The following is a 72,089-nucleotide window of genomic DNA, read 5'->3' as shown; positions in this document are numbered from 1 at the left end:
TTGCCTCTGTCCATTTTGGACTAACAATCAGCCATCTAAAACCTGACATTTGGTTTATGTTATTCCATAGAAAAAGAGAAGAAAGAAATTCAGGACGGATATATCAACACAGAAAAATAAAATCCTCATTTTCAAAGTGGACTGACAAACAACAGCTTTGGTAAAGGAAGATTAGTAACACAACTAATCAATTAGCTTTTCACTGGGCTCTTTGCATAACAGGAACTTAGAAACATTTGTGACTGGACCTCAAACTACACAGTCAACAGAACTCAAACCCATTGACTGGAACTGAAATGTGGATTTGATTCTCTTTTCAAAGGAATGGAGCAATGCTAACTTCCTATATTTTTAATCATTTTTGTGCTTGAAACTCTTCACTGGAAAGTTCAAAATAAGCTCAAGGAGGAGGAATACAAACTTAATGTTTCAAAAAAAATGAATGTAGTGTTCATCAAAATTATAGAAAGCCTTGTCTATCAGATGACTATGAGGAGCTGGACCACGAATAACTGTGTAGCTCTGTGAATATAACCACTGGCAAAATCTTAAATAATACCATGTCCATTGGTCAAAATAGCTGCATATTGAACTCACCAAAATTACCCCAAATGCATTCACGTAATCATTATTCAAGAAAATATATTAATTACAGATTTAACCTGACAGCTATGACCAGCTTCATAAAAGCATTCTGATATTAAGCTTAACCCCTCATTTTTTTCATAGTAAAGGATTCTTTCCTGGATTTAGATCACTTGTTATAACAGTCTTTATGGGTTTTTTTTCAATATTATTACCATATTCTCTCCTTCTTTAGCAGAGAATTGGAAAATATCGAGCGACGTTCACTTTTGTGGTGTATGTTGTTTCTGGCACAATAAGCACAATGTGGTTGTAGCCTTCTATCTTTTTTATTCAAAAGATGTGAGTGAATGTACAAGATGTTAGTCTGTGGCAATCGCATCCACTGCATAACTGAATTTAGATTTCAGACCTGCCAAATATTTCACACTGCTTGCAGGGCTCACACAGTTGGCTCATGCCTGGCATTCTCTTGCAGCTGGGGATCCAACACACACATGCATTCAGCATTTACATAGATCCTTTGATTTGGTACATGAGATCATGAAGCAGGAACGAAGCTGTTGCAAGCCCATCCCATCTTAATGGAGCCTTCAGCTCACAGAGGTCCTGCTAGGGGATGTGCTGTCTGGATGCAGCCCAGTTTCCCAACTGCATATTAGCCCATCACTCAGTGCTCCCTCTGTCCCCTAGCCTCGTGTGGCATTCTCACAGGTACTGAAATAAATGGGATCTGAAAGCACCGATACCTGATACCATACAATGCAGTATAACTTGCAGTTTATTATGAAGCACACAGTGCAATAAATCCCTCTGTATTATATTTAGTAATGGTATCATTTGTGTCATTCAGGAAAGTGATCTGGATAGTTTTGTAAAACCCCACAGCTTTGAATAAATCACTTCCAGAGTGAAGTATTTGACTGATGAGACACTAACTGTCCTACAGCGAGAAAATTATTCAGGCTGGGAAGATGACAGGTTCAGAGCAGGAAAAACAATAAGCCATAGAGAGGCTGGAAAGAACAACATGTACAAAAGACCAAAGGGCAATTGTCACTATCCCTGAGTAATGACCATAACAACAGGTGCTAAAACATACAATACAACTATATAGTGCTGGCCAATTTCTAAACTGGCAGAAAGCTCAATAGCCAAGTGAAGCCAAGAGAGTCTCATTAGCACAATGAAAGGGACAAATAAAAATGACTAGGTTTTGTTTGCAATACCCCTTACAGTCGCCTGCAAAGTGAAAGAGCTCTCTGTTTTCTATTTCCATTTGATTTCCCTATGCTATAGCTAATATAACCATTGCCAAGTGGAAAATAAGTAGAATCTGTAGTTAAAATTGTCTATGGCCTTGAAATTGTTATAATTTTTTCCTCATCTTTTTTCCAATGAGATCCATTTTACAAGTATACATTACATATAACTCTTCCAATTTTTCCTCATGAGGATGTTTATCCTTTCTTATCTAGCCTGCCTGTCATATCATATTATAATTTACAGAAATATGAAATCTGCTGTTCTGATAAACCTGCCAGAATAATATCCAAAATACATAGAGTTAATAATTGTGATAGGGTTTCCATATTATTTTGAGAAAGATAGAACTGAATATTAGGAATAACAATAAATGTATTTTATATGAATAAATAAATCCTTACCAGTGGTTTCAATTTTCTAGTAATCTTGAAATTTTATCAGATACTAATTGCTAATAAACATGACTCATTACGGCTTACTGTGCACAGATTTACTGTTCATGACAGTGAAGTAAGAAACAGGCACAGGCACGGAGTATTCCTGGAACAAAAAAAAGAGTTCTAGCTATCTATAGGTCTGCCAAATATAAAATAATACTTGTTCTGAAGAATGGCAATATGTCTGTGTTGGTCTTCAGTAACTATGTTACTCTGAGCCTTTTTTTTTTTTGTATAGTATGCAGTCAGGCTGAGGTAGCTAGAGATATGAATTGGCATCAAGCTGTCATTTGGGGAAATGTTGCATCTAGATTATTTAGGTCCAGTCAGGGAGACCTGAAGGGAGATTTTTCTTCTCACATGTAATTGCTAATGACTTCAACATTGAATTCATGAATTCTGAAAACAGAGAACATGAGAATGATTTTTTTGTTTGAAAGGCACATTAGCTGTAATCCTAAGCACATGTCCCTGCCTCCTGCACAAATATAGGAAAACCCAACAGAATAAGCCATACCATTCTTTGATTTATTTCCCTGAATCTTCATGCTTCAGCTTTGTCACCAAGCAATCCATTTCAGCCTCCTCTGTGCACCTCCCATCTCTTTTCATTTTGCTGGTTTTTACTGCAGCTCTTCTTGCTGCTACTGCCTTCAGAGTCACACACAAATGGATTTAGGCATGAACATTTAATGGTAAAAGCCTTTGAAAATTATAGAACTAATATTTAAAAAGATTTTTTTGTCTAGTTGATAGCTTGCAGCCCCAAACCAAACAGAATCATTAAATGGTTCAATGGACTAAGATCAAAGACGGACACCTGTGAGCAAAATCCACTATTATCCTTTCACTGTCAAAAGTAATTGTTGCTAATTGAACAAGTTTGTTTAGTTGTAATATAGCTCAAGAGACCATATCCTGAGCTGCTGGAAATAGATCTGGTTCTGCTGAAGTCAGCTCCACTAATCTATAGCAACTGAGGAATTGTCACAAGGAAACAGTTAACCTATTGCTTAACTGCATGGGCTGCATGACCAGCTATTACAACAAAAATGCAAGTCTCAAAAATTGGGCTGAACAAGAAAAAAAAATGACCACATTCATATTTGCCTAATTTTATGTGAGAAGCTATTAAATACACACTTGGTATTGGTAAACTAGAAGACATCTAATAGAATCTGATGCAGGCAAAATTTAAAATATGCTGGAAGGTCTGCTAGCCAACTCCAGCCATCATTTTCTAAATGCTTTTAAAATCTGATTTCCCTTTGCAGGAAAGAAAGTTTCTCTCTGCCCTGCTCAGGTTTAACACACTATCACAGTCAACCAGCAAGCAACAAAAAGCAGTGCTAGCATATGGGTTTAAATATTTAGGAAGTAAACAATAACAAATCCAGCACATCTTCAAATCAGACATTTTTATAAAGACGGCTCAGGACAAGAAGTGTATGTCTATCTGCCACACTTTCATTCCTGGCAATTTCATCCTGGTGAATGGAATAAAACCAAAACCCAAGCGATCACCAAAATGACTTCCTGTAAGGGCAAATTAGATAGAGCTGTAAGATATGTCTGCTACACACATCACACTAGCCTGATTTTCAACAGTAAAATTACATACAGGCAAAGCTTTTGGAGGTAGCAGTGCATATTAAAAATAGAACAATGTCATTTAGAGAGACATTAACAATAATTGCGGTAATAAATACAAATATTTCTTTCAGATTCAGTACTGGCTCATTCATTGAGCTAGGTTAGAAGAGCCTACCAGTAACTGCTGTAAAACCCCCAGGTTATCCTGTTTCTCTTATCTGGTGTTTCATAGGGCTTGCAGCAGATCACAACTACAATGGAATGCCAGTGCAACACTAAACTGCTGTGCAGATCATCAAGTAAATACTCTGATTTAAAAGACTCCATATCATCAAGGCTGATGCAGATACAGTCTGTAGAGAGATCGCTGTGACTACACAGAACAGCAAGCTGCATGATGGGTGCTGAGTGTGGTCAAATTGCACTGAGTCCCCTTGCTCCTTTCAGGTACTTGTAGAGAGCGGTAAGGTCTCTTGTCCAGGCTGAACAAGCCCAGCTCCCTCATCGGACATGTGCTCCATACACTTCACCAGTTTTATTGCCCTTCTCTGGACACCTCAATGACCTTCCTGAATTGGATACACTACTCGAGATGTGGCCTCACCAGTGCCAAGTATAGAGGAAGAATCACTTCCCTGCTCCTGCTGGCCACACTTGCTGACACAGGCCAGGATGCCATTGGCCTTCTTGGCCACCTGGGCACACGCTGGTCCACATTCAGATGCTCTCAACCAGCACCCCCAGGCCTTTTCTGCTGTGCAGCTTTCCAGCCACTCTGCCCCCAGCCTGTAGCCTTCCATGGGGCTGTTGTGGCCTTGTTGAACCTCATGCTGTTGGTCATGGTCCATTAATTCAGCCTATCCAGGTCCCTCTGCAGAGCCTTCCTACTCTCCAGCAGATCAACACTCCCACCCAACTTGGTGTCATCTGTGAATTTGATAATGGTATACTCCATTCCCTCATCTAGATTGTCAGTAAAGATGTTAAACGGGACTGATCCCAACACTGATCCCTTGGGAACACCATTAGCGACTGCCCCCCAACGGGATACAGCACCATCCACCACCGCTCTCTGGGCCCTGCTCTCCAGCTCTTAACCAGCCAGAGAGTGCCCCTGCCCAAGCCATGGGTGGCAGCTTTTCCAAGAGGATACTATGGCAGACAGTGTCAAAGGCTTTGCTGAAGTCCAGATAGACCACATCCACAACCTGCCCCTCATCCACTAGGTGGGTCACCTGATCATGAAAGGAGATCAAATTGGTCAGGCAGGATCTCCCCTTCCCAAACCCATGGTGGCTGAGTCTGATCCTTTGGTTGTCCTGATGTTGTATTGGGTGCTCCAACAAATTTCTGCAAAAGTTGATCTATTAAGAGGACATGTCACGACAAGAAACTATCCTAAATGATCCCCAAAACACAGACATATACAGTCAGTGAATAACTTTTCAGATCCTGCTCTGTGCTACAATAAAAGAATGCTGCCCAAAACCAGGCTCCCAAGAACAGAATTCCCTGGAATTGGTACAGAACCAAATCACACTAGCTTAAACCAGGGGCCCAGGAATGCTCCTCAGCACCCTGGTTTGAGTGCGCTCAGTTTCATGTGTCTTGTGTCAGGAACCAAAACTCACAAACTCTCCAGCTTAAATCCTGCCCCTTCTCACCCCTGCTTCGGTTTCTGCAGGACAGTTCCTGAATCTGAATGGTGAAAAGAACAAGAACCCGAGGTACCACAAAGACAGCTCTTGTTCCATCTATGTACAGTCATTTGTGTGTCTCGCTAATTACAAGGAAGGTAACAAAACACAGTTATATACTTTAAAAGCCTTTTTCAATACCATTACCCTCCGCACTGGAAACCTTACCCTCAGGTCTGGACTTTCCAAGCTCTTTGAAAAGTTTCTGCTGTGCTCTCTAAATGAACCATGTAAGGCAACTGAACCGCACTGGACAACAGTGATTTGGCAAAACCACACAACATTTAGTCTTATTCTGATTCAAGCATAGCAAAAGGTGCATTAGTATGTACTCAAAAATCAGGAGTGAGCAAGTACAAACCCCACAATTCTAGAGTCAAACAGAGTGCAAGATCCAACAACCCCTAACTGAACACAGGAAAAGCAGAAGACAAAGGAGGGCTGTATTGCAGAAAATATTAGTTAACATCTTATTCAGCATCCTAAACTAAACACAACTCTGAAAAAATTCTGTGCAGAAGCCCTACCAAAAACTCCTAAATGCACTCTGACAAACACCTAAAGTGACTGGGCTGATGACCAATTTCCTAACATCAAGAAATAGGTAACAATTTGGTAGACTGACAATTTGTCAAGGTAATTTTCAGCACAATTTAATGCCAAAACAAGAATTGGATAGTAACCAAACTAGGAAATGCATGAAAATTCAAAATAATTTCAAGTGAAAGCAAGACCCTCATCCATTTCCATGCAGTTTCAAGGTTAATGACATAAAGCACAGCTTATCTTGCTTTCTGTGCTCCTTGTTCACTTTGTCTAGCATTTATAGGAGCAAAAATATAAGAAGAGCTTGGCTGATTCAAGCTGTGAATTGCACTATCCTAACAATAGGGCCTGGCACTGCAACCAGGCTTCAGAGACTGCAGTGCAGGCTCCTTTCAAGTTACCCATGGGCTCACTAAGCAGTTGGCCAGAAAGATGCTGGATTCTTATATTTGGTGTGACTCTGGCACCCCAAAACAAGCATTCCTTTAAAAATTAGTAAAGTGAGGTAACAAATAGATGGTCTGAATTTTACAAAAATTCCCCTAAATGACTGTAATAAGGGAAAGGGAAAAAACCAGCTTGAAGGTACTTAGGTATCCCTAAAAACATGTATCTGACTTAAAACTTTACTAGTGCCATTCTCAGGAAATTTTTAATGACTCATGTACATAACTTCAAGCTTCCAAATGTTTGTTTCTTACTGATTTCCAAATTTTAAAAATCCCTACATAGAGGATTTCTTCTCTCTCAGCTGCAAACATATTTCGCCTCAAGTTTTAAAAAGTTATACAGGAAGAAAAAGGAAAATGTAACTGTAATTCTGTGCTCTGCACTGTTTTCAGAGTTGGGAAAGTTATGTAAATTACAGAGTAGATTAATGAAGAGGAACTGAAGAAAAGTGAAAAAATTGCTCAATTTCCCCTATGAACCAGAAAGAAACAGGGAGAAAATAAAAGGGACCAAACCCTTAAATTCTGAGAATTGTAAATCTGTAATTAAAAGAGCAAAGACTTTGATAAAGACAAATTTCCATTTTGAATGCTACAGTATTGAATCAACCTAAAATTATTCATTAAACTGTCCTCTGTATTTTGCGACTACAGCCTTCAAATCCCAGATAAGAACAGAGTTGTCATTCCTTGTTGAAACACAGCCTTTGGCAAGGCTTCAGAGGATTGCTGCTGTTACAAGAATGGAAACAATACAGCACAATTTGTCCTGAGGACACTACAGAGTGTTTCGTCTTTGAAGAATGAAGTTGTAATTTGAAATTTGGGCAAGAAAAGTCTTGGGGTTTTTAAGCACAATCTGTGAATTCCTTCAACAGCACAGGAGATTGTGGCATCTGAGAATACTTGATATCAAACAATCTGTCCAGGATGATACTTAACAGTATCCTGGAGAACTTATTCAGCTTAGCCCTTAAATCTATGTCTTGGGAAAACAAGTGATATTTTAAAATGTATTTGCTAAGAGACTGTGAAAATATTTAGGCAAAATTATCTGATCTGTGTTAGATGTAAGGTCAACAAGGCGACGTTTTCAGTTCCTTCCATTCCTCCAGTCATTCCTTATAGTCATCTATTAACATCTGTGATGCCATCTACAGTTTTTAAATACCACTTTAGATAAAAACCACAACTGTGTATGTTCATTTATGTTAGGTGATGGTGATCACTCCTAGCCTAGTCTTTTTCTAAAAGCACAAAATGTGATAACCATGGTGACTTGAAAAGCAGTCTCATTTTCTTGGGATATACATGCCCTATAAAACAAGTGTGCCACCTATTGATGTACCAGATCCCACCTAAGCACAGCCTTCCTGACTCTGTAATGCTTACATGCTCCGGCAACAATTTTTGAGAACCTTAATGAACTTCATCTCAAAACACTGTGTATGATGAGGACTTCAGAAGTGCCCATTTTCATAGGCAGAAATTCAACTACAGCATTTGGTCACTCCTGTTAAACAACCAAATGGGTTTCATTTTATGCAGCTTATTCAGGATTATACAGGAAGTTCTATGGTCTCAACTCCTCGTTTACTCTTCACTGCTGAACCACCTGTTCCTCTTCTGAGAGTCTCTGAAGCTATTTAGTACATCCACAGACATGCACTGATGTGACCTACCACTACCAGCAGTGAGAGGTCCAGGTACAAGCTCTGGCTGCAAGCCATCAGTTTCTAAATGACAGTGCTATGCAATTTGTCACTTGCAAATTATGATTAATACCTTTGCTAAAAGTAATCAATTAAATGCACCTGTACTGGGGGGACATTTTTCAATACTCCCACACCACACACTTGGTTCAAGCAGGGTGCCTGTGAAAAATGAAGACTTACAAATCTCAATTGCAAGTCAAAAGAAGGGAACAGTTGTCCTTTGTTTTGATTTCCTTTCCCCCCACCCTGCCCCAGAGAAAGAGGCCCATTTACATTGATATTGGGTATCTTAGTGTGTGAAGTTATACAGCAAACTGAAATACCAAGATGTGCTGTAAATTCATCACTCCCTAAGCCAGCTTCTTCTTGTCAGAAAAGGAAAGCTCCTTTTAAGTGTCTTTTGAGACTGATTTAAAACAAGTTACATGACAAGATTGTTTGTACTGTATGTCATCAGGTATTTCTTAAAGCATAAATTATGACTTTTTTTAAATGGAAAAAAGAATTATTTCTGACAAACAATTCAGCAAACAGTAAGTCTACTTGTGATGTTTCAGGAAATGAGAAATTACTCCCCCAGTGGTACTTCCAGTAAAAGTAGAAAGATAATTTCAAACACCTCAACATGCAAATTTCCAACACTTAAATTCAACAAATATTTTAAATTTGCAGTAGCTTATGCATTTAAATTCATTTTGAAACTAAATATTCAAAATGTTGTTCCCCAATATCCTTTGAAATATGTTTCTAATCCATGCTTGATTTATTTTTGCAGAAGCCTTAATATAATCACATTGATAGGTTATTTGGCCCTGTTCCTTCATAGGACAGCACACAAATTCTACAAAAGCTAAGTCACAAAACTTCATTAAAATATGTAGTTAATAAAGTCCTTGTAGCTAATGAAGACCTTATTCACTTTATTAGGTATTCCGTCTCTAGAAAGCTCTTTAATTTATAATCTTCTATCTTTAATACAATTTCTGTTATTCTGGTTTGTGTATTCTTTAATGTTAGGATAAATTTTATTTCAATAAAATATAGACTTCAAGAAGCATTTGGACAATGCTCTCAGGCACATGCTGTGATTCTTAGGGTAGTCCGTTCAATTATCCTTGAGGGTCCCTTCCAACTCAGAATATTTTGTGATTTCCATAATTTGTGACTATTTGTCAGCGTGTATTTTCACAACATTTTGTAACTGTTCTCCTCATGATATCCTCAGAATATTTTCACAAAATTAAATTAAAAAAATTTTGCATTTTATATTTGCATAATTTTGCCAAAACACAGATAAAAATTCTGCAATTATATGGCTGTCACACAGTGCTTGATTGTCTTTTCTCATGGCAGACACAGATAAAAATAAAGACAGTCTTTATTCTATCTACTCAGAATTCATTTCCATGGAATGATAAGACCACATTTATTCAGACTACAGAGGAGGAGGAGGCAGGTGTCCACAAGGTTCTCATGGTCCTTAAGTTCCAGACACACAACTGAATAGAAACTAACACTGGCCTGAGGAACACAGAAGGAACAGAAACTTACCTGTAGCAGAGTCAAAATGCCACAAAAGCACACACCTGGAAGTGCTTCCGGATCCTGAAGGTTAGACACGTAAACATGGCATGAGTAACAGAGCTGGGGATGGAACAGCATGCTTGACTTTCTCCTGGTCATCTGCTGTTGCCTGTCTTCATTTCTGCCTGTCTCATAAAACACATGCATAATCTTCACAACATTCATGAGAAGGTGTTGGCTGTGAGTTTGAGACTGCCTTGTGCATTTCTTAACTGCTTGGGTCACTGTAGTCTTCAAGGACAACTGAGTCCATTGGTCCATGAGTGTCTTGAAACACAGGGAGATGATGCACTGAATTACCATGTCCCTCTTCTTTCACATGGACTCTGCATCATCACATGTTTTTTATGTGACCATTCATATGAAATAAAGAGAATATCTAACCAAGTAACATTTGGCCAGAATTATGTTTGAAACAGCCATAAGAATTACCATTACTGAAGACAAGGAAAAGAAAAGTTTTCCTAGTCATAAAGATCTTTGCTTTTGGGATGAGCAGATCTCAAGCAGCAAATAAGCACTGTTGAGCTGCTTGGTTACTATACCCCCACACCCACAGCAGGAAGGATGGGGGAAATAATTAGAAAAACAGGAGTGAGAAAACAACAAGTGGCTCAAGATAAAGACTGCTTAATAAATGGAGGAAGAAAAAGTTAGAAAAACTCTAAGTGATGCAAAAGCACCTCCCACCAGCAGGCCAGTGCCTAGCCTGTCCTCAGGAAACAGCTACCTTGGGAAGATCACCCACCAACTTTATTGCTGAGCCTGATGTTATATGGCATAAAATACCCCTTTGGTCATTTGGGGCCAGTTCTCCCAGCTGTGTCCCCTTCCCAGCCTCCTGCTCACCCCCAGGTCCACTCTCTGGCAGGGCAGAATAAGAAACAACCTTGACATTGTGCAAGCACTACTTAGCAATAGCATTACTAATGCTATTTTGGACACAAATCTACAACATGGCAACATACAAGATGCTAGGAAGAAAACCATCTGCAGTCCAGCCAGACCCAGCACAGAGATAAAAATAAATCTTTGCCTTTACTATACACATTCATCTCTTACATTTATAGCACCTGCCCAGCACTGTGGTGCCTGACTGTTTAGAGAAGTAAAGGTCCATGAAAAAGTTTGGAAAGCAGGTGATTTGCCTGTACCAAATTTTTCCCCTTCCTTTTCTGTCAGTGTGAGCCTCTACTGACCACTGTAGGCCTGAGACATCCATTGATCAGACTTTATGAGGTGTCAGTCAGTCACGAAGTTCCGTGTGATTTCTTCTGTGAATACACCAGTCAGTATAAATGGTTCTTGACTTGTCAGTGCAGTTGCTTTCCAGGAAAAGTGATTATAATTCTCCATAAATTTTCTACAGGAGTGGTGATCTCAAAAGTGGGATGAGAGATTTTCTCATGTGTCTTGCCTACGTCTGAAAATGACCCACCAGTTCTTCTGTTATGATGGTACATGTTTGTCACAGTGTGAGGCCAGGACCTGTTTGTGCTGTGATCTCAATATATTGACATGACTTATGAAAATGGAACTAAATTTACACTTGCAGTGCAGTGTTGGTGGAAATCTGGGGAGGAAGCAACAAGATTTGTGATTAAAAGGAATCACAGGCAAGAGATGATAGCAGCTGTAATTTCTTTACCTGTTATTGCCTGACTTTGAGGCCCATTTTCTGTCACTTCTGCAGTTGCTGATAGCAATTCAGCTGCATTTCAAGCAGAAAATGTTCTTTGATTTCAGAATTCAACTTAGGATCCCTTCCAAAACAGCTGACTAGCAAAAGAGATCACTAGATAGAATGCGTTCTTGTTCTGAGAACAGCACATTCTCGGTACAGCACAGCGCTCCATCAGCATCCCGAGCTGGCAGCAGCAGATCAGCAGGATCAGCAGTGTCTGATGGTTCTGCCCATGGTCTTAGCTGAGGTTGGCCTGTGCCTTATGTTGGGGTTTTATCCAGTTCGCCCCAAAACCAATAGCTTTTTCAAACCTTTTCTTTTTTTAAATTTTTTTAAAATTTTTTTCCCGCCATGAATGCACTGAAGATAGACAGTGGCACAGGTTCAAGAGGAAAAAAACCCAAAAATCAAAAAAAAGGAAGGTGTGAACATCGCAACTTGTGATTTTAGACAGACTGTAAACGTTTATTAGTTTTCAGAAATAGTGTTTGGGTGAGAAAGTAGCTTTTCCCTTTAGCCTTTCCCTTTAGTCTGGAGAAATTACTGATTCCTTTTTCCATCACTACCCCGGGCCCATCAGCATTAACGACTTCAAAGTTTCCCTCAAAGAGGCGTCACCACCACTTCGGAGCGGGGTAAACTGAGAAGAAATGAGTTATGTGCCTGTGACACGGTGCGATCATTCTCCGAGGACTTCTGGGAATTCACCCTGAACGACCGGCGCTCGAAGCCGTTGCCCAGGAACAACCGGGAAAGGGGAGGCAAGCGGCGCGGGGGTGGTGGGTCCTGCTCGGCCCGGCCCAGTCCGCGCCGTCTCCCGGCAACAGCGGAACAGCGGCCTGGGTGGCGGGCGCGACCGCCCCCGGGGGCCGCGGGGAGCGGGGGCTGCGGGAGCTGCGGGCACTGCAGGAGCTGCGGGCACAGCGGGTGCTCGGGCACAGCGGGTGCTGCGGGCTCGTCAGGCACAGCGGGTGCTGCGGGCACGGCGAGCGCTGCAGGCACGGTGGGAGCTGCGGGCACAGCGGGCGCTGTGGGCACGGCGGGAGTTGCGGGCACTGTGGGCGCTGCAGGCGTTGCAGGCACAGAGGGAGTTGCGGGCGCTAAGGGAGCTGCGGGCACTGTGGGCGCTGCGGGCACAGCGGGAGTTGCGGGCGCTGCGGAAACAGCGGGCACTGCGGCCCCTCCGCGTGCGGAGCTCGGGGAGTCTCCGTGGTGAGCCAGTGCCGGGGAGCAGCGGGGCCGCCGAGGGGAGTTGGGCGAAGGGCTGCGGCGCTGAACTCATCCGGAGCGGCCCCGGGGCGCGGCGCTGCCGGAGCGCGTCGGGCGGGAGGTGCGTGTCGGGCCGGAGGTGCGTGTGCTTGCGGCGCTTGGCACGGAACTGAGGGCCACGCGCCTGTAGACCTTCAAGGATAGTAAGTTAAAGCTTAGAGAGAATAATTATTTTTCTGTTAGTAGCATCTTTCCAGTACCTGAAAGGAACTTACAGGAAAGGTGGGTTAAGACTCTTTAAAAGAGCATGTAGGGACAGGACAAGAGGGAATCGGTTCAAATTGAAAGAGAGGCGGTTTAGACTGGATATTAGGAAAAAAATCATCAATGTGACGGTGGTGAGGCACTGGAACAGGTTGCCCAGAGAAGTTGTGGATGCCCCATCCCTGGAAGTGTTCGAAGTCAGGCTGGATGGGGCTATGAGCCCCTGGTCTAATGGAAGGTGTCCCTGCCCTCGGCAGGGGCTTGGAATGAGATGATCTGGGTGATTGGGAAGTGTATTAAGGTGCTGGAGTATGTTCAAGGAAGGGCAACGAGGCTGGTGAAGGGACTGGAGCACAAGTGCTGTGAGGAGCGGCTGAGGGAGCTGGGGGTGTTCAGCCTGGAGGAAAGGAGGCTCTGGGGAGACCTTACCGCTCTCTCCAAGCCGTAGCAGAGTGGGTATTGGTCTCCTTTTCCAGGCAACGAGCAGTAGGACAAGAGGGCACAGACTTAAGCTGCTGCTGGGGAGGTTGGATTAGACATTAGAAAGAAGTTCTTCATGGAAGGAGTGATTGGGCATTGGAATGGACTGTCCAGGGAGGTAGTGGAGTCACCGTCCCTGGAGGTATTTAAGAAGAGACTGGATATGGCACTCAGTGCCATGGTCTAGTAGATAAAGTGGTGTTGGGTCAAAGGGTGGACTCGATGATCTCAGAGGTCTTTTCCAGCCTGGTTGATTCTATGATATTCCAGGTCCCTTCCAACACAAACCATTCCATGAGTATGATTTTTAAAGACATACATTGAAACCTCCTCCAACCACAACAAAAACCCCCTAAAAACTTAAAAGTCTGCTTGGTAAGGGCACATACACCTTTGAGGAAAGTAGTGACAATTACAAGATTTATATTAAAATTGTGAGGTTTGATAACAACTGAAGAATATCAGTATAAACATAAATAGAATTTAAAACCAGATGGCACAAATGCTAAACTGGGGGGCTCCTGACACTATTTTCTACTAGAAACGGGAAGTTTAGGAATTGGTAGAAGCAAAAATAGGGAAAGACATGGGGGGACATGTTCAGCAGAGGATAACTGTCACCAGTATTTTTAGGTGTGAACTGGGAAGCAAGAAACTGCAGTGGACCTGCCCTAAGGAAACATAGATGGTAGAAAGAAAAAAAATATTTTAAAATGTGGATAGGTAAGAATAATTCATTTCAGGTGAGACACATAGAATTTTTGTTAGACAGGAACATGAAAGGTATAGAACCTAAAATTGTATGGATGATAAATGAGAAGGAAAAAAAAATTGAATACAGAAGTTTTCTCAAAATGTGATTAGGCTATTAGGGAGAAAAATCTCACCTCATCTATTGATATTTCAAAGGTTTGGGGATGTCTGTAGACAGGAATTTTAAAACAAAGTATGGATTTGCTGGTAGAGAAGCATTGTCTATAGAATGGAATGCTAATCCGAAATTATCATCTATATGAGATAATCTGATATCTTGTATGCAAAATAAACATATTATTCGCATTTGTTGTTGGAAGCAACAATTCCTTTTATTAATTTCCTTTTGTGATTTTTATCATGTTGCCATTTTCTGCTTACCTAATATTCCTCTGACACAGTGAATGCCAAGGTGGGCTTATATAGCCTATAGCACCACTTCTGTTTGCAAACCTGCTACCTGTATTTTTGGCCCACATTGTAACATGTGTCTTCTTTTTTTTGCCTTTTTTAACTCTTAACCTAATAAAACCTGGTAAATGAGCAGTTAAAATTAAACAAAAGGACTACCCTTGCAGATGTAAGCCTAAAAATCATGAATGTGATAGTAACACAGCTGAGGTATATGCAGTGTTGACAAAGAAGTAAGTACAGTTTTGTACAAGACAGAAGAAGCTTCCTCAGGGGTGCTGTGTTCAGCTGAAGTCATCCATGTTTTCAAGAGGTTGACTAAAAAAAAACTTACGAGGATGATGTGGGAAATGACAAATCATTTTTTGGAGGAAATCAGAAGAATTCTTTAAGCTCACAAAATGAAAACTGAGTGGGAACATACTTGTTTTCTTCAGATAGAGGAGGGGCATGATCAGAGGTCTGGAGCACCTGTCTGTGCGGACAGGCTGAGAGAGGTAGGTGATATTTTTCAGACCAGAAAAGAGGCAGCTCTGGGGAGACATTATAGCACCTTTAGTACCTAGAAGGGTCCCACATGAAAGCTTGAGAGGGACTGTTTACAAGGATACAGACAGACAGGACAAGGGGGAATGGCTTTAAACTGAGAGTACTCAGAGAGTGGTGAGGTGCTGGAACAGATAGCCCAGAGAAGTTGTGGATCCATCCCTGGAAGTGTTCAAGGCCAGGTTGGATGGAGCTTTGAGCAACCTGGTCTAGTGGAAGGCATCCCTGCCCATGGCAGGGGGCTTGGAACCACTTAATCTTTGAGGCCACTTCCAACCCAAACTGTTCTATGATTCTAAATGTATTCTGATTCTCCATATGTAAATATATATGGAATTTATATAACATACTATGTAGTATGACTAGAATACAGTAAATGTATAGTATAAATATTTAGTATAAGTAGTATTTTCATACATGCCACAAAGAAAGTAATTGACAAATGTTCAGACATGACACATACACAGTAAACTGTAGACTAAAAATTAAAAAAGGTCCCTGACCTTGAGCCATTAATGGACTTGTGGAATGACTTTTTAACAGGAGAGGTGGGAACAAAATATTGAGCTATTTTTAAGGTACAGCGTGATGGGTATCTGGTGGGATTAAAGTGATGTAGTGGCTGTGATTGGTGAGTGGGATGAATCTGATAATTCAGAGTGTCCGTTTCGATGTGCCTGTGAAACTGCCAGGACCAGGTATTCATTTTAAGACATGTAGGTTGGCACAGCCAGCCAAAAACTTAGGAGTGTCTTTAATTTTTTTGCTAGTCTTTCTTCCTAAGCCAGACCATCTTGCCTCCTGTATGAAAAGCGTCCTGCTATTCTTGTTCAGACAGTGGTTGTGTAACTACTATATCTCATTTGTTTTCAATTAAGTCAAATTTTCTTTAATTTCACAATGTGTTTCAGTAAGACATTTAAAATCACAGACATGAGTTCTAAAAATCACCTTCTTTCAGGTTGTAACAGCTTGAATTTTCCAAGGATAGATCTTAGGTCCCATGTTATTTAATAGGTTCCTTGGAGTTTGGAAATGATCAATAACATAGTGAAATCAAAATTTTCTGGTGAAATAAAATAATTTTGTTATGATTAAAGAAAACTGCCAGAAACTTCTGAAAGCTCTTCTGCAGTTAGGTGAACTGGTAACACCATGACAGGTAAAATTAATTATTGATGAAAGCAGTGTAATTTAGAATGTCAGGAATACTTAGAGCATTATGTTCTCTTCAGTAGTGAACCTAAAGGAATTGTGATCACCTGGGAAAATAACCTGTTTACCATATGTGGATGGCTTAGTTAAAATCTTCACTGAGGAAATTGGGTCAAAATAAATAACCCAAAAGTTATAATGTCACTCGAGTAAGTCAGTAGTGTTCTAGAATTCGTTGTGGTATTTCAGGTTGGGTACATCATATCTGAGAAGGATTTAACAGTCACAGAGGGACTCTGAGACAAGAAACATAAATGTCTGGAAAAGCTATATGGAAAAATAATTAAGTCAGCTTAAAAAGGTGATAAATCAGAATGTACAGTGAGTTATAAAAGAAATAAAAAATATCAAATCAGGGCATCTCTTACCTAAGTTGTAGTATAAGAATGAGGGGTTATTGTGTTGGATTGAATAACACATTTAAACCCTTTATATATTTTTAAAATCTAAAGAGTAGTTCCTTGTATGGTGTGCTTGACAATTGGATGTCAGAGTAAGAACAAAAAGTAAAAGGATTAAGTGTTTATATAGACAGTAAAAATAGCTACTATTGTTAGGAAGAACATTAAAAGTTTAGGAGATCTAAACCATAGTACTTTAGGGAAATAGAAACCCTACAACAGATGGAGGAAATCTGACTTTTGGGATTAATTTCATGCAATTATCAGAAGCATTTGTCTGCTGTTATTCTGGAGGCTGGATACTGATCAGCCATGGAAGACTGTTCTTATTCATTGAAGGAGATTCCTTGTGCCGAGACTGATTTGTTATTCTGTGATTTGGAAAGAATGCAATCATGTCCTTTAATTCCCATTAATTCCATTTTTAACATTCATACATCATCATGTCTTACACTCCACAAATTGGGAGATATATTCTGCCCCTACAGCCTTCAATCAACACAACTGAAATGCTCCTGATTTAGTGCACCTCTTGGTAGGTGAACCACACTGTTCAGTTTCAGAAAACAATGAACTGTGGTCCTTGGGCAGTATAAAAAACCTGTCTATCAATCTGAGGCTGTACATGAGTCAAATTTTTTATGCCAATTTTGGATATTTTCACAGCATCAGGCTGTGGAAACAAATATCTGAGAAGCTTGGCTTTTGTTAAAAATCTTAGCATCTACCCTTGGGCTTTTGAAAGGAGCACTCAGCTGAATGTTAATGTGATATCAGAATGCAAATAAAAAGTGTAATTGTATCTTAAAAGTTCTGAGATTTTAAATAAATAATTGTATTATTTTTTAGCTTGCTTAAAATCGCCACCTTTCGTCCCTTATAGCTATTTTCTCAACCTGGCATTTAACTACAAATTTAATTTAAGAATTTGTCTGCAGGGTACTCCACTCTACATATCGCAGTATTTTTAATGATTCTTTCATTTTGTCTATGTTTAATGTATAAATGCATAAACCATTAAAACCCAATTGAATCTAAAAGAACAATCATCAGAGTACATTTAATTTTTTTTTTTTCTGAAATGGGATGAACTTTGTCCAGTTGAATCAAAATAGAAAATGTTACCTTGTATCTGGGAACAAATGCCATTTAGGTTTGATTGGTTAATATCTGTTGCATGGGAGCTACACCTTGACTTAATCCTCAGAGCATCACAGATTGGATGAGGTTGAAAGGGACCACAGTAGGTCATCTGGTCCAACCTCCCTGCTCAGTCAGGATCATCCCTAAGCACATGGCACGGGATTGTGTCCAGATGGTTCTTGAGTGTCTCCAGTGAGGGAGAGTCCACAACCTCTCTGGGCAGTGTGTTCCGGTGTGTGGTCACCTGCACAGTAAAGTTCTTCCTCATGTTCACGTGGAACTTCCTGATCATTTTTTGCCTAATAACACACATGGGCACAGATAAAACAGTGGGCAAATTCAAAGGTCTGGACTTAATAAGTTGCTCATGTAATGTATTAGTTTCAGATGGCACATATATATATACATGTGTGCATATATATATGTATATGTGTGTGTGAATATATATATACACACACATACACATATATATATATTCAGGAACTGAATATTAAATTGGAGCTGCTACCTCTTCTTAACTCTCTTCTTCTCTGAAGTCAAGTTTTTTAATTACATGTTGATCCATATTTAAGGAGTTGGACAGTAAAATGATGGGAGGAAAATTTGGGAGAAAGAAAGGAGTTTCAAGATTATTTGACGTTGTTCTCTTAGTTAAGACAAAGCTATCTGAGAATGATGATGAGAATATTTAAGCTGACATAGAAAAGACATTCTGGTTTATGGACTCAAGAAAGTCTGCTGATGATACAATTGTCTTTTGATTACATTGGAAGGCACCAGAACTAGAGTGTCCATACAGAAATCAATTGAAACAATCAATTACAATGACAAGTTTATAACGCAATTTTCATTGTTATCACAAAAAAAAAAGTTTCTGTGAGACCAAAATAAAAAGCCAGACTTAATTAAACTAGCTCAACTAAATTGATATGTACTTATCACTCGGAAGGCAAAAAGAACTCATGCAGCATTTTTGTGAAGAGCCTGAAAATCATGGCCAGGTTGTAGTAACACAGCTTGAGACTGTCTTAAAGTGCAGGACAGTTAATGCGAAAAGTGGATCACTTAATAAGTAACTTACTAGAAACTATTTCTAAATCCTTCTCTTTGCACTGCTTTTCCACAGGGGTAGTTGCTCTCAGAAGAGACCTTTGATTCGTTGTCTAAGAGGTAAGTTCCACAGCTGGCTGTGCCTTTGACCTAGTCGTGTTCTTTTTCTGAGGTCTCACAGTATGTGCAGGGTCCTGGCTTGTTGTGTCTGTTACTTAAGGTTTTAGAAAACAGAAGATGTACGTAGAAAAAATACTGTTTTCTAAATGCATTGTCTGACTTAAAACCATGAAATATTATGATATTGAAGTGTATGCAACAGGACTGTGATAGTATATATAGGTATATATTCCATACTGTACAGGAAGTATTTATAAGATTTCAGTATTTCAAACAGAAAAAAACCAGAAGATTTTCCTCATATTTCAAAGTATGGGTTATAGGTTCCTTTTTTGCTAACGCTCACTTGATAGCCATTATCTGGTGTTTAAAAACGAAAAAGTGTAGTGGCTACAAGTAAGTGGATATCTCAGATATGCAATCTAAGAAACTAGTCTCACTTAGCAGAGAGGTTCCTAGAGCAAGACAGTAAAATGAAGAAAGTACAGGGATCATGGCCATTGTTATCTTACGATCTGCTGCTTGGAATCTGGTCCTCTGAGCAGGAAGCTGCAGCAGCTCTTTCAAAAACTAAATCAATTTTCCTTATTTTATTTGACATTAGAGAGGTGCCAGTTCCTGATAGAATAGTTAAGAGGTTAGAGGGTTCCACTTCTGAAGTAAAAATCCATATTTGTGAACTTCCTCAAAATCATTTTCCACTTACAAGGCAGAATGTTCTGGTCACAGAGATGTTACTGGAGATGAGCCTGTTCCTTCAACCACTTAAAAATAGACAAGGTGATTGTGTTTTGTCATATGGCCAGCTCTGCTAATGTTCAGTCTGCTGCATAAGTATCTGCCAGACCTAGCCTGGCATGTGGATTTGTGTAGAGAAACGAGGTAGTAAGTTTAGCTCACAAACTTTAGATGTCAGTGTGAATGTCAATAATGTCAATATATAAGCTGACAACTCTAGACCCTGCTTTTGGTCTGAGAAAAAAGTAGTTATTTTTAAGGTGCAATTCCATTTTAGATGCCCACTTCAGGAGGAATCTGCTGTAAGAGCTGTTGAATATGTTCACTAGATCTCCATCAGTTTTCAAGGACAGTGACTAACGTTAGTGCTGATGCCTCATTTAGCTTACTGGACACTACCCATAGTTTATGGATTCTGGTTCAACTTAAGAGCCTCACACTGGAGTAGTTTTGGTCCTGTGGGAAAGCTGGAGGTCCTAATGAAGTTCAGAGTGAAACAGGGAAGTGCCCGCGTAGCTTGGGCATTAAGAATAGCCAGAGGGAGGGGGTCGAGGATTGTGGGTTTGGAATGAGGATTTAGGTAGACGTAATGACTGTCCTGCTTGTTGAGAGAAAAAGCCTGATTAGACCCACTGCACTGACACTGGGGCGGAGGAAAGGAAAGTAGACTGGTTTGTCCATCACTAATGGCAATAAATTCCAGGTGAAGGACAGGAAGTAGCATAGAATGATAACTTCACAGATTACTTGACTGTGCATTGGCTACATCTGTTAGGTCAAAGTACTTTATTTCATCTAGCTCTACATGATTAAAACAATGAACCCTTTAATCTCAAAAAACATATGTGGAATAAGTATGCTCCTATGATTCTAGAAATATGCAAGACATGAAATAGAGGATATTACACAAATGAGAATATTCCTTGTTTTATCTTAAAGATTTAGATAGGAAAAGATCTTTAAGATAATTGAATCCAACTGTTTACCCAACACTGTCATGCCCACCACTAAACCATGTCCCTGAGCATCCTGTCTACATATCTTTTAAATACCTCCAGGGCTGGTGACTCAAGCACTTTCCTGGGCAGCCTGTTCCAATGTTTGACAACCCTTTCAGTGAAGATTTTTTTTCCTAATACCCAATCTAAACAATTCTTGGCTAGCTTGAGATAATTTTGTCTTGTTCTATTGCTTGTTATCTGGGAGAAGAGGCTGACCCCACCTCACCACAACCTCTTCCCTCAGGTAGTTGTACAGAACAATAAGGTCTCCCCTCAGCCTTCTTTTCTCCAGGCTGAACACCCCCAGCTCCCTCAGCCACTCCTCATCAGACTTGTGCTCCAGACCCTTCACCAGCTCCGTTTCCCTTCTCAGGACACGCTCCAGCACCTCAGTGTCCTCCCTGTACTGAGGGACCCAAAACTCAGCACAGGAACTGAGGTGCAGCCTCAGGAGTGCTGAGTACATGGAGACAGTCACTGCCCTGGTCCTGCTGGCCACACTGTTGGTGACACAGGCCAGGAAGCCATTGGCCTTCTTGGCCAGCTGGGCACATGCTGGTTCATGATCAGATGCTCTCAACCAGCACTCCCAGGGCCTTTTCTGCTGGGCAGGTTTCCAGCCACTCTGCCCCCAGCCTTGGGTGCTTCACAGGGTTGTTGTGACCCAAGGGCAGGATCCAGTACTTGGCCTTGCTGAGTCTCTTACCATTGACCTCTTCCCACTGATCCAGCCTGTCCAGATCCCTCTGCAGAGCTTCCCTACCTTCCAGCAGATCAACATTTCCACCCAACTTGGTGTGTCTGTAAACTGACTGAGGGTGCCCTCGATCACCTTGTCCAGATCACTGATAAAGATACTAAACAGGACTGGCCCCAGCCCTGATCACTGGGGAACACCACTGGTGACCGGCTGCCAGCTGGGTGAAAATCCATTCACCAACACTCTCTGGGCTCAGCCACCCAGACAGATTTTTACCCAGCAAAGTGGAAACCCATCCAAACCATGAGCCGTCAGTTTTTCCAGGAATTATTTAATTTAATTACACGTAATTACTACTGAATAGAGTTTTCATTTTTAAAACATGTTTTCCAGGTGACATAGAGGCAGTACTTAATCATGTTTAAAAATCTAAACCCTACTACAATTTTTTTCCAAATTCTAAATAGTTAGATTAGTAAACTGAGAATCAAAGACATGCATACTGTAACCCTACTGAGAAAAAGACAACATGAAGTTATCATGGACAGAAAGGGATTCAAAAAAAAAGCTCTTTTATAGTTCTGTAGCCTTTCAAGACCTGTACATGTTGATTGTCTGTGACAATGAAAATTTTGTGCAGAAGACATACTTTAATTATCAGTAAGCCAAAGAATTCCAGGTACATCATTCCCTGAAGTCAAAGAGTGACGACTGAATACTGAGAGGTTTATGGGAAGAAAGTTCATACCAACATTTGATGGCAGAATGCACTGAAATCCAGACTAGTAACTGCAGCAAAGAAACAGACTGAGGGACATAGTCCACACTGAAATAATTGTCATGGTCTTTCTGCTTATTGCTACAGATCTACTACTTTTTTAAAGTTAAGGGAACTAAATATTTCTGAACTAAGAAAATGTAAAAGTTTCTTAGAAATATGCTTAGAAGTTGGATTAAATACATCCAGAGTGAACTACTTGCAGTTAAAAGATTTAGTTATTCTTTGTCTTGAAATATTTATTATTTGAATCTGAGAACAATAATTATACAACATTACAAATATTTTAACATTATTTAACTTTCAAAATTTTGGTTTAAACCTAATTAAACTCATTCAGAATTAAAATTGCTTCTTATGATTTTAGCTTAATTTGTATCTTAAATGGTGTTCACTGAACTGAATTATTCTAAATAAGTGTCCATATCTGCAAATCAGGATTTAGCACAATTTAAATAACCCACATTTCCTGAATGTCCTTGTAAATCTGATTATTGTATATGTGCAGGATTCTTACTTTGTACAGTGACTGCATAAATCAGAAGGTAGTAGGTCCATCATGTTTGTTGAATAGACTGTCAGTAATTTGTCCTTATGCTTTTTCTTCTATAAGTTGTCTCTAGCCAAAGCTGCACTTCTGAAACACTGAATTTGTGTGTGTGTGTGTGTGTATTTATATGTGTGTATGATGCACAAGGGTAAAGCAGATTGGAGCTGAAGAATCTTTAATTGTATGTGTCTTCCTCTCAAAACTATAATTAGTGACCTGCCTATGAAGTTTTAAATTTCAGATCCATTTTTTGGATGTGATTATGAACTGGTTTCACTACTGCTGTGTTACAATTTATTTGTAGAGGCCAGAAGAGGAACAATACCTGGGAAAAAATCAGAGGAGTCCAGAAGAGTTCCAAGTTTTTGTTGAACACAACAAACAATAGCCTTGATTTTTGTAACCAGCCAGGCTACAGCTCATACTGCACTAGAAAATAATCTCTTATACCACAGAGAGGCTGTCAGGGTAGTCCTGGCTGAGTGTGACTGTGGTTTCACTTTGAGAACCAACCGAGGAGTTAACAAGGGGTACTAACAATGCACATTTCATTTTAAAACAAACTCAAGTTTGGCATAACTTATGTTCTATGCATATCTCGTGCTAGTGGATCATGTTGCCCTTTACTTTTGCCTGAACTTTAGCTGGAAGGCTCTGCTGTAGTGTTTCAAGCCACGTGAAATCAGGTCCACATGAAGTATTACATTCATATGCTTCAGAAGCTACTATTTGATGCAGCTGAGGAGGTCTTCTGGGTCATGTGCACATGTGCTAATGTGAAAAAAAAGCACAAAGAAAAGAAAAAGCAGAAGGCAGAAGCTGGACTTGGTGAAAATAGATGTAGCTTTTTTAAGTCAGTGAAATTTGTACTGTACAGAACTGTTTCTTAATACCTGCAGGCCTGATTTTTGTCTTTTATAAAATATGAAGAGAATTCAAATTGTATTTGAACCATGTTTTCAGGTGGAACTTACTTGTACATTCTGCAGTTGTATAGAATGTTTGCCAACACAGAATGTATAGACAAACATGAGGAAATACCCTAAAAGGACTTTCATATATGATTTATAGATGCAGATAAAACTAACTTACAGAAAAGGATGTTCTATGTATTTGTGCCACATTACAACTTGAGCCTGTGATGTATCAAACCCTTCTTTTCAGCTATGTATTTTGTTGATAGATGTATTTTACCAAATGTGTTCAAGTGTTAGGAAAAGAGACAGCTTTATAGAAACTATTGTGTCAAAGAAATCTTCAGACTGATTAGGTGGGTCAAATGAATGAGAAAGTCTCTCTGAGAAGCTTTTCTAAATCAGTGATAAACTGGTTCCTAAAACACAGAAGGGAATTTGTTTGTATGCTTTTATTTTTTTTGTTTGTTTCTTTTTAGAATGGGTAAAAAAGTAAAGAAGGAAGCAGAGCCTCCACCCCAGGATGTGGTAAGTTTAACTGTTATGTGCTATAAAATAAACAGTACACAATTACAGGCCCAACTCTATCGTCCATACATAGTTCCTTATTCTCCTAACTTACCCACTTCATTCTAAAAATGGCTTTTAGAGATGACTCTGTTTCTGCTTTTCTTGGACAGCATATAAAACAGAGTAACTGGGCATGTGTAGTTCTTTGTAGAGATTGTTGTTTTTGGCAGGCTTTGCAAACAGTAATGTATGAAACAATCCAGGCTACTTTTTATTTAAGAACAGTGTTAGCTTTCTCTTTGTAAAAATCAAAGGAGAAAGGAGTAGAGTCACCTGAAATCTGCTGGTCTTTTCAACTGTGAAGACATTCTCTTTCTTTAGGGATGAAAAAGTTAAGAGCCTAGATGGATCTGCAGTTTAATACAAATAAAAATTTTGACAGATATTTTGAGTGTTAGTACTACATATTCTGGATCTTTTGCAAAGACACACAGTCTTTAGGAGCTGTTTATGTTTTTCTGGTATCATTGGAAGTGCCACAGTGAGAAGTACAAGAGCTGAAGCTAAATATAGAATCCTGGTGGCAGTGTGATTTGTTCAAAAGGTGGAAGTTAAGATTCTGACACTAGCACACTTTTCAAGGGTTTCTATAAATTCACAAGGTATGAAGACACCCCACAAAAAAGAGATGTTCAAAATACAGGTAATTTTAAAGTTTAATTGTTTTATTCGGAAAGAAGTGGAGGAAATACAGAAACACTGAAAGAGTGTAAGATAAATTCTGTGCCAGATAATAACCAAGTTAATGAAAATAGGGACCTCAACAAGTCCCAGAGAGGAACACGAAACTAAAATGCAAAGTTCAGCACACTGTTCTAAAAAAACAATGGGTTTGTCTGCATATAGTTGTAGAACTGCAAGAGCTTTTTCAAAGGTCATAGAAAAGTTGATCAGCAAAAACTACATTACAATTTCAAAATTAAATAAGCATAAATAATTTTGACTAAGTAATATTCAATAGCCATGATATCACTGAGGCAGAGCAATTGATAGCAGGTGTAGCCCAACTGTTCTGTGTAAAGGCAAATATTACAAATGTAATTTATAAGCCCCAATCAATAATAAATTCTTATGAAAAGAGACAACATAAAACTTCCACATAACTTGAGTGTGTATAAAATAACCAGGAGGAGTCACAGAGATGGTGGATGTGGATAAGACTGATTAAAACAGACCTGAAGAACTGAAACTAAGTATCTTTGTCGTCTAAGAAAAAGGTTTGAAAGCCATAACAATACATTTAAGTCACAGAGATGAGCTAAAGTAATAAAAGTTTACTTTTTCAGTAAATAGCTAGAAAATCAGTAGATGCAGCATTACAGTTTCTATATCCAAAATACATGATTAGATTTTTCTGGAGAAAGGTGTGGTGCAGCCTAGTAGGTACTACAATAAGCTGTGAATAATGTTAGAAAAGATACTCAGTGAGTGAAAAAATCAAACTTATAGAAAAAGTCGGTAAAACTATCAAAAACTAAAGAATTGGAAAGAGAATTCCAGTTGACACCTTTTGGCTTAGTTTTTACCCTTATTATACTTCAGGCTAGATACCTGTTCTAGTAGTCCTAGCAGGAGAAAATACCCTGAATGTTGCATAGCTAAACAGTATTAAACATGAGAATAGATAATTGATTATTTGTAACTATCAACCAAGAAAACCTTATAGCTATGAGAATCTTGTTCATAACAATTGTGTAAAATCCAATCTCAAAACTTTAAATTTCACCTGGATGTTTCAGGTGGCAGGAAATGAGATGCAGGCAAAATAAAACATGGATTAGCTATTATCTTCTGATTGATAATCTGCTTATGAAAACATCAAGTCCAAGAAATGAAGCCTTGAGATAATGTAGACAGGCTTATAAAAGAGGGCCTTTGTGCATGTGGAATGCTCTGAGAATACATGGTACTGCAGATGACTACTAATTTTTTATAGATTTCTAGGAACAGGTGGGAAACACATCTCTTAGCCTGGCCATGGCTTGTATTTTTTAGAAAGTATTCCTGAAGACTCTGTTTACGCTGACTTTCATAATTTGTCTTTTACTGTTCTCTATTCTGAGAATTTGGCTCCTTCAGGAAAAATATTGCTTTGTACCTCTGTCTCTGTATGAACGACCTAAGACAGTAATTCAGGCAGAAAAAATATGCTAGCTTTGACACAGATTGATAGGAACTTTTCATCTGATTTCTACATTAAGTTTGGTCTAGACAGTTTGGTCTAGTTTGGTCTACTATTTGATCATCAGCTGGGGCATAGACATTAAAAGGGGACCTAAGATTGCCACTAGAGAACATACTGAGGTGTTACTACTTAAAGAAAGCTATAGATACCTGAGTATTTTTGAAAACAGCTTCATTCACAACACTGATGTTAAAAAAAAGGTGGAATCTAATGAAGTGGCACAGTCAGCTCCTGAAATTGTCTCTACAGAAACTGCTTCTTTTGATTAATGCCTAAATATTACTTTGACTTGATTTTAATAAGGCTTTCAATACTGTCTCTCATAACATTCTCATAGTCAAGCTGGTGAAGTACAGACAAGATAAACAGTGTAAATGAATTTAAAACCAGCTGAACAGACAGGCTCAAAGGGCTGCAGCATGAGGTGCCATTGGAGGTCAGGCACTCTTCTTGTGCTCCAGGGGTTGATGCTAGGGCTGATACTGTTTACCTCTTCATTAGTGACCTGAACGATGGGACAGAATGCACCCTCAGCAAGTTTGCAGATACAAAGTGATAGACAGACCAGATGGTTATACAGCCATTCAGAGGGACCTCCACAAACAAGAGAAATGGGAAATGGGGAAATTAATTAAGTTCAATGAAGGGAAATGCCAAGTCTTGCACCTGGGGGAAGAATATCCGGTACAGACTGGGGGATGACCAGCTGGAAAGCAGCTTTACAGGAAAAGACATGGTGGTTCTGTTCTGGGTTCTGTGGTACAAGAGAGACGAGGCCTTACTGGAAGCAATCTGCAAAAAAGTCTTGGAGCATTTGTCATAGGAGAAGAGAGTGACAGTCAGGACTGTTCAGTCTTGGAGAAGGCTTGGAGGGGTCTTGTCAGTGTCACCTGACAGGAGGAAGTAAAAAAATTAAGCCAGGCTCTTCTCAGGGGTGCCCAGTGAAAAGGTGAGAGGCAATAGACACAAATGTGAATGCAGAAGGTTCCATTTAAGCATAAGAGAAAAACTCACCCTCTTTTACTGTAAGAATGATGGAATATGGCACAAGTTGTCCAGAGAGGTTGTGGAGTCTCCATCCTTGGAGATACTCAAAATCAGACTGTACCAGCCCTGAGCTCCAGATGTCCCTGCTCTGAACAGGGCAGTTGGACCAGATCATCTCCAGAGGAGCCTTCTAATATCAGCTGTTTGTGATTCAGTGGAATATCTTGGGTTTATATTGGTACTACAGGAGATCAGACAGTCACAGAACTGTATCTGTAACTCTTTTTTGCTAGGTAAAGGAAAGAGGTTAAGAATATCAATGATATCAGTAGTGTTTCTCAAGATTTTATGAAAGGTTCAGTGTTAAATCTGATCTTAAATCAAATTAAAAGGATTTTTAAAGAAACAAGTGCAGCATGATTAAACAATAGAATAATAGCAAGTAAATGCATCCTTCAGAAGGTGAGATTTGCATCCAAATTGGAAAGCAAAAAAATCCTTGAACTCCCATGGTACTGTTACATGTGGTATTAAATGTACTAGAAAAATGGAGAGTAGAAAATTTCATTTGCAGAAGGAAATAGATCAATAATTACAGGAAGTTTATCTTCCGTGCTGCGCTAATTGGTAGAGATAGGCCTGAAAAAAAAAAAACCAAACCCATGGATAAATATGATAATAATGGGGAAGAATCAATACTGCTTGTGTAAAGCTTGATCTCTGAAACCTACTTGAGTCCTTTGGAAGAGTCAGTGAGCAAGTGGATAATGGTGTTCAGATTGATACAGTTACTTAGAATTTTCAAAAGTTTTTAGACCAGGCTTTTTACTCACATAAACACAAGGAGGTAAAAAAGGAATTTTCTCTCCTAGCAATAATGTCTAGTTATAAAAGAGAATGTAAAGATGAGAAAATAAGTTACTGTTCAGGTCTCCTAACAGAGAGAGCTTGCCAGTGGAATGTCGTGGGGTTTTATTCTGCAAACCGTGTCATCCTGTCTATCAGAATTAATGTGGATATTCTCATGAAAATGGTAGCCAGTTCCTAAGAAGGAAAAAGTGAATAAATACAACATTTCAAATTTCAGAAATAAAAGGCAAAACACCATGTCAGCAGCAAATGCATTATACATGTGCGTGCTGAATGCCATTAACAGTTCCGATGCTTCCATCTCAAAACGGTACAGCTGAACTATAGAAAGACAACAGAATGAACTAAGAATGAACTAAGAAAGACAACAGGAACAGACAAAGTGGCTTCCGTATTAGAAAAGATCAAAGGGAGTAGCTTTCTTCATCCCCAGAAAGAATGGCTGTGAAGAGGGGTATGATAGAAACAGAAAATGATGAATATACAGGGAAGGCAAGTGGGTGCCATTTATTTCACTGTTTCTTATGGTGAATGAACTGTGGAGAACAAATAAAATTATCAGGTGGTAATTTTGAAACAAATAAGCAGAGCTATTTATATGACTGCTAAATTGTGGTACTTGTGTCTCAGAATATTAAGGGTGGTTAAAAAATACAGATTGCTTAACAAATTATGTACCGTATTTTTCTTGGAATTTTTGAACACAGGGTTAAATTCAATAGGCTCTCCAGTTCCCTACATAGTGCTGGAGTCTGAGAGGGAACATAAGCCAAGTTTAATAGTCTGCTTGCCCACACCTGTTACCAGCCTTTTGTTGGAGACAGGATGCTGGGCTAGATGACTCTTTGGTCTGACTGGAAACATATTTTGTATTACATTCAGTTTCAACTAAATTAAGTTGATGGAAGCAAAAAAAAAAACCCTAAAAGCAAACCCCAAATGCTCTGCAGTTTCTAATGGCTTTGAAGTCAAATGTACACAAAAATCAAGATCAAAGACATGTAGAAGTTTTTGAATTATAGCTTTCTTTTTCGTTTGACTTGCTCTTTTCTTAATACAAACTGAATGTTTGAAATGTTGTTGGTTATAAACTAGTTAAATTTCTGTGTTTAATTCAGGGTTGTTTGTATCTTCAGGCATATTGTTTTAGCCCATAATCTGTCCTGTATGTGCCATTACAGGATGAATCTGCAATGATGTATGAAGATTTAGAGGCAAGCTTTGATTAAAAAAAAAAAAAGGGGGAACACTATCTATGCGGGCATTATGATCAGCAGAAGTCATAACTAGTTCTATGATAGTTTTGAGGAACAATGTTACCTCCCAGCAATCACAGAATCACAGATTGGGTAAGGTTGGAAGGGACAACAGTGGCATCATGGGGCCCGGCCTCCCTGATCAAACAGGGCCATCCTAGAGCACAGGATGTGTCCAGATGGTTCTCAATTATCTCTGGAGAGGGAGACTCCACAACCTCTCTGGGTAATCTGTTCCAGTGCACCATCACCTCTACAATAAAGAAGTTTTATCTTAATCACTGACCCGCTTAGGCCTCTAACTGCTTAAGCATACATTGATTTAGTGACTATTTTTACTGTGTTTTCAGCACAGAACTGCTTCTAAGAGGAAAGTACTTATTGAGTATTTCAGCCAGTAGTAGTGAATCTAATGTCTATCCAATTGGATAGGTATTAGACTAATTTCACTCTGCTCATGTACCAACCTGTCATTAAATCCCAGGAATTATCATTGAATTGTGATTTCCACAATTAATTGTGAACATGAGACACAGTGAAAATGGAGCAACGTAGTAGTGACTTTGGCAATTTATCAATGTAAATAAATAGCTGAGATTTAAAACTCCTATTTCATCTTTCATTTCTTATTGAACTTCATCTGAAACCAAATATTGTGTTTATTTTTATCTGGAGGACTAGCAGTTTTTATTAAAAGTTGGAGTTTTATCCCATCACCAAGTATTTGGCCAGCAGAAACATGTCTGTGCTTAAACAATAGGACTTATCTGGAGGATCATGTTTGGTCTATGCAAAGACCCAGATGTGCAGAAGTAGAGAAGTATGAAGGTGACTAAAGGGACTTTCAGTCACTGCTTAATTCTCCTGTGTTCCTCTCATTTGGGTAGAATGCATGAATGTTGCTGTGATAAGCTGATTTTTTTTTTGCCTCCTTACAATCCCAAAGCAAAATTGCTATAAAGGATTCTGTCATTTTAGGCTCATCATTAAGACGTAACTTGCACCACTTTGCTCCTACTTGGTTTAATTCTTGTTAGTGAGTCATTATTAAGCAAAATTACTTACAGTACAGTAAGCTGATTACATTTTCTTCAGAAAGGAGCTTTGTTCCATGACTTGGCCCATGGCTCCAGCTTGTCACATCAAGCATGAAGTTGGACAGTGTCCTCAGATTTTCAGACCTGGTTGAAGCCAGGTAGACCAGTTAAGCACATTAGGCAGGTAACTTCTTAATGAAATTTGTATGTTGAGCTTGATGCCTGCTAAATTGGTTGATGAATCATCAAAGGTAATGAAATTAATTAGATTTAAAATCCTACCAAAAATATGCATTTGGAAGTTTTTGTACCACTATCATATTTTGCCTTATTTTAGAGCAAGTCAGAGGAGGAAGAAGAAAAAAGGCCTCCTTTTAACTTTTTTTTTTCTTTAAGATTCGCTCCATATAATTTACTTGCTTGACAAGCAACATGTGCCTCTGATATAGTCATTAGGCTTTCTTAATGAAGGAAAAGAAATAATTAACTTTTGTAATTATATGCGGTATAAATACACATTGTAATAACATTTTTAAATAATTTGCATTGCTATCTTTAATCTGCTATATTTTAACGACAATAATTTTGATAGACTGCATGACTAATATGTAACAGTTTCTGTATGTTAAACAGATACTCTATAGGCCTGAAGTGTAAGAACAGAAGACAGTTTTTCCATACTAGAAAATTGCTTTAAATCCAAAGCTTAAAACTTTTTAATGGGTACAATTTTCAGAAATCCTTGAGTCTTGTTGAGGAATGAAAGGTGTTCTTAGAAGATTCCCTTGCTCAAGTAATGTTAGTCCTAAGGCGTCTAAGGAGTCTAAACTGTCTGATTTGTTGGAAGATTTCTTTCTGTATGAGAGAACTCAGAAATGAAAATGAATGCTCTGTATCATTTCTGACTGGGTGAACAGGGATTATATCATTGAAATACCTCAGCTAGTGTGAGATCATGGTGAGCTGGTGAACTGAGTTGACAAAGGCACAGGAAGTGTTGGGTCTTTCTTTTTTTTAAGCAACCACGGAGTGGTATTGCCACAGAGTAACCAAATCCTCTTCCTCCTACACACCTGAGTTCGTGGTCTCTGTGTACAGCTTCTCAAAAGAAACTTCTAATGTCTGGTTCCAAAGCTGCAGAATTCTCTTACATGTGTGAGAATTACTTAGTTTGTTACCTTCAAGACTTTCTAGATTTACAGGGAAGGGTCACAGTATTCCCAAACACTCCCCATATGAGATGAAATCTTGATGATATTTATTTGGAGGTCAATTATTCTTTCTTATTTTCTAACAATGTCTCTAACTGGTAAAAAATGGATTTCTCCAAATAAATAGCATCTCGTTAGTATTTCTAATTCAATATAGATATCAAACAAGTTTTTTTAATGAAATGTGTGTGTCTACTACAGCACCCAGTAAGACTCAGTATAAATCAAAATTTTCCTTCCTTTTTTTTTTGTTTTGTTCATTTTTTTGTAGTTTGATCCCTTATTGATTGAAAGCAAAACACCAGCAACAGTTGTGCTAATGCTTAGCTCTCCTGAAGCAGAAGTTTTGGCCAAAGCATGTGATGCTCTATATAAATTTGCATCAAAAGGTTAGTATTTTTGCAATGAGCTTTGTTTACCACTGCTTAGATTTTGATAGTAGTTCACAATTTTTTAGTTTCCTACCACTGGAATCATAATTTCTTCTCAAAGGTCGCTGTCAAGGTTTTGGGGGGTTTCTGAAATATCTATGCAACCCATATTTGCAGTTATAAAGTAGTTTGCATGAAGGAAATTTTTGTATTTTTGTTGTGTAACTTTATACTCACTGTTGAATAGAGCTTATTTTAAATAAAATGTAGATCTGTTTTTTTATGAGCAACAAACCGGCAACTGGGAAAGAATTCTCTTTTTTTATGTTACAGTTTGAAACTTCTCTACCAATGTAGTTATTTTGAGGTTCAGTTTTTGATGGAAATAACTTTTTAGCTTGTTTCTGTTATTTTTGCATTAAGTTGTTGTGTCAGTATTTCTGTGACAGATGATTTATTGGAGACTGCTCAGCCTCCTTTATCGAGCTTATTCCTGCGTATGTTGGGAATCTAATGTCTCCAACATTCCAAATCTTCCAAAGGTCTCTGCATAATTAATAGCTAAAGATCATGTGAAAGGAACCAAGGAGACAAACTACTGTATAACAAAAGCTTAATTTTATGTAGCACATAATTTCCTAAGTTGTCTTCTACTTACTCCATGTCAGTCACTCAAACTGGTATATGTTGGTAGTATTCCTGCTCTGATTAATCTGGTTTAATTCTAATTTCCATTTAATTTCCATTTTCTTTTAAAAATTATGGGGTTTTATTCTGATTGTTACCCTGATGGCAGTTACCAAGACTGCTGAAGTTCTGAGAGAAATGCTGAAGGCTTTGACAGCTGGCTGGGGGTCTCTGAGTTCTGAAAGATGTTTGGGTTCAGCTTAGTATGGCAAGCTTGGCTGAGGGCACGCGATCACATTTAGAATATGTGAAGAGAAAATGTGAACTCTCGGGAGACAGCTGTAAACCATAAACTGCTGCTGGCTCCTTCCCTGCTGTACACAGTAAAATATGTCACACTGCAAGAGGGAGGACAGATACTTATTTTTTTATGTATCTACTATATGAATAATCCTTTAAATCATTAATGTAGATATTCCTGGAGTCTTCCACACTGTAACTTTGCAGTGGGGCACAAGGAGTTGTTTTCAGTTAATTAATTGCAGTTAATCCATTTTTTTGAGTGTTGCTAGTAAATTAAGTGCCATCCCTCAACAAAAACATACCTTGAATTTTCATCATGTCTTGGCCGGAGCATGGTTCTTCAGTTTCCTGTTACATTGCTCACTTGTAGCCAGAAAGAACAGGCCTGGTTCATTAGAAAATGAATTATAAAGCTGTTGTGGGAACTGAGAATAGAAGTAGGATTTTGATTCTTGGGTTTTGTGTATGTTTTGAGTGAGCAGGAATGGGAGGCTGTAATCACAAAAAACACCTCTGTTCTTTGCATGTCCAGCACCTACTGAGCTACAAAGGGCTCCATTCTCAGGTGGTGGAAATCTCAGTTAGGATTTAGTGATCCAAATCCTGGTAGTTGGTTCCATTGAGGGATAGTCAAGATCCACTGAATTAATTAACAGTTATTTTGAAGAAAATAGAATTGTGAGGCAAGAAAAGAGGAAGATAAAATGAAGTTCTTAATGATACTGAATAAAATTAGATTCTTAATGATACTGTTCACCCGTCCTTCACTGAATAGAAAGCTGTCCTTTGTATTATTACCCCTGCAGTCTCTAACAAATTAGTTGTGTCCAATAGATAGAAGTATCCTTTGCTTTACAAATGTAAATTAATCTTAGATACTATTAATCCTTGTATTGTAAGTATTTGACACATATTTATTTGGGGTATAGATTAGATGATCTTCCAAGGTCCTGTCAGGCCTTTGGTTTTTGATTCTACTTTCCAATAAAAGTAGCTGGTTTACTTTGATACATTAGAACTGTGAAGTTGTTGCAATTTCCTTGGGCTTTTAACCCAATTCCTCTTCAGGTGATGAAAACAAAGTGACACTTCTTGGTCTTGGAGCCTTGGAACATCTGCATAAACTCATCTCACATGAAGATCCCATTGTACGCAGAAATGCCATCATGGTGTTTGGCATCATGGCTTCTAACCGTAAGAGTCTCGATTTTAAATATTTCTCAGTGTGTTGTCATCAAAACAAAGGGTTGATCCATGTGAAAAAATCTTATATTAATGGCCCAGAGTAAAGAGTAAGTGATGTAAGGTCGAGTTGCAGTGGCTTTTATTTTTACAGACCTATATCAATTGGTTATTAATCAGGTCTTATTTTGATAGATGTTCTACCCAATTGTCTTCCACTGTGGTGTCCCAGCCATTCTCTTTTCATCAGCTGCAACCTGCTTTTCTTGCTGCACTGGACCTTATCCTCTTTACCGTCCTTTCAGCCTAGCATTTGCATATAGTCCATGTTGGGACACAAACATGGATTTGAATAACCAAAGATCTGCCATTTATATTCACATCTTAATTGTTTTTTTTATTTGAAAGTAAATTAAAGTCAGACCTTTCTTCTTACATTTCAACACTGTAATGAGTTGATATAAGATCGCATGAAGTCTGTTCCAATGAGTATTATTTGAGTTTTCTATCCAGTAGTTGTGGTTTTGCTAGTTCATCATTGACAGCAATAAAAATGCATTGTGAAAGTCCTCTCTGTGATTTTACTAAGACCTGTGTAATTCATGTTTTCCATTTGCAATGTGGGCTGGCATTAGCATAAAATTGCAAAATTATGGCTTGAAAACTAAATAACAGAAAGATTACTTTTAGTTTGATAATTTTAAGAACAAATAATTTTAACTATTGGGATATGACTCCTTTGGCAACTGAAACTGTGCAATATTTAATCATAGTCTGCTAGATGCAAGTATTTCTCTGTGCCCATTATGATCTTGCTATAACTTCAGTTGTGTGTCTTTCCCACTCAGATCTGTTTGTTACTCAGGGAGTAACCATAAATACCTCTGGATCAGATCCTGTTCTTTACTCAACCAGCATTGCCAAATGAAAGACTTACATATTTGTATTTATTTCATTGTAGATGATGTCAAGAAGTTACTGAGGGAACTGGATGTCACAAATCCACTTATATCACAGCTGGCGCCAGAAGGTACCTTGCAGTATTCATTTCTTGTGCAAAAGTACAGTCAGAAATAATTTATGATTACCATTTGAACAGACAATTTAATAAAATCTTCCCTGTAGCTTATGATTTGTCCTACTACATGCCAAAGAGGTAAATGCTTTTATAGGAGTAGGTCTGTTATTCACTGAGTAGTGTTTTATGATGTACAGATGGAGCAACATGTTTATGGAGACATCAGGTATGATTAACAGCTATTATTTATTGACTTCAAATAATTGAAATCACTGGATTAATGAATATATTCTGTGTTGAATAAAACTTGATTATTTTTTTCCTCGTAGGAGATGTAGTTATCCATGAGTTTGCTACTCTCTGTCTGGCACATATGGCTGTGGAATATACTACTAAAGTAAAAATATTTGAGCAAGGTGGATTAGAACCACTTATCAGACTGCTAGGTAGCCCTGATCCTGACGTTCAGAAGAATTCACTTGAATGTATCTACTTTCTGGTACAGGTGAAGTTCCCTGTTGTTTGTTGCTTTAAATTACAGAGGCAGATAAGCACTTCCCTGCCAACCCCTGGCATCTTCTATGGGGTCAATAATTATAAAGTAATTGTTTCCTTTACTCCTCAATATCCATCAATGTATTTGAAACATCACACCCAAGTCCTTGAATGTTAAATTAGTTATAAATGTAGCTGATTTGACTCTAATTCTGTTGAACTTAAAGCAATTATCTGTGGTGTACTGCAATAGAAGCATAATTAGAATGAGATTTAGATTTTTAAAATTAAATAATTATTTGTTTTCTTAGTTGGAAAATGTTACTTGTGGTAAGGAGTGTCATAATCTGTCTATTCCAAAAGGTTGGAATAATTCTGTAAATTAAAGAACTACCAAGTGCATTGTGTCTTGTTTTGACCAGTAAGTCCATTGTACAGTTTTGAACATCTATTTAATGATAGGAGAATTCTGTCAACGGCTACTTTCCATACTGGGGAATGGATTTGGTATTGGCTACTTTCACACTCAGCACTAATGTCATCCATATGCTGCTTAGCAAAAGAATGGTGCATTTGTATGGCAGTTCTCTTCCAGGGCTTAAGCGAATCAATTCAATAATGAATTCAGTTTATAACTCTATCTCTTTTGGGGCATCAGAGCATGTCTATTCAGAATCACATTTTACTCCTTCTCCTCTTTGACTATCTCGCTGTCTTTGTTGCAGGGTATATCTGGATAACTGCACCTGGTGCTTGCTTATATTGATAAGGATAATTGCATGCTGCACATGTGCAATAAGCTATTTAAAAGCAAATTGTAATTTATTTATTTATTTTCTATTTTAATATAATCAACTACTGTGTTTTCATTAAGCAGCACATTCACTGTTTAAAGTTGAAATTTTAAATTAAATATAATTACTAAAACAAAAGAGGATATAACCAGGCAACCACAATTGAATGCAAAAAACTATTTTCTACCAACTGAGGCAAAAAAATGGTGCAACTAAATTTAAAAAACTTTCTCAAAGATACATTTATGTTGAGACAAACATGGTGAAACCAAGAGTAAATAGTCTTTCTTAGATGGAACTAATGCTGTACCGTGTACTTCAGTGTTGAAGCAAACCTCTAGAATTTAAGGTTCATAGAGCTTGATTATATTCAGTTTGATTTTTAGCTCAGAAGTAAGAAATGTTCAGAACTGAAAGCTCTGGAGTACTGACTAATATTTTGTGTCTGAAATCAGATCTTTAGTGTTCTTTCTGTAAAGTCAGGAATTGATTTATTATTATATTCTCTGTCACTAACATTCTTTGTTGAATATTTTACTACAGGATTTTCAAAACTGTGCTGCAGTTTGTGAGCTCAATGTAATTCCGCCCTTGCTAGAACTGCTGGAATCTGAATACCCAGTTATTCAGTTGTTAGCCCTTCAAACCTTAGAAGTAATTAGCAAAGACAGAGAAACCAGGATAATACTGGGAGAAAACAACGGATTAAACCGCCTTCTGAAGATACTGGAAACCAATGTACAGTTTTTTTGCCTCAAAAGCCTTTGTTCTTGCTACTAATGTTTGTATGAGTAATGAGAAATGTTACTTATGTTATGGAAGAGTGAGATAAGACAAAAGTTCCTTACTTGGAGTAAACTATGATAGAAATAGGATAAGTTAGGATACCTCCTAGCTTACTAAGAAAGGAAGCAAAGGGATTCACCAAAGTATTTATATTTGGTTTATTGCTCTTAGTAATGCTGTTTTGCATTTACTGTCCATTTCTCAACCTGTTGTAAATATCAGGAAAATTCACCATATAGCTATTTATATGATGTTTTCTCAAAATTTTTTGTTAAGTAGTCCTCTGGTGTTGGTTCCTAGTTTGAACACTGATTCTTTCTTTCTGGATTTACTTTGATATCAATGGCCTTAGACATAATTTCCTGCCTTGGAAATATCCTTGTTTATGTTATTATGATACTCAGTTTAGTGCTTCTTTAGTTTAGGTGTCATCATGGGACATACTGCATAGAGAAATTTGTGAAGTTTTTCAAATTTTAAGATGACAGTTCAATTCTGAGTGCCTGTCTAACCTCCTTTGATGTACTGTTTTTGATAAATTGTGTTGCATCCTAAGGCATCATCAAATAAATTAGATGAAAATATGAATATGAAAATATGTACTTTGCAGTATCAATAAACTGTCCAAAATAAATTTATGACAATTATCCTGCAAACTTAAAAGCCAAAGATATTTTAATGCTGATTTGGAGGTTATTTGTTTGGGTTTTTTTCTTTATTAGGAACTCAGTGATCTACATGTCAAAACTCTTGCTGTGTTGGAAAATTGTCTTGGAGATGTGCACACTCTGCAACTGATTCAGCAGACAGGAGGCCTTAAAAAACTGCTTTCACTTTTAGGAGTCTCTACTGTTCCCAACATTCAGAAGAATGCAGCAAAGGCAATTACCAAAGCAGCTTATGACTGTATGTGACTTTTCAATAATCCATGTACATGAATTTGCTCATGAATGAGGTTGTCTTTTGTCGTACCTGGCTGAGGGTAGTACTTGTGCTGAGGGAAACACTGGCAGGATTTAATTACTATGATGGGTCTTGCCAATCAGAGCTGCAGTTGGATGCTAGGAGATAAATATATCTGAAAATGTTAAGATTTTGCCTCAATTTATTTTTAAATGTTATATATTCTCACAAAATGCTGTCCTCAAAATAAAATGGAACTCTGAGAATATGATCTTTGCCATGTTTAGTGATGCCAGGTATCTGCCACCTTAAGCTGCCTTTGCTGGCACTGTTTCTCACCACTATCAGTTCAGACTTCATCTCAAGTGACTTTCTTTTGCATTCAACTGCTCGTCTAAATGTCAGACAATTTCAAATACAAATTTCTTTAACAGGGCTGTGAAAGAAAACCTTTCAAATGGCTTGCAGATTAATATTCCCAGGGGAATTAAATAGTTTCATTGTAATCTTTTTATAATTATTCATCCAATAGTTCTTTTTTACATACTTTAATTCACCAAGGAATTGTGAATTACGCAGAATGTACTCCTCATTTTTGCCCACAAGGGTGCACTTTTAATCAAGCTACTTTTGGAATTCCTTCCATACATTGGCTTCTGACTTACAACATGTGCCAAGTAGTGATGTGTAACAAAATACAATGTAACTAATAAGATACTTCTGTCTATAGAAGATTTTAATTCTGCAAGGGATTTTTATGATAGTAACTATGACAATATGGCTTAAATATTTCATTCCTATTTCTGGCACTTTCTGGTTGAATCATGGCTTTAATTTATGTGTATTTTAAAAATATGTTATTTAATTTAATGTGTGGTTAAAATAATATCTTCTTTCTACCATATCTCAGACCTCTTTTCTTCTTTCCCCATGCTGTCTTTCCAATTCTTTTCTCACCTTGCTTAGTTTGACATCCTGAATATTTGTAATTATTGATTGCGAATGATAACACAAAAAGTGAAATCTACTTTTCTTAGTTTTCTGTAGGTTTCTGTATATTTTCATCATTATCTACTGGAAGCTTTGCAAGTCACTGAAAAATATTTTCATTAATGTTCAGGTATCAAAGATAGGAAGGAACCTTCTTATCCCAGTATTTTCTTTGTGTATTTTCCTCTACTGTTATTTTATTATTCTACTTAGGACTGTCAGTATCATTTTTATAGTCCTGTGACAGGCTTGTAAGGTGTATGCTAAACAGATTTATATTTGCTGCTACTGCTTTCTACTGCTTCTTACTCCTTTATCATATTTATTTTCAAATAAGCATAGCCTTCTTTTCCTCTTTCACACTTTTTTCAGTTTTCGTGGCCTTATATTTTAGCAGCTGTTAGTAGAAGCATGTCTGAACACATTTTTAAAGCACAGTGGCAAGAACTACACATAATATATTATAGTACTGCCTATGATCTTATATCATGGGATGTTACCGTCAGTGAAGATGCATCTTCTTGTCATGCCTCTTTACAAATGGAGTCAATGTGGTTTCATTATAAAGGTTTGCTCTCTTCTTCAGCCTGTGACAGTTGGTATGGATACAGCAAGCTGGGAGAATAGATCGAAAGAAGATTTACAATATTTGCTTTCAAGTGGTAGAATTTTGGTGACAACCAGTTAGACAAAGGGAAACTTCTTGTCCTGGTGCAGTAGAAAACACAGTCCAGTAAAATTCCTGCTCAGTGTGGCCCCCAGAAGCAGTGAATTTCTCATACACATAGAGCTACTGTCAGCCTTTCAGGGAGAAGAAAAGTGACATTGAGGCCATTATAAGAAATAGCCCAAGTGCAAAAAGAAAACAGAAATATTTGCAGTTCTTGTTTGTCTGATTGGATTCTGGTTGTAAACATCCTAAGCAGCCTACCCAAACTGCAGCACTAATGTATACAATACTAATGCTTGCCTTGATGTGACTCCGATATAATACAACACAACTCTTCAGTTCTGTAGTGATTTTTCCATTAAATTTGCAATAGCCATACAGTAGCCCACATTCTTCAGCTTTGATAATTGTGGCTGCAGTTTGCCAATATTTCCTGCATATGTGGGAAAAAAAATACTGCTTTTCTTTGGAATGAAAATCTTACTTCTGCTATGACAGAACAGATATCTAGCTGCTTTTTAATCCTGGCAGCTGAGTATACAACAGTGTCTGGTTTTGAAATTATTGTTGTTGATAGATGGAATTTAGTTTGAGGTTTTTGTTTCTTTTTGTTTTTTATACTGATAGATGTGATCATAGCAAGCAATTTTGTTTTATGTCCCTTTCAGCCCTTTGCAAAGGGACTTCTGTAGCTTAGTGGACAGATTTATCCCTTAAGAGCTATTCTCATTATCAGAATAAATTACATGGTACAAACATGATATTCAATTTTAAATAGCATCTTTAGGATGCTGCTTTTTTAACGTACATTAAAATTGATCACACTTCTATACATAATCAGTCTGCCTTTGCCCCTGAAATTTTTTTTGTTCTGTAACATAATTTTGATTTTAATATACTAATTTATTGATGATTTTATTTTGTATGCTCAGAATTCTAGTGGTGAATTATACTATGATTCCTTCCTTGCCCAGCAAATAATGCAGTAATTTCGGAATGCAAAATATAATTTAATGCCATAAATTATTGAATGTCTGTGAGTGGATTATCTGGACTGTTGATTAAGGAGGGCCTGCTTTACCCCTGTCAGTGCCAGACACAGCAGCAACAACAAAATGCCATGGAGTGTTATGGTGAAAGTGACGTTCGTGCTCACTCGAGTTTGTCCTCACTCTGCCAAACTTCTCGCTTGAAGCTCTCCCCGTTCTTTCTCTGTATCTCAGTGTAAATCCTTTCAAAAGGCAGTATACTAAACATGCTCTGTAGCTTGATTAACATAGGCATTTCTTAATACAGATTTTCGTTTATTTAGGTTATCTCAAGATCAGTGAGAGCTCATGGTACTATTTAATATTAACTTTTTTTTTTCCTTTGAAATTGGTATAAATAATTCCATAAGGTGGTGGCAGTAACCTGAATAATTAGTAACCTGATAAGTAGAATTCTGATCATGATTTTGGGATAATAAGGCCAAATAGGAAAATATTGAAAAACAAAGGTTGCCTCACAGTGGGGTCAATGCATGAAAAACTGGACAGAACTGTTAGTACTCCAGGCTCTTTTAGTTGTGTAGGCTTGAGGATTTTGCTTTATGTTAAATCAATGTATTCAAATTATGTAGGAGTCAAGAAAGTCATCACTGTAAAAATGGAATTGGCACTCACATGAGAAGTACTTCAGTACAAAGGATGCTTTTTCAGTTGTGCATTCTTTTCTGTAGTAAAGAAAACAAAGGAAACAACTCATACAAACAGAGAGGATCAATAGAAAATCTTCATCCCTTAAATAGAATTGGTGCTTGGATCTTAAAATCTTAATAATTTTCATCAGTGTAAATGTATGTGTATACTCTTTACCATAAGTTCAAATTCAAAAACTGTTTTGCCCCATTATTAAAAATAAATTTTCTGTTTAAAATATTTGAAATCACTATTTTAACTCATTCAAATTAATTATTCATATTATTGAAATTTCATATAGCCATAAATTACATTTAAAATCAAACATCATCGTATCTCCCTTTAAAAGCAAGAATAATTTTAAAGAAAATTTGAATAGCGATAAGTAAGTTGCTGCACAAAACCCAAGTTCCTGAGGCATGAAGAACCTCTAGAGATCCCCGTTAGGGATTATGAACTACTTTGTTAAGCAACAGGCCAGCGGCAGCCTTGATGGCTTTTCAAAATGGTCTCTAATCCCCATTAAGGCCTTCTCTTGAGAGCTGACCAGTATGTATCAAGGTTGTGGCCAAGATTCTGCTGATACTTAAAATCCTCTCTGTTTTACTTGTTCTATCTTTGCTTTGTGATTTCATGTGCATCTCTGATGATTCTAAAAATGTTTGAAATTGAGCTAGAGTGGGGAAAGCAACTATACCTGTCTGTGTGCATTGAGTCATTTCAGCTGTAGATACCTTTTTTAATCAAGCTCTTTTCATTGACTTTGTGGACGTGTATTTGCTTGTTTTTATTCACTACAGTGTCAGATTTATGTAAAATAATCTGTATTATACCTTTCTTTGCTTTTTAAATTTTTTTATTTGGAGGATGACAGTCCAGACAAGGAAGTGATCCCTCAGAACAGTAGTAAGCACTGGTAAAATTTCTAAATGTGTTGAAGTCACACTGACTTCTCAGTGGCTGAATTTCTTTAATGCATTCAAAAAAATCTATCATTTAGATAGAACTTCCAGCATGTAATTAATCTGCTTTACATTATGCATATGATTAATTGTTCGTTACAGAGCTTCTGTGCTGTGCAGTGCCTTTCTGCATTAGAAAGTTTTACTCAGGGCTCTTTCTAACAAACCACCTGCATTTCTGATCTCATCCATTTTGGGAAGAGGGAGTTTATTAGTTTATTAGTATCTACATACAGATGTCTGCAGATACTTTGTAGAAGCTGTGAGTTCTCACTTGTGTAGAGGACGGGAACATCTTAGTCCTTCCCCATCTGCTGCTAATCATTGCCTTGTAGGTCAGCAGTGAACTCTGTGTCCCCAGGCAAAACTACAAAACTGAAATTCTCTTCACATTGCACATTAATGAAGAACTACAAGTTGTGCAGAATTAAAAATTTTCTTTGTAACAGCCCTTGCCTTTTTTTGGCTATTGCAGTATGTTAACTGGAACTCCCTCAAGTTCAGTTGTACATTGTATGTTCTTCAATTGTATGCATTTGGACTTGGTTAGCATAAACTGAAGTTAAGCTTCATCCTGAGTAAGTATGATCTGTTGAATTGGAAAAGCTGTTTCCATCAAGCCTGTATGCATTCTGCAGTTTTCAAGTCTTTTAGAGAACAAACTTTGCCTTCTGTTGTGCTATGTATGTTTAAAGCTGTATTTAATAGTCAACATTTGGACTTGATTAAGAGTTCACTGAAGTCCAAGCCACGAGTTGGACTTCAGTGATCCTTGTGGGTCCCTTCCAGCTGAGGATATTCTATAATAGGATTTGGCTCAGGTCCTTTGTGCACTTTTCTAAACGGCTGCTGCCTCTGTTAACAAAATATTTCCAACAACTACATGAAAATCAAATTCATGCCCTTTCACTGATTTGGAAAACAAATGCTAATTAATGCTATTGTTATTTCTCATTTAAAGCTGAAATCAGAAAAATCTTAAATGAGGAAGAGGTTGAGAAATGTCTCCTAAATCTCTTGGAAACTGACAATGATGAAGTTAAAATTGCAGCTTCCCAAGCAATTTCTGCCATGTGTGAAAATGTAAAGAGCAAACGTGAACTTGGACTCCAGGGTAAGTAAAGTGGAGAAGGATGAGCTGAGAATTTTTGTTTTTTGTTTAATTAGGAGACTGCCATGGTTTATTTAAAGATTCATATATATAATTATTTTTTTCAAAGGGATTCCCCAGCTGATAAAGTTGCTAAGCAGTGATAATGAAGAAGTAAAAGAAGCTGCAGTGACAGCATTAGCAAGTTTGACAGCAGCCAGTTATAGTAATGCAAGGTGAGTTTGCAATAATTAAGTTATTATTTAAAGTGCTAATCTGAACAAAATTGATAATATTTTGATTCTAAAAAATGCTTCATCTTGTCCTTATCCTGCAAGATGGGTCTGTTTGAATTTGACTGTAATGCGCTTTTTGGTGTTTATGAGTCATCTGGAGTAGGTTGGTGTTACAAGAGTTATGTTGTCTCTACTAACGTTTGCTTCATCAAGGAAAGGTATGAAGCAGATGTAATGACAGCAGAGATATAAATCATGTTTTGAAGAGAAATATGAGCAAAATATGCCTTGTAATCTAAAGCATTTGATTTGAATTTTTTTTTAGAATCCAAAATCATTAAGATATAAAATTTTATGGTTCGTACAACTCTTCTGACTGATCTAAATCTAGTCTTTGGGGGAGATAGCTCTCACATCTTCTGAATGTTGGCATTGTCCTGATCTTTCTTTTTGCCATTTGTTTGGTTTTTGTGGGTTTTTTTCGTGGTGGTGGTGTTGTTTCCCAGGTAATGAAGAATGCTTATAATAAGTGCATTTCTGAAAGAAAAAGAGTGTAACTTCAGTATCCAAAGTAACAGAGGATGTTTAGGTGACTATATGTTCCAAAACAATTGTATCAACTAAATTCTGCTGTCAGTTGGAGAGTTCTGTTATCCCAACTCTATTAAGTCCTGTTCAGGGAAAAGAAACAGCAGTGTGTGATGTGTATGTGCAATCACATGTAACTGACAAACCATAAAATAAAATTCTTTAAAAGTTTCCTGGAATATACTTAAGGAAGTTGTAATCAATTCACAGGCATTCTTTGAAGTGAAAAAGGAAAATAACTCACAAAATAAATTATTTGTTTCAATTTATTGATTCAGCTCTAATAGTCACCAGTATTCACTTAATGTTACCAGATGGAGCCATAATTTGATGCAAAAGAACAATACTCTGTTCTCAGATTTGCATAGTTGATTTTTTTTGTCTGATATTCTGCTCTCCTTATGTGCTGGACTCTTCAGTTGGTGTCAGTGGGAGTCATACACACATAAAATGAGCACAGTACTCAGTCTAGGGTTAAACTTGCAGCTCTGCTACAGCTGTTTTTTCGTAGTGCAGCCCTTTGAGGTTGCACATTGTGAAAAGGGAGTTCTGAGTTGGTATAGCAGCTTATGCCAACTCATTCCTTTTCTTTTGCCGAGGAGATAGTCAGGACATTGTTTAGCTCAACTACTGGAACAATTCTCTGAGACCTCAGGCAGGGAAATAGCTGTCTCTGTTCCTCTGCATTATAATGAAGTCCGTATTTGTTTCTTGCTGGGCAGAGTCAGGAAATTGTAAAGGTGGCTCACATATACTTCTCTCTCTTTGCAATCCAGCTTCAAGCACAATATGGAAGCACCAGATAATCTAATCACAAGTCATCTGTGAAAATCAGGAAGCAATAATTTACAATAAATATGTATATTGGGTGAATGCCATGTGATTATATAATTACTTCAAAGCTTCATTTCTAAATCAAAACGATTAATAAGTCATAGACCGGTCCAAGTGTGACTGGGATCTATAAATGAATATATTGTGTTGAACCCTTAGCTGATACAAACTGGTATAGTTCCAACTCACTGAATGACTATCTGGCCCATATTTATTTTACATACACATAATAGGGGAAAAAAAGTAGTTTGGAGAAAATTCATTCCAGATTGAGTTGCTGTAGTCATATTTCATTCTAGAATATTTCATTCTAGAATATGTGTGCATGTCTTGTAAACCACTGAAAATAAGGATATATATATATATATAGTGAAGATATTCTGATCCCAAATGAGACTAATGAGAATAGCACCCTTTTATTGGTTATGTATTGGATTCTTGTTATAAACCCTCCAAGAATATTAAATTATGAAGGTAGTAGCAGCAGGTAGATGTTATGTGGCAAGAACAAAATGACTGCAGAAATGGGGAAGACTGTTTATTATAAATTATTTCACTTTTTACTGGCTAGTCAGAAATTCAATCTTGTTGAACTCATATGCATGCATTCTGCCATATTTCATTTCATGAGCATTTTTGTATGTCTTGTATTGATTGAAGGATGTGTACCTTGCCCTTTCATATTGTACAGTACATATTTCAGAATATTAACTGAATACAAGACATTGCTATTTTTGCTGGAGATTTGTTGTTCTTGTTAGGGATATTTGCTCAAGCAGTGTGCCTGCTTTTCATATAATATGGAAAAAAATACAATTTGAAACAAATTGTGTGTAATTAAGGCTCCCACAATACCGAGCTCATAAAGATAAAGTCTTCCATTGATTAATAGTACAAGAACAGCATAGGCAATGGGCAATACTACCCCCCACTAATGTATATTAACCTTGACCTTTAGGCGCTTCCCCACAGCAATGAAAGGCTAGTTCTATACCCCTACCCAATCAATCCTTTGTTTCTCAACTGAGACAGCTAATAAAGGTGTCAAATATGGTGGAGGTTTGGTAATTAGAACACCTGTTCACAATGAATGGGACAGAGACCAGCTTGTCATTTCACACAAGTCCCCAAGCAACCACAATTTGGCAAAAATAAATAAATGAATGAATTGCTTTGCCTCCCAGAGTATTTTAACCAAAGATCTAGACCAGAAGAGAACATGAGTTCCATACAAGTGGTTTAGGTTTTTTGGTTTACTGGAAAACACGGATTTTCAATATGATCTCTACCAGAACACGTAACAATTCCTATAAATAACTTCTAAAATATTTCAGCATTTCAATTTTTGCTGCAGAGCTGTGGTTGTGTCATACTTCCGTACCACAGAGAAAAAAACTACAGTGGTCAAATACCTCACTAGTTTACAGATTGACTCCCCCTTCTCTAAGAATTTTATCATAACATAAGGACAGAGTTTAAATGCTGCTCTATATTGATAATAACTTCTTTGTAAAGTTGTTAATAATTAGGCTAAATAATTTTGCAAAGTATACTGCAGTTTAAAATCCCATGTACTTATTCTAACATGTTATGTTACTATGTCTGTACAGCTCCACAGTCATCCTTGATATGTATGCCAGAATTTGTTTCTGTGGTCTGCTTCTGGAGAAAAAGAGAATTGTATTTAGCTGGGTATTTGCATCCATTTTTCCATCACATCTTGTAATCCAGAACACTGACTTGCTCTGTTCAAAACTGTATACTGTTATTTGGACAGCAAAATGCCATTTAAAGAATCTATGAAACCTTTCTGTTTCTGCTGTGTTCAAGCTTCGGGTGCAGTCACCTCACTAAGGATGTGATGCACAAATCCAACAATTGCAGGGGAACAAAGAAACAGCAGCGTCATCTATTGGGCAGGAAAATAAGTGATTCTGTGCCACACATGGTACAAATGTCTTACCTCGGCCTCTGCCTATTTTTCCCATTTAAAGTATAATCAATTATTTTCACTTTTCGTGTGTTTAGAATAAGCTAATTGTGTTAAATATGAATATGGTATTAGAAGTAGCACATAGAAATAAGATCTCAAGCATATGAGTTAGTCAGACATTAATTTGACCAGCTCTTCAGTATTGTTGTAGCATAGATGCCATTTCTAATAGCTGCCTTCATAAATCTGGCAATATCTGAATTCTGGGTACCTAATGGATTTGCCACTAAACAAAAACATATGTTCTGGAATTTAGAACTATGTATTGGACATGAAAACTAATTAACAGCCTCAAAAATATTTGTCCTAAATTGTTTATTTTAAGTGCAAAATTTATAGCATTTGGTTAGAGTTTGGTCTGGGGGAAGACGGAAAGGTATGGTTTTTCTTCATCTGTATAAAGTGCTGCAGGAAGTTGTGATACATGACAGACTTGGGATATGGCAGAATATTTCTCCTGGAGTTTGTTATTACTGTCATTTGACATATTTCTGTATTATATATGGATTCAAGATAGTAAAGCATCATCCCAAAATTTAGCAAGATTAGTTAGTTAGTCAGTCAGCAAATTTTGTGTTATTTAATTTTCTAATTCTTACATTCTTCACAGGAATCAGTGAATCTATTTAGACTCTCAGTTCCAGGCATTAGCACAGCATCTGAATGTGTGCTTTGTCAAATGTACCAGGATTGTCAAGGTTTGGGTGTAGCCTGGGATAGGAAGATAGGTTGGGAACTCTTTGGTTATGGACAGTGCTCAGCAAGCAGATTGCTGTTCCCTTGACTTCAGTGGCTGTTGTATCTATTCCAAACAGAAATTCTTGCACTGATCTAATGACTCAAAATGCTTCCTCAGTCTGTGCCATGTGGATAATGCTCACCTGTAATGAGAGTCTCTCACCTTTTTAAACTGAGATTTTCAGTATTCGCAACAGACTTTTTATTTTTTGTAAGATGGGTATGGCTGTCAAGGAAAAATTTAAAGAACACTAGTTTTCTTATATTCCAAATATTGCTATTATTAGGAAGTAGTGATTACTACCATTGGGTAGTAATATCACTAGGTAGTAATCTTCCCTAATAGAAAATGGAAAACTTAATAATAGCTTTTCTCTTTCAAGACTGTAGATGGAACCTAATTCATATAAATATTTAAGCACCAATATTACTTAAGATAATACATTTGCATAAATATATGTGTTAATTTATGAGAACAGGAACACAAATTTCTAGCACAAAAGCTACATTTAATAGCATAAACAGGTGACAATTCACTGTAGGGTTTGTCTTTTTTATGGTTTTATAGTTCTTTATAATGTAAGTTTGTATTTCTGAAGGAGGAAATCAACAATAGAATGCCGCTGGCGGTATTGTTTAGATGGAATATGTTTTAATACTGACCCCTAGTGTCAGAATTATACTTTTGAGCTAATGTGCTGCAAGGTAAAGGGATTTGGGGGGATTTGTGATTTGTGCTGTTATTTTTCACATTAGCATCCATTCTGCTTCAGCCTGTAAAATACAAAGAGTCATCTCATGCCATGAACAGATTCCTTTCTCTTCCTGTATGTCCACAGCGGGGGGGGATGCTTTAAGAAAAATAAAAAGCACAGTTATTTATATATTGACTTCCATTGAAAGCTGCAAAATGTTTTATGGTAAATTTCTCCCTTGACAGAAAAACTGAATTGTCCCAATGTTGGGATGTCACTGAGAAATGGGTTTTCACTAAGATTTTATCATCACATCACATGACTGATACACAACCCATTGACAGTACTCTAAATCATGCCATGCTGATAGGTGAAAAATGTTCCATACAGCCAGCTGTTGTATTTTTCTCTCAGATTTGTGAAGGTGTGGCTGCATGGAAAAGTCCCTCTGTACACTCAGACACTGTAACTGTGTTTTGTTCCCCATACAGTTCTTTCACAAAAAAAAAAAAAAAAGAAGATTGTTATGCATTTTCCTGAGTTTGGGGGGGGGCTCTGTTTGTGTTGTTTTTAACTTTGTTGCCTACCAGGGGTTATGATGAAGACAAAGACCAATGCAGAGCATTCCTCTCTGTCTAACACAGATGTCATGTCCCGCATTTCAAAGTGCACGGGAACCAAAGTATATCTAACATAGGTTCAATCAGAAAACACTTCTAAATTGGGATAATGATAACTATGTAGAAATTATACTCCTTATTGATATAGCAAAGTATTCTGGGCTGTTTGTCCTTCCCGACCTTCAAAGCCTTGCTGTATGATCACTGTTTATTTCAGCTGTGGAAGGCTGGAATTTCACTCAGATCACGTGTGTTGTCTCCTGTAACTTCCTGTGGTAGATTTCTGTGTGATCAGGTGAAACATTTTCCTTCCTAGATGGAGACTCCTAAGCCTGGGGGAGAAAACATTCTTTTGAGTAGTGGCACAAGTACAGTGATTACTCTTGAGTGTGTATCCCTGCAGTGACATTTAGTGATGTGCACTGAGATAAATTATACTTCTTATGAATTTAAAGTGGCAAGGGTTATTTTACGTATGAGTAAATTTCAGATAAATGTATTGGTGCTTTTTTATGCATGTTTTCTTTATGGTATATTTCTAAATTAAATGCAAATTATTTAAGTGTATGTTTTAATTTCAGTGTATTGTGAATTCGTTTAAGTGTCTGTAAAGAGCCATGCTGTGAATTTTACCTGTGAACTGACTGTGACACGTCTACTTGGACTGTCATGTAAAAAAGTGGGTAAAAATAAGCTTTCACAAATAACTTGACATGCAACCTCAGTAATTTTATCTTAACATAATAGTATATGTGTATTTTCTTAAAAATGTAATTTTAAGACAGAAAACAAAAAACATAAATTTCTCCACTCTGAATCATTGTAAGAATTTTAGTTTTAGCAATGCAAAACAAACCGCTGCAATTTGAGATAAGTTCACAATGGCCAGAAAAGAGTTATCCAGAAGTGAAAGATGAGGTCAAGTTTCACAGTCCAAAGTACTGTGTTTAGAGACTGACTTGGCACAGCTTTTTTTGTGCTTCCTCAGCTGGTGCTTCCAAAGATGAAGAAGAGCCACCACATTCTCACTCCCTTGTTCAGAAGAGTTGTGAGGACCCTGACTTGGCATTTTCTTTCCTTCTCTTACACCTCCATGAAGGTTGCTGTGGCAACACCTGCATGTTCTCTGTTATTTTCCTTTTGTAACAGTGTGAATTCCAGATGCACAGTATTTGTGCTGAGTTTTTGCATTGTACTGCATTTTTGCATGCAGTACTTCTTGGATCAGAAAAAAGAGAGGGGAGGATGGTGCCTTTTTCATGAGCTTATTCTGGCTGAAGGTGTATAGGATCTTTCAGGAGCAAAAGAGTATTGCTGAATTTCAAGCCTTTTACATAATAGTGGGAGTGTCAGAAATCTTAACAAAGATGCAAATAATATTAAAATTGAAAGTTTCAGGTATCATGAACAGATAGCTCATTACCAATGTGTCTGTAATATTTTAAATTAGGTACACTACAGTTTAGAATTGAGATCTTTGTTGTCAGATGAATTCAATGACAGACATTAGAAGATCTCTGTGAATTGCTAAATGAGAGTCAGGTATTAAGTCCCTGCTAACACAGACAGTGTAAGGTTTTATTGCTTCCAGACTGTGAGGTTTATTGAGTTTTGGGGTTGTTGATGTTTTAACAAGCTACTTGTCATTATAAAATAGGAATAGAGGGGAGGGTTCTGTTCCTGAAATTAAAAATTAATATAGTTTGTTGATATCATCAATATTTTTATTGGAGCACAATGGGGCCCCAAATTGTAGATCAGAGCCTCTTATGCTGGATTCTTGTACTCAGAATAAACATACTGACATTAATTTCCCTTGTATAGTGAAGAAAACGGAAGTAATATTGGTTTTTAAATAAAATATGGGTGTCTGTATACAACAGTCAATTGCTTTTGAAAATAATTAAATCACAAAGTGAAATTTTTGATAAATGCAAAAGACATTTATTGGTTGTGATTATTTGATGGCATAACAAGGCAAATGAAGAATACTAATACATTTAAGAGATACAAAGGAAGCTATTTCTTGTGGTTTTTTCAAACTTCTGATTATGATATTCTTTCTCAGTCAGAAATTGCATAAGAGAGCTGGATCAAAAATACATTGTGTGAAAAAAGAAGTCATGCGATTTAACAACAGATAGAGTTGATTTTAAAAACTGTGTATGTAATTAGATGCATAATTCTTATGCATAATTTACATGCAATTATGTATGAAAATGAGATATGCACAGGCATAAATGGCTAGCTAAGCACCTCACACACAATCACAGTAATTTTGCACAGAAATTAAACATGCAGTTGCAAACACGTTTGAAAAAATTAAGTCCATAAGGAGTCCAATGGCTTTTGTGAGGAGGAAAAATTTGAATTTTTTCTGAGCAGAAATTGTGTTAGAGGGGGGGAGTAAACAGCATAGAAGTGAATAAAAATGTAATTTAATATAAACCAGTTTATGTTTGGTTGTGGTAGAAGCAGAACCAAACATACTTTATCATTTTTATGAAGTGTCCATCTCACTAGTGTAAATTTAGTACAATCCAGAGTAAACAGTGGTGTCAAGCTGCAACACTGCTCTTCCCCTCTATCTCCCCTCCCTGGGAGGTTGTTTAGGTTGAGGGTTTGGGGGGCAGTCTCAGTGGTTTCTGGCAGCTCTCTGAGCACTCTTAGTTTCTTTCTCCCTTATGCTAGACCTTCTCTTCAGGAGGAAAAGCAGTTGAACCATTCCCTATGCATTAAGTAAATAATCCATTATTTTTCTTGCCATGGCTACAAGGCTTGGTCACAGATCAGAGCTATTAAGCTTTCTATAATGCCAACAAAGAGGTGGTTCTTGTCCCAGAGTGCTTACAGTCCTAAAAATAAAGTAAAAAAACCCACAGAGTTTTGGTCAAATATTTACTGATTAACAACTCTCTAACAATGTCTGAGCTATCCTATTGCACCCCAGAAAACTAAAGCAACAAAATACTCAGTTCAGTCACATTCTTATACATCTCCAAAGATCTGTTAAAAAAATAGTTTTTATTGTGAAACTTCTAGTAATGATTTAATTGACAATGTTGAACTTATTTTTGCTGTAAAAGCGGTAAAGAAAATGTTCGTGTTTTTAAATTTCTCAGCATTTATTCTTTTAGTCTTGAATTATCTTTCAGAGAATTTTCAAGAACATCTCTTAATAACTTACTACAATGTAGATTTGAAATAAATAAATTAAATATTTAGTACCTGACCTTTTAATATTTGTCTTTCCAATGACACTTGGGAAAAATATTTTAGCAATTCTTGAATACAGTAATTTGAATCCAATTATAATCAGAATTCTACTGTTTCACTAAAGAGCATGGTTAAGGTCCTTAGGGTACCTGAACCATGTATACCCTAGTTAAGGTAAATGCCTAATCCTGCTAGGTTAGGCAATCTAATGATCATAATATATGCTTATAATTCATAAAATTTGATTTATTTTAATTTTAATTTAAGCTCTGCAATTCCAACATGGAGAGAAAAACCCACGGATTTATGTAATTTACTCCTTTTCCACATCGGAAAGTGTATACTTATTTCCAGCTAAACCAAGGCTCACCTCTTCCTTGAGGATGTAGTCGTGTAGTGGGAGCACTGAGGAAGGGCACCATCTCAGCAGCATGTGTCTGAAGGAGAGTCTTCTGGAGGCAGGCAGAGAGGCTGCTGCTCACCTACATTAGGCAAAGACAGTGCTGGTAAAAACTGTCTGACTTGTGTTGCCTTATAATTAAAGAATTACACAGTGCATCCCTCTGCCCAGGATAGAGAGGAACAAGGACCTCCATACTTAGGTCTTAATATTGTAGTATTTCAGCACCTTAAAAACTTAAGTATGTTCGTTCTTTCAGCTCCCTTTTTAGGTCGAGCTTCGCTACCCAGGGTGACCGTGCTGTTTCTGTGTTCTTCAGAGGGCTGTGGGGTAGGATTGAGTTGAACTATGGATTCCCCATTCTTCCTTCTTCCCTCAGAATCTCTTCTGTATGCATCTCTGTTACCAGGACAAACCTCTGGCCTCAGATGTTCACAGCCTCTTAAAACCTTATTCTCAAAGGTATTGGTTACCTTCAGCTCCTGTTACCTGCTGTTGTCACTTCTAATAAATTCTTCTTGTCTTGTGATCCCTTGTTGTACTTGATTAAACTATACTTGTGAAACTGCGATTCAAAATGAATCTGCACAGAAGTAGAACTCAGATTTGAAATAAATATGTATGATCTTCTAAATCAGTGGTTCTCAACCTTTTTAAAGTTGAGTGGCACTTGAGAAAATTGGCTGTGCTCTGTACCTCGCGGAGGTCAGCTCTGAACACATGAGGAGCTGTCACCTTACTCTTTTGTTAAGTGCTTGTGTATTTGCTGGCTTTATGGAAATTACAGTAAATCTGCTTATAATGTGATTGGCTACGTTATTCAGTGCTGTGTATCATTCTGTAACCAGTCAGTGAGGGACTATATGGGATTTCCTGTGACAGAATGCATGTGTTCTTGGGTGTAGTATAGGAATAGTAAGTCCTCTACTTACTGCAAAATTATTGGATATACTACCCTTGTGAGATGCAGTGATTTATTTCATGAGCAGTGAATCTGTGCCATAAATCCTGGAATTTCTGTGTATCTGTTGTAAAGGAGAAACTGTTTGATTTTGTATTTTGTGTTTCTTGTCCTTCCCGGATAAGTATGTACTGTGTAATGCTGTGAACCCAATAGCTTATGGACATGCCTTACTGTGTATGGCTGTGTGCACGTACGTGAGTCTCTCCCACATTTTTCCAGCAGGTATGTCATGACATTGTTACACATGCTGTGAATGTGATGTTTTCCAGCTAACCTGTGATACATGTGGTGTATAGCTGATTCTTGCATGTGCAGTCAATGTGGATTTTTCATATACAGCAGCCTGGATAGAGCTACAACAGTCCTGAAGCTGAAAATTTGGATAAAGTTTTCAGGGGCAAGAGAAGATAGTATTAACCAAAGAACCCAGTGACCTTACCTAAGTAAAAAAAAAAAAAAAAAAACAAAAAAAACCCAAAAAAACCCCAAACAAACAACAACAAAAAACCAAAAACAAAAAACCAAAACCCAAACAAACTAACAACAATAAAAAAGCAACCTTCCAAACAAAATATTTTCAGCTCTTCTTCATCTGGTCAAGGAGGGAAGGGGAAAGAGGACACAAAGGTAAAGGAAAATCCAGCTACTTGAAGATAGTCATTGGAGTGCAGTGTGGGACATCTGAAAACATGCAGTTCACCTCTGAACAGTGATTGAAGTGCTTGCATTAAAGCTGTTGATGCTTCAAGAGGATTAATTAGCCAACACCAAGCTGGCCCTATATCTTAACACCACATCCAAGCTAATAAGCCCAGTCACCCTCCGTCCCTGGATTGCTGCCTTTTCCCTGGTTTTCCAAAGTGGAAACTACAGCCTTTCATGCCAGCCTTCCTTAGATCCATGCACCAGCACTCCTTGTGAGCTGTCATTGCCCTGTACCTGAGGCAGAAATCAGAGCAACAAACCCCATTAGCCTCTGCTGATTCATTCCAGGTATGCTCAGGAGCATCTGCATCTCCCTCTCTGACAGTCTGGAGATGTTTGCACTAAGATGAGCTCACAGTGAGATCAACATCATGTTGCCCATGTACTGGGATTACATGGCACAGGCTGGCATGTGTTCTGCTTTCTGTCCTGTTTTGCATAAGAGTGTGACTATCAGCATTCCTGATTTTTTTTTTGTTTTCATCAATGCCTTGACAGTCTTTGATGGTATACAGGTTTCTTTTACATGTGGTACTTCTAAGCTTGTGTTTATCTTGTAACTGTGAAAGTTATCAAAAGGTTAGTTAGATTTTGGTGAGAGGCTTTTACAGTAAAAGATGTTCACATGCAGATTTCTCTTTTTATTTAATGTGTTTACAGAAATTTAGCAAAGCCTATAAGTGTACACTTTTTTGTTGAGTTTTTTTATGTTTTTGTTGTAGATAAAATGTAATAAAGGAAGGTATAAAAAGCAATTACAAGAAAAATTCAAATTGCTGTCTGCACATTCCCATTGCTAATAATATTGCCAACTTTTGTTTAACAAACAGATGAGCCCAAAGTAAAATTACATATCCTCTAATAGTGCAGCTCCCTGCACCTTCTGCTGTCTCCTGTCCTGCACCTTCTGCTGTCTCATGCTCCTTAGTAGTGCTTCTTCAGCTGGTTTCTTTTCCCTTGGATGTTCTCTTTAAATTTATGAAATGATCCTTAGAAAAAATACCAACAGTCTTCCTCAATTTTATTTGGAAACAGGTAGCTTTGCATATCTAGCCTAGAACGTGGCCACACCGGTGTTTGACCCTGCACTGCTGAGTGGCAGCACCCTTCAGTCATGGATGCAGCATCTTCTGGGAGCAGAGGGAATATTTAAACTGGATCAGCTGTTGATAGACCTGTTGATGTAGAATCATAGTCATAGCCAGCCCTGCCATCTAACTGAACTTGTATAAAGCCAGCTCAGTAATTCTGACATTGCACTGATGTGCACCATGTACAGTTACATTGTAAGAAGGACAGAAACTTGGTCTACTATATTTGTATCACCTAGGTATCTGATAATAGAAATTCATGGAGACAGAACAAAGAAAAATGTGATACTCCATTCCTCACTAGAAGTTGTGCTAGAATGTTTATGGGGCAAGGTGATAAGAGTCTTCAGAAGCATTTACCTGGAATTAAAGATATGTAAATCCTGCATATTTAAGAAGATGCAGGATTTAATTGACTTGTTTGACACCTCAGAAAGAATCCCCTAGTAAGTTAAAGAATCCAGACATTTGTGACTTAGTTTTTCTGCGTAAGTTGTGCCTCTTGAATTTCATGTCATGAGTCATATAAATCACACCACACATATTTGTACATATATACACATGCATAAATCTTGAAATGTAATACTAATTTAGTTGGTAAATATACTGCATACTAAGAAAGAAAAATGGTCCTAAAATAACAAATATTCTTCCCCTCCTTCATTTTGCTAGTGCTGTCATTGAGGCTGAAGGAATTGAGCCATTAGTGCATACCTTGAGCACTCAGAGAGACGGAGCCATCGCCAGTGCTGTTACAGTGCTGACAAATCTGGCCACGCAAGAGTCATTCCGCATCAGTATCCAGAGCCAGGGTATCATGAGTACTCTTGCAGAACCACTGCAGTCCTCCAACAGCCAAGTGCAGAGCAAAGCAGCATTTGCTGTGGCTGCATTTGGTTGTGATGCTGTTGCAAGGACTGAGGTAAGACACTCTGAGTTTGTGATCATTGGTAACGTTTCTAGATCCTGAGGTCGGAGTTAAATTTACCTGGGAATATTTTGTGTCTGTCCTAGAAGTCCTGAGCTTTCTAGATAGTGACTTAGTTTTACTTTTGTCTTAGGCTTGTTCTGCTGAGTTTAGCTCAGTTTTTCATGAGATTTTGGGAAGAGTTTAATTTGTATTTTTGCTACTGTGTTTGCTTGCACCAAATAAATGCTTTGCAGATTTTCATTGGCTTCAGTGAGTGTTAACCAGGGCCATATCTTGATCCCCATGTTTAGGAGCAGTAAAGGTTTCTTTCAGCTGGAACTGTCAGCTGAACTTTGAAGATGAGAAGTTCAGTCCTCTTTACTCTTCCATGTATAGGAAAGATACTGTAGCACAGAAGAGAACAGGATGTTAATAAGATTGTCATGCATACAATACGAAGTCAGATGTATTGTGATGTAAATTAGTTGCTAGGAGGCAACAGAACACAGAAAAAGCTGTGAAACTCTCAGTGGCAGTTTTGGGTTGCGTAGTCTCTTCAGGTTCCACACCACAGCCTAATAACTGAAGAGTAAGGCCGAGCCAGAAGGGATGTGTGTCTGCCTTGTGCCACTCTGGAGCTCCCTTCAGCTCTGGCCTATGCAGAGCTCACAGAAACTCAGAATACCCATAAATGACCTTTCTACCTGCCCAGTGTAGCTTCTCTACAGGGCTTGAAATTATTTGGAAGGTGAATTTCACAGGCTGCTCTTGCTGGGGTAGATGAAAGATGTAAGTGGCAATGTCTTCACTTTTTTATAGTTAAGAAATGCAGGTGGACTGGGACCACTTGTTGAATTGCTGCACTCTAGGAATGACGAAGTCAGAAGAAATGCATGTTGGGCTGTTACGGTCTGTGCAAGTGATGAATTAACTTCTGTTGAATTATGCAGCCTAGGGTGAGTAGAAACAGTATCAAAAGGTAGAGGGAAACTTTTTATGAGAAAATTCAGTTTAAATCAATCTTTACATATTCATAGCAGAATAACAAAGCTTTTTGGTAAGAAGAAACTCCTTTTGCACTACATATGTTACAGATGAAATGGTATTGATTTTTAGGAACATAAGTCTTCAGACAAAATATAAGCCTGTAGAGAGAACTGTCTGTAATTATAAGATGTGACTGAATTAGGCTTCATACTGAAGATTGTTTATATCAGTCAAAATTAGGGACTACAGTGCCCCATACATTTGAAACTGAAATAAAGGTTTCAGACTAAGTTTAATATACAGTAAATTGTACTTATTACACAGAGGCTAGATTTGGTTTACAGTCTCTGGTTAACTGCAGGTGCTGAAGTGTCATGTAAAAGTGACTCTCTTTTATTCCTTCTTAGAAACTCCCAGATCCATATATTAATATCTGAATTACAAAAGCTGGTTTAGGTTATAAGAATTATGACATAGGACTCCTCAGACAGGGTGACTTATAGTTACTGTTAAATTAAAATATATGTAATTGCCCTGCTCCCTCTGCTGGGCACTTCTCTGGTGACTGCAGTGATACTTAAAATCCCTCTATGAGGGAATTCTGCAAAGTGAGACTCTCAAAAATTTAGATCAGGAGGGGATCTCAAAGATAATGTTTTCACCTATCTGCTGTAAGTTTGATTAAGGTACACTGACATGTTTTGACTTGTTTGGTGTAAATACTGGCTCTGATGGGATTTCACAACTTTCTGAGGTAAGCTGTTCCAGTGCTGGAGTATCCTTACCAGTAGAACGGGTTTCTGAGTTTTAAATACCCCTTAAAGCAAATCTATACAACTATACATTGTCCTACTTGCATTGGGATTGAATAACCACTTTTTTATAGCAATTTGAGTTTAACTTACTGAATTTTCTCATTTTCCATGTCCCTCTCTCAGTTTCCTTTTCATGACAAAATAAAAATGTTAACTAATTTTGTTTTGAAATCTTGTATCATTTTGCCAAGCATCTCTGAATTTCTGTCCTTTATTTATGCCATCTCCCAGCCTGGATGAGGAACTTCAGATGAGGTCATACCACCATCAAATAAAGCTCAGTAATTATTTTCTTTATCTTGCATATGGCACTGTTCTTATTTAATCCCTTCTTTGTGACAGTACAAAAGTAGGAGTCTAATTTATGTGTCCTTCCAGTTTGACAGGATATAACTGATAATAATACAGTAAGCATAGTTTTTCTAGTCATCAGGCACTACTTCATGTTATTTTCACTTAGTTCATATTTTCCTGACTTGCTCATGAGTATTCAAGCAGGAATATGTGAAAAGAATTATTAAAGTCAAAACATATATCAAAGTTAACTCATATCTCACATCTACTTCTTCTGCCTATACATCAAGTTCTTTACCCTGTCGCAGCAAGGATTAGCTTCATTTTACATTATTTATTCTTGACAAATACATAATGGTTATTTCTCATATCTTGTTTTTTGCAAACTGTTTGTCTAACAATTTGATATGGTGCTGTTGGACACTGAAATTTGGCAGCATGGTATCTATTATAATTTCCTTGGGTTTAGTTTTTCAAATCTAGATAGTATCTTTGCCTTTCTCCACTCTCTAGGCATCTAGCCTAGAATTTTCAAATACAATTATAAATAGTTATGATGTCACTTTTGCAAATTCATAGAGTGGTTTGAGGTAAATGTCCTCAAGGATTGCTAACTTTGTCTCCTCAAACTTACTCTAGGCATGTTAAGACTACTGTTTCTACCTCCTTGTTAATATTACTGCCAGGCATCTGCCTGAAACCTTTTTATGAAAACTGAAGAAAAAAAGGCATCAGACACTTCAGTCTTTCCTTCGCTGTTAGGAGTTTTCTTCCCAAATTGAGTAATAGGCCTGAATTTTCCTCTCTGACTTGTAGCACATGAACCATTTATTTTCATTTTGGTCCCTGACTAGTTGTGTCTCACTGTGCCTGTGCACCTTTTGAGTTTGTCCCTTACTTCTTCTATTCTGTTGAGAGTGTCAGTGTTTCCATTTCTGCTTGAATCAGGTTTTGGGGTGTTTTTTTTTTGTTTTTGGCTCTTCACAGAGCTTTTGGTGCAGCTGTATTTTCCAGTTTTGGCTTGTTTTTTCTCCATATGAGGGTAATGTGTCACTGTGCCTGTAGTGTTATCTGGTTTAGACACTGCTGTGCACATCAGCCTTTCTTTTATTCATTTTCCCCTCTAAAATTCTTCTCTGCATTATTTGCTGGTTATCTGCAATATGCTATAGACAAAAGGCCTGAACTGCTCTTCCACTACCTTTTCCCTCTATAAAAGAAGAGAAGGCTGTCATGTGCCTTGCCTGAAAAAGTTGTTCTCTGGAATTCATCTGATCAGAGTCTATATTGTAAATGTCCACACCTGAGGCTCCCCATGTAGTTCACAGAAATGGGCAATCTAAACATGGAGATCATGATACACATAGACATGCATATACATATACATATATATACACACACATGCATATATATGTATAAATATATAAAGTTTATTCCTTGAGACGCGAAGAATACCCGCATGTGTGCATAAACACACACAGATATAACTTTAAATACAAACACAGACACACACAAATATATCACCATTTTCCTTTTTTTTATTCATTTCTAAACAGTTCCAAAACTGCAGTTTGCTGTGTTCTCCTGATTGAGTTTCTTTTATCTTCTTGGTGACCTTTCCTAAGTTTTTCAGGTCAGAAGTTATCAGTATGTGGGTTTCAGCATCAGAAACAGCTTAAGAAATTCATTCCTGTCCTCCCATATCCTCACTTTTTGTTTCTATCTCCATGCTGCAAAAATTCTGCCATTCTGGTGATGCTGAAACAACCACTTGTTTCCACTCTCATTCGTGTTTAGCAAATATCTGCCAGCTGTGCCTCCCCTGAGCACAGTAACAGTCCTACACGAAAAAGATTCACCCACTGCATAATGCACAGCTGGAATCTGCAAATTGCTTTGCAGCTGGAGGTTGCCTGAACTGTACCATGTGGTCATCTCTGAACATTATTCCTTTTACTTTTTTTTTCCCTTAAGTCCTCTGTGGATGCCAACATCCAACAACAAAAGGCTGTGGCATCCTGTCCGGCGTTTCCTTATGTAGCATTTAACTACATAAAGAAATTGGTTTTGCTTTTGAGCATTGCAAGGTATTTTTGTCCCCTAGAGAAGAAATTCTGTGCCGCACAGCCACCTCCTTGCTGGCCCAGAGAGCACAGGGCTAACACTTGGAAGTGAATTTGTCTTGGCCTTGGTAATGCTGAAAACTAACTCTGAACTATATAGTAACAGTTAATTAGTATTTAACAATGAGGTAGCCTTTGTATTTTGTTCATCAGGTTTTTTGTATTTTATTTATCAGTGCTTTAGACATCCTAGAAGAAATTAATCTGTCAACAAAGCGTAAAAATAGGTTTAGTGAAGCTGCTTTGGAAAAGCTACTTGATAACAATCTTTCCCAAAAGTACAGCCGGTTGGGATATTTATCATCAAGTAATATCATTACTAATGGATTCTATGATTGTGGTCAGGTAAGCTAATAGAAATAAATCACTCTATTTAGAAAGAGTAAAATTTTCCTCTTAATTTAGAAAGAGTGCTATAGCAAAAGCCAGAATCTGGCAACAGCAAATACTTTTTTTGTGTGTCCTGACATTTCACAGCTGTTACACAAATCTCTTTTGATTACCTTTCCTCATGGATGAAATCTCATCATCTTCATGCTATCCCCTAGTTGTGATCTTTTTCCCTATTCTATATGAGCTGTGTAGACCTAGTTTCTTTCCAGGTCTTTTCTCAAACTTTAGTTCTTCTGGTCTCTTTCCCTGCAGGATACTTAATACTAACTTGACACTGAATGAGCTGTGGACATTTTGTTTGTTTATTTTTACATAAAGAAGTAAAGAGTTCATTTTTTCATCTCAGTCATGACCCTTTCTCTAACAAAGAAGTGTTTATATATAAAGACTGAGTCCCGTATCACTTGTTAGTGCTATGTTCAGTTTAAATCACAGAAAGACTTTTTAAAATACCCAAATGAATTAGAAATACCAGTCTTACTGACAATCAGTAAAATATCTGCTCCTAAAGTACTTGGTTGTGTTTGAACATTCCATCCTATATTGTAAAGCCTTCAGAGGCAGGAACATTTGTTAATTCTGGAACTGTTTGGAATGCCATAATAACAACAACTACATGTTAAATTATTTATAAACAATCTTTTCTAAGAAAAAATTGATGAAAAAATGCATATAGAAAAAATTTCACATATTTTGAATAGCTTTGGAATTTTTTATGTAGTCTTTGGTTTAAAATTTTAGGAATTTTAAATTACTCTCTTAAATATATTTTTTCTCTGCACCTTTAACTGAACAAAACTAATTGTATTTTATGCTAATTTTCTTGTAGTTGAAACCTGGAGTCAAATTTTTATCTTTGGAAGAACTAAGCATGCAAGAGCTTACTGACCGTCGGGCAATAATCTTCATTAATGCTAAACCCCGAGAAGAGTGAGTCATGTTAGATCTACTAGCATTTATTGCAATAGCTCACCTTTTTCATCATTTTCACTGTTTCTGGTACAGACTTCATTTAATCTATCTATCTATCTATCTATCTATCTATCTATCTATCTATCTCTGTCTATCCATCCATCCATCCATCCCTCCATCCATCCATCCGCACATATATAAAATAGAGACATCTATTTTAATCCCAGCACAGTGCTTTATGTCCTAAAAGGCAAAAGATTTGTATTTTATAAAATAAGTATTTGGAAAATAACTTTTTTCCCTCTAGAGAGAAAATATTTATTCAGTTTTGTTGCTTTTTTATTTTAGCCATTAAGACTCATTCCCTTCGCTCTTTGGTTCCTGATGGTGGGAGACCCAGTGTTTTATTAGTTACAGCAAAGCTTGTCATCTGCCATAATCATTATGTCATCTAAGCTGAATGTCAACATGCAACAATGAAACCTATGATTTGATGATTTTCTTGTACAGACAAATGCATGGCATTTTAAGCTCATCATCCCAAGAGGCAGGACAAAACCAAGTATCAAGCTCTCAGACTTGATAAAGAACCTATGTCCGTTGCTTCTCTGTTTATGTTGAAGCCAGCCTCACAAATCTTAGATTTGAATGCAGGAAGTTGGTATGGGGCTTGTTTAACTGGGAGCCATTTCCTGTAAACAGTCTCACAGATCAAAGATTGCTCTACCAATATTTTGCAACTCCAAAACCTTCTTCTCCGTCAGCACATCACATATTTGGTTTGCAATATCATTAGCCTCCCTTTTAAGCTTGTATATGACACCATAAAGATGTCTAGGAATATCTATGACAAATTAGACTTCCAGGCTCTTTGTTGATCCCTAGAGTTGTCTTTAACTATCAGGTTTTCTTTCTTTGGCTTTGATACAGCTTCTTGCTTTTGCACTTTGGCAGCAGTTTTATTCCCCAATTACTTTTGTGTTCATAATTTGGTATTCCATACTCCATTTTTGATCCCTCGATCAATACCTGGTTTATTAGTGGTTATTTCCACTTACATAGCACCTATTAATATATTTACTGTCCTTTAAAATCAGAACTCCATTTTCATAGCTTCATATGCAAATAACATGCAAAAATATCTTGTTCTGTTTCAGTCTTGCAGGAGAGAAGGCATATGATTCACCACCTGCTTCAAAAATAGGTAGTAAAGAAAAGGCAAGGTAGGGTTTTCAGATTTACTAGTTGTCAATATTCTGTTATTGCTCTAACATTAGAAATAGAATTCTGACTGAAAATAGTGATAGAGTTTCTGAACAGAGTACAAATGCTTAAGTACAATGTTAAATATGTTTTTGGAGTCTTCCTTTCACCTCCTATTTCCAGTAATATTCTTTTGTCTATTAGCGATCATTTGTCCTCCCTTCTCATGCTGTATTTGAACAGCTTGCATTTATTTGCTCTTTTTCCTTTCATTATCCCTGGGAGGCAGGGAAATGCTGTTATTTTGCAACTTGACAACCAAGACACAGGGAAACTAGGGTAGAATTTCTTTCTCAGTTTAGAACCTAGACCCATGAAATGTTCCTGCAGTGCCTACATGCATTCTTATTTCTATATTAAATTTCTTCCACTGAAATTCCATAGGTGACTAGAAGCTTAGATGGGTGTGCTCAGAACTTCCTGATTTTGATGGCAACTAGCCTAAAAATGCTTTGCTTTTGCAGGGCTTGTCCTCATCCATACAATAACCAGGTACAGTGCTGCAGTCCGTTCATACCAAATAGGTTGGAACCTCTACCCTTGTAGTGGAAAATTCGTTTTCTTCTTTTAGAGAAAGAGGATTTGAGTCTGTCCCTCGTACCTGCAGATAGCTGACCAGCAGTCTCTGTCTGGTTTGCCATTGCTGCTCACTGACAGTGAGATGTAATGAAGAGAGGCAAGGGGAGATACGGAGCCCCAGTTGTATTTGCTCTGCACCAGTAGTGGGTTCTTTAATCTCAGAACACGCTCGAGGGTCATAGGCCATTTTGCATAGTCTCAGGAGCTGAGAGACCTGTTTTGACAAGATGTTTGTTTATTACAGTCTGAGATGAGGATACACTTGGATAGTTGCTTTTTAAATGTAATTTATGTCAATTACAGAGTAAATGAGTGCTCTGTTAGCAACCATAACTCTTTCAGAAAAATTTTCTTTAGGAAGGAACAAATACCTGGCTCAATGTCCCACAGTAAACCTTGCAGGGATACAAAGACTTCTTTCTTCAAGTATGAAATAATTGCCTTTGAATGTCATGATCAAGTTGTATGATTTATAACCCCATTGTCATTCATTTTGAATCCATAATTCATACATCATTATTATTATTAATTTGTGAGATATATGGAAGTGACTTGAAGGTCAGTAGCTGATCCAAGTCTCAAACACACTTAGATGTTTTTCTACGTATTTTTTCCTTTTATCATATGTTTCTGTTCAGCATTATTTTTCAAAGCACTGCTGAACATTGTTTAAAGCGATTGTTTTGAAAAAATGATACTACTTTATATAAACCATAGCTAAAAGCTAAGAGAAAGGGCAGTTGTAATTGTCTGCTGGCAGTGTTTATATTAGATGTAGAGGAAGTGGCTAGTTGATAGTTTGACATGTATTTGCATGGACAGATAGCATTTTTAATCAAACAGTTGCATATCTGACATAGATATTGACTGGGCTAAATGACTGTATTTAATGTAGGCTAATAAATGTGTATTTATTCCATGCTTTGTTCCAGTACAGCATTTAAGAAATACTTCCCAATACTCATTTAATTCTTTTCTAAAGAGAACCAGGGTATTAAGCTATGTAAAATGGGAAAGAAAATAGGTATGTCATTGTTGTCTTTAGATGGTAGGATATTGTATTGGCTGATATTGTATTGGCTGCCTTCCTCCACACACTGATGCTCTGGTGACCTGTTGGACTGTTGTACTGAAGTTGCAACAGGAATCAGAAACAGCTTGGAAACTATTAAAGTGCCATGAGCCCTCCTTTGTAATATTCCTCTGCATTCACAGCAAGAAGTCTCACAAGTAGCAAAACAGGTTTGGGAAATGAGAGTGATTTTTTTTTCTGATGTCACAATTCCCATTGGTAAGAAAATGGGGATAAGTAAAAGAGAGCAGGAAAAAAGAAAGTAGGAGTCTACTGTAATGGTTACTGGATATTTTATAGCACTGACCTGTAAGACAAGAACTCCACAGTTCCTTATGAGATAAGTATTATACAGATATGATGGACTGAGTTGAGGAGTAAGGTAGAGAGACAAGTGTGGAAGACAACCTTGAAGCAGCTATTCCACCAAGAAACAGAACAGTCATACCTGGCAAAAATAAACAGCAGCAAAAGAACCCAAACAAATCACTGTTCAAACCCATCTCTCTTGGGCAGGAAGAAGAAGAATAAGAGTGATTGGAGAGTCATTTGAATAGATAGGAATAAGGAACAAATTCTCCTGCTGTAGCGCTGTAATTTAATGGTGCAGTTCTCATAGGGAAAGAAAGTACTGGGATGATAGAAGGGGAGAAGTGGGGAAAAGAGAGAAAACAGTCAAGAAATAAGAATTATAGCATTTGTAGAAGTTGTTCTTTTGAAAACCTGCTAAACTGGACAACAGAGAGTTTGGAATAATTTTTTTTCTCTTTTTAAACAGGGTATTTTTAACCATAGTGCATAAGTGTATGAATGGATAAATAGGCAGCTGTTTAATACAGCATTATAAGGTTCCCTGACTATAGTTAGGTAGAATAAAATGAGATAAAGAAACCTGTCTGCTTTTTTCCAGTGTAAGTGTAATTAATAACCAGAACAGTGTATTTAAGAGGGTGGTAAATTTTCTATAATTTTAAGATTAAATCTTAATTGGTTATCCCTCTAAAATAATGTGCTTTATAATACCTATGAAAAGAGCTTTTTGTGAATATGGTAAATCTCAATAGGTTATAGAAAAGTTTGCAAAGTATTCTGAAGACAAATTGCTTGAATTCAACCACTTATCATGGTGTATATCCTTCTGCTTTGTCCAGTGCTTTCCATCTTAAAGAATAATTTTAAGAATAATTTGAAGAGCATACAGTAATGATAGTGTGTCCTGAAGCCATGTACTCCAGTGGTCCTCTATTTCTATTTTTTCTTTTTCCTTCCAAGAACACCAGAAATGCCACAGATTTTAAAAAATAAGCCAGAACTGTTAAATGAAGGAAAGAAATGTCATATTTCAGAGTAGAATTATTCAGGATTTATGCTGAATAATGCTTACAAAACACTACTTTCATATGTTCCTACAAATGAAAAATCCTAAACTGTCTGATTGTATAGACCTTAATTATACCTCTAGTAAGATACTGGTTTTATAGTTGCTGCATAACTTGTGGAATGCACAGTATTCCATATAAGTAGAACAGTAATTTCATTTATACTTCTGTTGGGTGTTTATGATGCCTGTTCAGGATCACAGTCATTTTTCAGATCCTGAGCATTAGTAAAAATGAAGCATGTGCAATGAAAAAAGTCAACAAGAACACAGAGTTCTTGTAAGATCTTCCTCTGACAAGCCATGTTGTAGTTTACATGATGCTTGATGAACCTGGACTTGCAAGTACAGAGATTGTCTTTTGGAATGTCCTGTCAAGATTTCAGCCGTGCTTTTGAAATCATTTATTCCTTTATTTGAAGTTCAGATTTCAGTCAAGTACAAACTCACTGGAGTTCATGATTTGTAGTTCATCTCCATATGAAACCAAACCATAACTGTCTGAAGATCTTTCCTCTATCTATGTAGTAGGTGAGTGTCTCCTCCCCTAGATAATCCATATATGGGAAAGGCATATCAGAGCCATTGACAAAAATAAAATGAGAATGTTCAACAATGTTAATACGGAGATAGTGACACTTGGTTCCTGACCATCTCCCGCGAGAATGTTCCACAAGTGTTGTCTACAGCTTTGTAGATTTCGGACATTCATTATCAAGAGGAAAGATTTCTCCTACTTTCCACCCCTCCCCAATCAATTTGGCTAAATGGCCTGTTGGAGAACTATTGTATTTGAATTTCAACTTTAGAGATTACAGTACTCTAAATAAGTGTATATTTTTTTCTATGTAAGAAAAGGGAAGGGGAAAAAAGAAGAGGACAAAACAAAAGAAGTCCAAGAAGAAATAAATTTAGAAAAAGAAGTTTGGTTACCACCATTGGACTTCATTTTAATGGATTACATTAAAGATGCTTCCAAAACAATTCTGCCACTAACTACTACCAGGGAACAGGTTGTGGCCCTTGCACAGTGAGTATCAAATTATGTTTCCAAAGGTTGAATTGGTAATATAACTCCATGTGCTTTCTATACTTTACTTTCTTACCTTTACTGTCTTACAAAGCTTATTCCTTTATACATTCTATCTTACATCTTATGCTAACAGCTACTTTGATTCTTACTTTATAAGCACCTTCTTTACTAACTGTGTTTTGCTACCTTAATACTAATAACAGTAACTTGCTTTACACTTTGCTACTTTCAGTGTGCAGTTTCTTTTTCAACATGCGTGTTGATGAGGAGCAGCTCTGTTCTTTCTTTTTGTTTTCTGTTACAGAGAGAGTGGTTTGCAAGCTATTTTATTGTCCTATGTTATTGAGAGAGTCTAGATAAGAGTTTTAGGTGGCTGTGTTTTTAGTTGGTAGTTCTTTGTTGCTAGTTTCTGTCTGTTGTGAAAATGGGATACATTGCTGTATTGTAACTTGAGTTTGGTGTGTTTGTCTCTGTAAAATGTGTTTTGTGCTGGTTTCTTTTGGGGTCTTTTATTATCAATTAAATACAATCTTGCAGCTAAACGTTATCACTGGCAAAGCGGAACTCACAATAACTGTCACATACTTGTATTAATAAATGTTATTTTGGGAGCTGTTGTGGGAAAAGTTCTTTTCTAGCTATTAAGTTTGGCTTCAAAGCAGAGGTTGGAAATCCTTCCAGCCTGTGTTCTGTCCAGCAGTTTGGCAGGCAGTGCTGGGTTCATAAGGCTCTAATTTTCTGGAAGCACTTATTTAGCTGATGAGTTCTCCCTGGCTTAAGTGTGGCTTCATATCAGAGGTCAGAAACCCTTCCAACCTGTGTGCTGTCCATAGTCGATAGGTAGTGTTGGGAACATAAGGATCTGATTGTCTGGAGGTGCTTATTGCTAATAATTTCTTATTAATATGGTTAAGACTAGAAATCTTTACATTTCTGTCTCCCTCCTCCCTTTCACGTGACAGATATTCATCCTTAACTATCCAGCTGTGTATAAATCATGCTGCCTTCCTCAAGGTGGAATACATAAAATGCTCTTTCAGATCATCTGCTCTTCTAACCAAATACTTGCAGACACACAACCTAGTGAAACAAGCACAGAAAATTTAAGTAGAACGTGTTTGAAGCGGGGGGAGGGTTAGGGTTAGCATTAGGGATCTTCTCTGAGGATTTTGTGCCTATACTAGACCCCTCCAGGATCTCTGCTGGCAGTTTTTGCACCTTGGTTTAGATCTGTGACAAATGTGAATTACCTAAGTTATGGTTACCTGTACTTATCAGTAAGCATATTTAAAATACCAATTACTGGATTAAAAAAATTGATGAAGCAAACATAAAAGAGTAATATAGTCTGATATTTCCTTCACTTATTGCTTGTATACATTTCATTTTGCTACATTTTTGTGATAAATACAAGATAAACTGTAGATGTAATTGATCCTGGTATGCTTTTGGAACAGGTTTGTTGCAGACAGGATGGGTGGCTCTATTGAAAGAGACAAACTACACGACTTCAGCTGGGAACTTCACATAAGTGAAATAGAATTTGAACTGAAATGCAACATTGTGCCTATCGGGAAAATCAAAAAAGGGACATTCTATCACAGAGCTTTACTTTTCAAGGTATATTAACATTTATTTTGTAACACATGAGTTTTAAGTGGATATTCAAAACTGTATTTGCATCAGTATAATACCCTATTTTTTTCATATAAAATCTTTTGTATACACTTTAGTAATTTTTCACCAGCAAAGTTGATTTCCCAGTGAATGAGAGCCAGCATTGCTTGTTTCTGTAGGCATTCTTGTTGTCATTAAATTGTCTTAAGTGATATCAGCAGAATACTTGATAAATGGCAAAAAGCCAAAATATTTGCTTTAGAGTCAAAACATTTTACATTTTCTGTAAACTGTAAAATGTTGAATTATGCAGCTTCCTTCTTTTTCTTTGCTGCAAATGTAAACTTGTTGGGACAATTTTTATTTGGTATCTATCCAGTATTCTATGATATTATATAACAGCTTTTATATTCTTAGACTGGGAAGTTTCATTTCTTCTTTCTTTGTGTGAATAGCCTGGTTATTTGTCCCATTTTTTTTCCTTAGCTGGATTTTTCTCTTTCTTGGATAAAAAGGAAAAGAGAAGCAAGGACCTAGCACATTAAGCAGGAAGGACCTAGGAAAGAATACACAGGCGAAAGAGCACAACCCTAAAATTATGGTATCCCTGGGGGGAGAAAGTTCCCAGCTTATTTTATGAATGGTCTGAGGGTATGAATTAATTATCCTCCACTGTCCCAAGAAACCTTTGTAGGGACAGATCATATCTCTTAAAGCCACAGCACTCTAAGCAATGGACATCCTTGTCCATTTGTAACAAAAATCTTCCAGTATTTCATTCCTCCGCAGCAGATACGTGATGAGAAAGCAGTTTTGTAGCTGGAAACCATTATCAGTCTGTCTGTGGTAGTGCAGCACAGAGGAAAGGCAGGTGTTTCATCTACCAGGCACCTGCCTTGCATTTCATTACCTCCCACATTCCCAGGGCTGAAAAGCAAGGAGTGTGCTTTGGAGTGAAGTAAGAGTACTAAACTTACACTGATAAAAATGTTACATTTTTACACTTAATATTTCATACTAGCTATATGTGTGCAGTGTGCCTACACCTCATTGCTTGAATAGACTTCAAAATATTATTCAGAAGTAAATCTTCCATCTGGAGAAAAACATTGCTGGATATTGTCTGAAAAGAGTTAAAATGAGTAAATTTCATGTTGTGCATTGAATAAGCCAGAAATAACATTTAAAAGCAGAACCAACAGTAAAGGTTTGTAGTTTGGAGCACTTGAGAGTTATAAGGAAACTCTGAAACTCTTCACCTTTTAGTATTTGTTTCCTCTTTTGAGCATCTCTGGGCCTGGCTGTCTATCACAGAAGCTACATGTATGAACTGTGATTAAATAATTCTTCTTTCATTTTTAGGTGATAGCAGACAGAATTGGCATTGGCTGTACTTTAGTTCGTGGCAAGTATAACAGAGCTTGGAATGAAGTTAAATTGGTTGATGACTCTCCCAAGAGAGCTGGGCTTTTGCTTCCTCCTCAAGAGTACATTGTAGATCTCATGTTTGAGCCAGGCTTTTTGATAAAACAGGGAAGTGCAAAGGCGGATCGATACAAATGTATTTAATCAACTTGACAAATTTCACCAACTATCAAAAAGAAGCATATCTGGTATGTTGTCTCAAAGATTTAATTAAATATATTTTTAGTATCCAGCTTCAATGCTTAGAAATTTTGTTGATTTTTTTGTACTATTTTAAGACTAAACTGTAAAACTGCAGATTAAAATTTGGTAGTTACTATTTGTTATATGCTAACATTAAAACACTTATTAAATCTGTTTAGATTATTTCTAATACAGTATCTTTTTTTTCTTATTTTCCTTCTACTCCCATGCACATTTATAGGAATTAATTGTCCATGAAGCAAGAAAATGTGACCTCTGGTGAAATAAAAAGGCACCTAAAAACAACTGGACAATTTTTCTGTGGAATAACCCAAGAACTGATAATTCGAACTAAGATAACAGTATAGTTTCAGCCTCTGTAGAAAACATCCCATTTATATTTTTTAGAACTTGGCAGAGTTAATATTTACAGATAATAAGGTATTCTGGATGAAAGTAAATACTGTTTGTCCTGGCATAGGGAAAACAGACAACTGATAAGTTAATATTTGTGATCTTTGTTTAAATTCTTTATTTTTCACTTGACGATAAAATGGACTCTGAGAAGGCAGCACTATTAGACAGGGAATTTTTATTTCTTGCAGCCTTGGGTAATGTGGTGTTGCTGAAGTGTGGTGGGTGCATCTAAGAAAGGTAAAATACAGTCTAGAGCCAGTAACATCAGTAAACACTTCCTGGTGAAACTGTCAGGAATGTACTGGAGTATTTCAGGGAGCACCACTGTCAATTGAGTTTACTGTGGAAAACTCAGAAAATGTGCTGTACAGCAGTTAGGCCAATGCAGACAATGTTGTGCAGAACTGAATTTCAGAAAACCAGAACACAAACAAGGCCTTTACTTCCTGCCCACCAAAAATGTGAATTTTTTTTTTAATGTTTGTAGAAGCAGAGACACTTGCATTGACCGCTTTGGGTTGAGGAGGTTTCTATCTGTTGCATTCATTACTGCTTATGAGCATGATCCCAGCACTCCCCCTCCTTCTTCCTCTGACATGCAGCATGATTTCCTGGTAGTCCCTGGGGAACATTTTATCTTTCTGTTGTAAATTCACTTATATGGCTGCATGTTCAGCAGTACTCTAGACATTCAAAATGAAAAGGAATTCTGGAAACAAAATCCATGCTATGCTGGCAGAACGGAGAGGAAGGTGAAGATGTGTTTCTTATTGCTATGTATCAGGTAGGGGGC

General features: G+C 37.4%; 1 protein-coding gene across 1 annotated transcript; it reads left to right on the top strand.

Moving 5' to 3' along the window:
• The first annotated feature begins 12,445 nt into the window (after positions 1-12,445).
• On the top strand, positions 12,446-70,988 carry ARMC3 (armadillo repeat containing 3). The gene is made up of 19 exons (XM_071560818.1): positions 12,446-12,559; positions 19,105-19,148; positions 24,309-24,357; positions 32,217-32,334; positions 34,315-34,440; positions 35,390-35,458; positions 35,776-35,951; positions 37,279-37,473; positions 38,244-38,427; positions 43,687-43,839; positions 43,946-44,051; positions 56,568-56,817; positions 57,625-57,761; positions 61,201-61,369; positions 62,247-62,347; positions 63,487-63,552; positions 67,475-67,651; positions 69,112-69,274; positions 70,634-70,988. Exons 3-19 carry the CDS (start codon positions 24,310-24,312, stop codon positions 70,838-70,840), a joined length of 2,445 nt encoding a protein of 814 aa, XP_071416919.1. The 5' UTR covers positions 12,446-12,559; positions 19,105-19,148; position 24,309; the 3' UTR covers positions 70,841-70,988.
• The last annotated feature ends 1,101 nt before the right edge of the window (positions 70,989-72,089 follow it).

Source organism: Pithys albifrons, chromosome 7, assembly GCF_047495875.1.
Source record: "Pithys albifrons albifrons isolate INPA30051 chromosome 7, PitAlb_v1, whole genome shotgun sequence".
NCBI classification, from domain to species: domain Eukaryota; kingdom Metazoa; phylum Chordata; class Aves; order Passeriformes; family Thamnophilidae; genus Pithys; species Pithys albifrons.
Note: the sequence above shows the minus strand (reverse complement) of the source record. Positions and strands in the feature narration are given on the sequence as shown.

Coding starts and splice junctions, on each gene's coding strand:
- ARMC3 (XM_071560818.1), top strand. CDS start 24,310: ATGGGTAAAAAAGTAAAGAAGGAAGCAGAGCCTCCACCCCAGGATGTG. Junction 24,358..32,216: donor AGCCTCCACCCCAGGATGTG/GTAAGTTTAACT, acceptor ATTTTTTTGTAG/TTTGATCCCTTATTGATTGA. Junction 37,474..38,243: donor TGAAGATACTGGAAACCAAT/GTACAGTTTTTT, acceptor TTTCTTTATTAG/GAACTCAGTGATCTACATGT.